Source organism: Pyrus communis, chromosome 3, assembly GCF_041283825.1.
Source record: "Pyrus communis isolate YQ-2024b chromosome 3, ASM4128382v1, whole genome shotgun sequence".
Lineage (NCBI taxonomy): Eukaryota > Viridiplantae > Streptophyta > Magnoliopsida > Rosales > Rosaceae > Pyrus > Pyrus communis.
The window spans coordinates 7,923,228-7,982,546 of record NC_142567.1 but is presented as its reverse complement, the minus strand read 5'-3'; the positions used below and the strand labels follow the sequence as shown (position 1 = coordinate 7,982,546).

Genomic DNA, 59,319 nt, shown 5'->3' with positions numbered 1-59,319 from the left:
CTAAGATTTTCAATGTTACTTGAACTGGCTCATGCTGGTTTAAAAAAATCTAGTCGTTCTGATGGACAAAAGAGCTTTGAATGAAATCGAAGCATGAGTAAAGAATTCATAGCCTTGGATGAATGAGATTGATTTTTTTTTTTTAATCCGTTTTGGTTATGAAGGTTGAATGAGTTAATAGAGAGTTGATGAAAATGTTAATTTTAGGTTTGAATCATAACGGACTTTACCACGAGGGTTTAAATCAGATTTTTTTCACCACGAGGGCTATCTTCTAACTACCCTATCACCACGGGAACCATTAATCCGATTTAGCCTTATAATTATGAGGGCACAACCGATGGTTAATTTCGTGATTATAATATGAATAATATTGACAATTATGTGAATGAATATGAGTCCACGACATATTTGTCTCCAATATGAAATCTGAAGTTAAATTTTAAAAAGGCTTGTTCTTAAGTCTCTCGTTTGTGAATCTAGAGTATTCATATTTATAAAGGAGCTTAGATGAAAAGGGCTCACATAACAAAATTTTAATCAATTACACTCAAACAATTTTTAAATTACAAGGACAAAAACAAGGGAGCAATCATAATTATATTGAATTTGGGCGCAATTATGGTATCATAATTAAGTTGAAGTTTGATTCATAAATTATCGAAAATTGTTTCCTCATAAATTACCTGCAATTGTATCTTCATAAATTACCAGCAACTGTTTCTTCATCAATTACCAGCATTTTCTCAATCCTAAACAATTTCTATTATATGCTTTAAAAAATATTAAAAAACAAGTCTCATAAAAATGTATGTAAAAAATGTTTCTTTAGATCCTAACCTTTTAAAGAGTTCTACTTTTTTTTCTACTGCCCCACGTAGAAGCTACTTTCTAATTAAAAAAAAACTAAAACTATTGACGGTAAGTGAAGAAGTAGTTGAATGAGCCAAATTTCAACTTATAATCACGACTTTCAATGAAGCCAAATTCAATATAATCTTTTTCGTATAATCCTGACTTTCAATGAAACAAATTCAATATAAAAAGAAAGTTCGTTATGTGTTTTTGAATAAAAAAAATTGTGAGACATATTTTATTAGTTTTCTATATTTTCTTTGTTATTAAAATGGAACAGGCTACTGTTTGCGGAGAAATTATCGAGTATGAAGACCGGATTACGTGTTTCTTAGGGCCCACACGCATAAAACAACTTATAGCTACCCTGTTAATTTGAGTAGTGTTAGACATATCTTTTATTTGTATCATTATTTATCCTATCTTTAATAAAAGTAGAGCCTGTATGTAGATCTTATCTTTACTATAAAAATAGTACACAGAGACGGTAAAATAGTACTTTTGCCTAACTTATTAGGTGGACCATCTCCCAAATAGAATATGATGTCCGAATTCTCTTTGTGAGGATTTCAGAATTCTTTAATTTACATCTGTTTATCATATATCAGCTAGTTTTCGTCAAGTACTATTTATCTTTAATTTTAAATAAAAAAATTTATAATAATTTCTGACCATACGATATACGATACGATATACGATGAACGGATGTGATTAGAAAATTTTCAAAATTCTAACAAAAAGAATCTGGAGAGAATTCTCCTTAGCTTAAATAACCTCTCCTGCATGTGGGCCAAGCGCCACAAACCTTTTTCCACCACAAAAAATCTACAAAGTCCCATCGCACTAGGCAACCCCATCAGTTTTCAGCTTCGTAGCAAACTGTACCGTGATTAAATGGAATTTAATTTCAATTTTCGTTTCACTAAATATGTTTAAAGATGATGTTTCAAATACGTGTTAACTGCACAGAGGGTTAAAGATATAAAAAAGTGATATTTGATATACATGTTTATTTGCAAAGAGTTATATATAATGATTAGGTATGCACAAATGCAAGTGGCCCAAAGGGTTACCTATCATAGTAGACACTATTGGGGACTAAGTAAACTTTCAAGACATACTTACCTCGTTGTTCTCTCCTTTTATTGAGGTTTCAAGAACGACTGGGTTTGCAAATTATCGTCATAGCTTGCACGACACGATAAGTATGTGCATCTTTCTTCCTTCTACGTTCTTCGTCCTCTTGCTCTTCCATTTCGAACAACTTATTTTCTTGCTCCTGGAAATCGAACAATTCATTCTCTTGCTCAATTAATTTTTTATGTTGCTCTTTGATTTCTAACAATCCCCTTGAAGAAGACATTGTAAGAACTCCATATTTATACAATATGAAGAAAGATTTTGAGAGATTTTGATTTTGGTGTGTGAGTTGAGATTGGATGTAGGGTTTATATGGAGAAAAAAAATGATGAGGTTGTAGATAATGTCATGTAGCACGCTGTGATTGGTTGAAAATCTTATCGAAATCTATCCACAAAAATTATGAACAAATAGCGACAAGTAGTGCGACGAAATTGATTAAAATTTTATTGGAAATCTAGATTCTTACAGGATCACAACAAGTGTCGCTGCGAGATTGGTTAAAAATCTAATTTAAAATCTATTCACAAAAAAATATAATTTCAGATAATGACAAGTGCCGGATCCCAAATTAAACATAGATCCCTTTATCTTTTGTCATTAAAAAAATAATTTTTTTATACCAATTGTCTAAACAATTCATTTAGAGGTAAAAATGCACTCGCACAATTACTATTCACTAAGATAGTAATTACCTATCAAAATACGGACAGTAATTACCTGAGTGGGGGTGCAAATGCTTTTACCAATAAATTGTTGGTTATTTTAATTATATTTTATTTTAAAGATTAAAAAATTATTATTATTTTATTTTATTTATTTCTAATATTTAAGAGTTGTGTTTTATTTGAAGAGTCATAATCCTTTTCTAAAGGGAATTGTTATTGACACTTCAAAATTCTCATTCTGCACTCCAAACTTTCTATATTTAGAAAGAAAAATACACTTGTGAGGAGTGTAGAATGAGAATTTTGGAGTGCCAATAACACTTCCCTTTCTAAAAGGGTATGAGAAGTTCTTTAAATAAGAAACCTCAGACAGAAAACATAATATGCAAAAACTTTTATGTCTCCCTCAGTTCTCATATCTTTGTTAGTTTACATTCATACTTTATAATTTTTGGGCAATTGATCACTACTTGGTAATCCCGTCTGCCGTTGGCGTGCATATCGGATCAGACATCCTGTGAGGCTTTGGGTTGTATCTTGGAGTTGTAGGCACTACCATAACATGCACGTAGTGAGACGTCTACGGCTTTAGGGCAGCGACATCGCGCCTCTCTTTGGTTCACAAACCAGATATTCTTATTTCCTTTTCCTAATTTAATTTTCATAAGTTTAATAATGATTATACATTTGATTTGTTATATTTGATCATATAAATATTTGTTATATCTTTGCAATATATTTCACAATCTAAAGCCGTAAAGGTGTGATAATATAATTGCAAATTTTACAATCTGTTTCTACAGTACCTTGGAAGCCCTAAGAGTTGTAGTTTTTCCTGTGTTGAAAGTGGAATTTTAGGGTTCTGTCGTTCATTGCATTTTTTTCACTCTCTGCATTTTTTTTTTTTTATTCGGTCCGGTCGTTGCTTTTTGACTCTCTGCATTTATTTTTATTTTTATTCAAGTCCTGTCATTGAATTTTCTGAGAAGGCAAACGTTGCCCTTCGTCCATTGCTTTTTTGACTCTTTGCATTTTCTTTATTTTATTCAGTACCAAAACATTTTTGGTATTGCTTATCTGTCAATTATTTTCTGGGGTTGATTATCTTGGTAAACTACAATTAATAATTAAATATTACTTGTATACAGCACACTGATACTTGTAAACTGCAATTATCTAATATTACTCGTAAACTGCAATTAATTATTACTCGTAAACTGCAATTAATTATTAAATAATACTTGGAAACTGCATACTGTTACTTGTAAACTGCAATTATTTAATATTGCTTGTCTGTCAAGCGATTTGCCACAGTTGCATCAGTGCGTGATTATTACAGTTTGTGTGTGATTATTCAGTACCAACAATTGCATACTGATATATATAATATTAAACTGTTGATGCTTCTTTCTGTGCAAATTCAAAGTGCGGGGGTATCGGTGTGGTTTTTCACAACAAAGCAGGTGGCTATACTGGAGGTTTCGCTTGCAAAACTCCCAACATGATCAACCCCTATACTACTAAGATCCTAGCTGCTCGTGAAGGATTGCATTCGGCTATTCAAAGACAATGGCAGCACGTTGTTCGAGAGTGTGATGCATTACAAGTGGTTCGAGCTATTGGCAGCCCTAGTTGTGGGCTGTCTGCCACTGGTTTACTGATTGAGGATGTTAAAACTAGCCTACGAAGCTTCATCTCTGTGAGAGTGAGTCACATATGTAAATCCGCCAAATTATTGGCACATAGAATGGCTACATTGGCCTTAATTTCTACTGTTTCTAGTTGTTAGTTTAATGTGCCTTCAACACCTATTCAGGATGCTCTCCTTCAAGATTGTATGCTTGCTTAATATTATGAATAAAATCGCTACCGTCTCTTCTTCTTCCAAAAAAAAAAAAAAAAAAAAAAAAAAAAAAAAAACATGTACAAAGTATAAATCTAACATAACTGTACAAATAACATCTATAAAAAACCAAGTTAAAGTGGACAAAATCTGCACAAGCAACTACAAAAATCTAGCATAACTCAAATCCGAACCCATATAACCCAAATGGTGATGCTATGGAGACAAATTTTATAAATCCAATTATGTGGATGTTAATGATTGGATTATTACTTAAGTGTTAATTAACGTGCTTATTTTTTTTTTTTTATTGGTGAGACTTGATTTGGTTTGCAAATTTAATTTAAACAGTTTCCCTAGCATTGAAAACAACCAAAACTCTAGATCATAATTATCACGGATGTTTTGCACTTGAATCTAAAACCTCACTTACAAGTAAAGAGGAATACCACTAAACCGTAGTATTAAGTGGCATGATGATGTCAAGTTAAACAAAGTATTTCGTACTCTTTATTCTTCTTCAAATGGAGAACCCTATGCTATTTACAAACCCGGTTTTACCTTCTACACATCTTTCTCAATTTCTAGCCGTTGAATCGAATAAATTGAAGAGAATCAAATGATAGAAATTAACAGTGTATGTGGAAGGTAAACAAAGGATGTATGGGTAGCACAACCATTTATAATAATACAAATGAGCAATACTATGAAATAAATCAAAACAAATCCTAATCTATTATAAACTTTGTATTTAAGTGTGATTGTGTAAATCTTAGATTAGATTTTATTCTAGTTATTCTTCCCTATTAGGACTTGTATTCCTTGGAGGAGAATGATTCTTCCCTCCCTTATTACTATAAATAAAGGCACTGCGTAGAGGGAATAACACATCCTCTACACAACCCTACAAACACATCTCTCCCCACTGTGACGACCTGTCCCTAATTTTCTATGTAATTTTCTCCCCAAGTGTGTAAATTGACGTTTATGCCATTTTTGACAAAAGTGGAAACTGATGTGGATGTACTTATTCGGCTTTTAATTTATTTTTCTCACTATTGTAATTAATTAGTACTCATTGTTACGATCGCGTGAGCTCAAGTTAAACCCGAAACGGTTTTGTAACGAAAAAGTTACGTTTAGTTAAATTGTGTTAACAACGGGTAGATTTTGTACACGTGTGTGTTAATTATTCAGTGTTTGAAAACCACTATTTTTTACAAGGCACGTTAGATTTCACATGATTTCCGCTGTACAAGACCCTATCATTTTTCTTTTTAAAAATCTGACTCGTGCCTTACTTTTTCTCACCAATCAATTTCTCTCCTCACTTTTCTCAACCAATCAAACATAACTCCCTCTCTCTTCTCTTTGCCCAATCAGAAAGCTGTCTCTCTTTCTTTCTCATCTTCTCATTCTCTCACCCTCGCCGGTGACTCTTTTCCCTCTGCAACACACACACACCAATATCAAACCTCAGAGATCGGCCTTTAAAACACTACCATCGTGTTCCTCTCATCCCCACAAACACATCCGTACCAATCAATCACGAAGTGGACGAGTTTTGAATGTCTAACTCAGAACAACTCAGAAGCTCCGACTTGGTGAGTTTTCCCCCGATGTTTTTTCAGCCGTGTTACAAGGTTTTGGACGTTTTGGAAGCATCCTCACAACTCCCGGAGGTCCTTCGTTTAAAGTTAAAGCTTAGTCAATGTCGAAACAAGCGGGTTCAAGGATTTGAAATTTGGTCCGAGAGCTTCGAGCTAATTTCAATCCATTTCCGTCAACTTTTTGGACTTTTGAAAGGTACAATCTTGTTCTACTCTTCAAGAGCTTCATTTCCATATAAAGTGCGTCGAAAATGGTTGAGAAATGAGCAAGATATGAAGCTTTGAAATTTTTTCCAGAAACCGGCATATTTTTCCAGAATCCGACAAACCAGACGGTAGCGCTGGCGGTAGCTGACGACGGCCAACGACGGAGGATCACCGGAGAAGAAGGAGAATATTTCGTCAAAGTTGACGGAATATTCTGACGCCGTTAGATTCCATTACTATTTAACAGAATATTCCGTCAAGTCTGACGAAATATTCCCTGGTTCAGTCAGCTCTAACCTGCGCATGGGCACACGTGTGGCCATGGCTAAGTGGCACGTGAGGGGGCGTCTGGCCTCCGACCGGCATGTGCTTGACGTGTACAGGTCCGTGACTTCATGGAGAATGTTTTTGTCTATTTAAACCCTCCGTTTGAGCAAACTATGGGGGGTTTTCCTAGCTTTTTCGTATATGTCCTTATTAATGAATTATTATTAGTTGTTTCACATATAGGGGAGAATTACCCCGAGCAGGTACGAGGACAAGCGAGGCTAGGAGACTACGATCGACGTATCAGTGAATGGGAATTTATTTTCATGTGTATATATATAAACTTCATAGTTTCCACATATGCTTTTGGATTGATTTATGCCTATCATGCCATGTTTTATTTAATTTTAGAAATGTTAATTTGTGGTTGAGATTTATATATTGTCATGGCATGTTCATATGCATTTTACCTGCTCATCATACATTGTTACACCCGGTGTTAGTGCTCGCCCAGGGCTAGGGCCAGTCTTTCAAGTGTATGTTCACATACGCACCGCACGCTCACCTTGGATTCAAGTAGGTGCCAGTCCTGTCGTACAGGTTGCAATAGGCAACTTCGACTCATATGTGACCGCAAATAGTGCCAGTCTTCACATGATTGTATCACTAAAGCGTATATTATAATTACATCTAGTCCTGTTCATGTCAGAAATCCTCTGCATGAACTCGTGTGTCAGCATAGATTGATGAGCACCCGATTTTATTCTACTAGTGTTGAGATATTATGATTTGGCATACTTCTGGATTTACTTTTGATTTGCATTTGATTTCATACTTATATGTAGTATGATTTTCTGGAAACTATACATGTTTTACGGCGAGAGATTAGTATGTTCAGAAAATAAATGTGTTTTATAAATCTTTGTTTTTGCCCACTCACCCTTCTATTTTTCGCCCCTACAAGTCTTAGTTAGCTAATTTATTTTGTGGTGTACGAGGAATATCTTGTGGTTCTAACATATCCATAAATAATGTAGGGATTTTTCTCAGTTGTGTATTAAGTACTTAACTAGTTTCGACTGCACTACTTATGTCATCTATGCTCTGAACATTTGTGATTTATAGGTTCTTCCCACTATTGTGCACTCGTTACTTTAGAATAATTAATTGTTAGTTTTTGTTTAAATTTACCCTTATTTTGCATGCTTCACATCTCTATTTGGTTACGTCACCTTAAGGTGACGCCAGCATGCCTTGAATATGGTCTGGGTGTGTCATCCACTCTTTCGTTGTCGTGCCTTCTATCTTCCTTGTCAGTTAAATATAGGCCACAACACGTTATCATCACGCTCCTACTGTTGCACTTAGGAATCTGATGTGGAAGTTTTCTACATCAAACCATTTCATCAATATCATCACACAATCAGGTTCTTTCAAAACAACGGTTTTGATTTCGATATTTTTGTAGCATGATAGTATGAACATTCACCATAATGCATGACCCAACTTTACGTTTTTTTCGAATTTTAGATTCTACATAAATTATGTATGCATTCTATCCATAATTGTTGAATTATGTGAATTGATATTGCCATGAATTGCATCTTATATATGTCCATGCATTAAATTATTTGATTAAATATGCATTGAATTAATTGAATTTGAAAAAAATTAAAATTTTATTTTGGGTTATTCGAACCTAAACCCATCACAGTCGAAGCCCGAAGCTCCAAGCCCTTGGAACCCAGTCCAAAAACCCCAACGCCCTTCAAGGCGTCACACTCATGGCTTGCAGCCATGCCCAACCACCACGGCTGCCATCCTCGATAACCTGTAGTATTCGTCGACCTTATTTTTGGCCTAGATTCATATGAATCTCCCTGGATTTCGAAAACCTATATTCGAATCCTAGGATTTTTCCTAGTTTTTGGACGTCGAGATCTTCTCTGTCACACCATCTAGGTTACATGTCAAAATCATAACTTGTTCTGAGTTATTTTGACTAGAACACGACCACCTGAAGTAGCGGTGCCGACCTTCTTCCTTGGTGACCACACCTAACGAAGCTGGGGTGTTCTTTGGCTAAAACCTGAGCCTAGTTGGGCCTTGGTTTCTACTTGACTTGAGAATTTTTTTTCTTTTTTCTCTTTTGGGCTCACATGCAGCGGCCCCAGCATGACACCAGCCCGAGGGTTACGAAGTCCCCTGCTCGTGTCACACCAGATCCTAGTTTGTCGCTTGTGTATCTGTGTCTGTGTCGCACCAGATTCTAGCTCAAAGTTGGAACATTGGTGCACTACACCGTGAAGCACCAAAGCACACCTCCAAGTGGGCTTACAGCCCTAACCTGCTCCTTGCAGCACCTGATCAGCGCCCGTATGGGCCCCTTTTTTTTTGGGCCTATTCCTGCAACCCATTTGCTGCTAATGAGCTCATAGCCCAATTCTTTTGGGGCTTGATCAACCCATGCAAACTTTAGCCCAATTTTGGGCCTGGATCTCACGATATTAACTTGCTCAGTCCACCCATGGGCTTTGGCCCATCATTTTGGGCCTCTAGTCTAAATGCCTATTTTTTTAGGCCTTATGGGTTTTATAATTTTTCACCAACACTTTAATTTAGCCCCGAAGTCCAAATAATTAATGCAATTATAATTCTTGACCTGAAGATCTATTTGCATATTTTCTATATATATATATATATATATATTTGTGTTTGTTTGTAGGAACATATGAACCTGAAGTTCATAATTATTTCGAAACCTGAAGTTTCAAGAAACATGCCTTATTTGAAAACCTGAAGTTTTCCTTAGAAACATCACCTATGAAAACCCAAAGTTTTTTTCATGTAAATTTAAACCAATACATGTCTATTAGAACCTATATGTTCTACTCCTATGTGAATGGATTGATTTTTTTTTCTCCATTACACTAACCACATCTTGTCCATTTATTTTGTGATAGGAAGATGTCGAATTTGAACAAACTCGACTTCACCATTTTGGAGGTATTTGGAAGAAACTACCTCAAGTGGGTCTAAGATGTAAAGCTTGACCTCACCGCAAAGAATTTGCGTCCACCCATTCAAGATAAGACAGACAACTCTGTTGGTGAAGCTAATAAAGCCACTGCTATGATTTTCATCCGAAGACACATTCATGATGCATTGCAAACTGAGTACCTTGTTGAGGAAGATCCACGAGCACTTTGGGTCACTTTGGTTGATCGCGTTAATCACCAAAATGACATCTTCTTGCCTAAAGAAAGACATGACAAGCAGCATCTGCGCTTTTAAGACTTTAAGTCGAAAGACATGACAAGCAGGATCTGCGCTTTCAAGACTTTAAGTCTGTGAATGAATATAATTATGAAGTTAATCCAATCACTTCTCAAGTTCTGCAACGAGAACTTGACTGAAGATGATCTCTTGGAGAATACTTATTCGACCTTCTTTGCTACCAATATTGCCCTGCAACAACAATATAGGTCTCAGAAGTTCACTAAGTTTTCGAATTTGATCTCTGTTTTACTTCTCGCTGAAAAGCAGAATCAGCTGTTGATAAAGAATCATCAAGCTTAACTCACTGGGGCGATTGCTATGCCTGAAATACACTACAACACAAACCAACTCCCAAAACGCCAACATAGGCGTGGTAGGGGTGGCCAGAAGCCACCCTGTCAAGGTCAACAGAGCCAAGGCCCATTTGAGGGAGGAAATTGAGCCCAAAAGCACCCTAAACTCGCTCCCAAGGCCCCAAACTTCAAGAATAAGGGCAAAACACCTGAAACCATGAATGTGGACATGTGCTACTACTGTGGTTCAAATGACCATTGGTCTTATGTTTGCCATGCTCTTAATATCATTCTCGTCGTAGGAAGTTTGAATCAAACTTTATGCAGATGGATGAACCGGAGGGTACCAAGATGGAGGTTTTTGACTTTCAGGAGGCTATCACCCCTATGGAAGATTAGAATCTTAGACATAAACTATTTTCTAGTTGAAATCTAGAATAATGGGGCCGAACTCCACTCTCTCCACTCTTAGCCTACCGTGCCCTCTTTCTCCCTTGTCAGTTAAATATAAGCCACAACATAATCCTCAATATGCAATAAATCCTAAACTTAACAGGTAAGAAATCTTGTAATAAAAACTAATTTCCAACATTTCAAACTACTACAAATTCATTGCGACAAAATCTCACAACTTTGTTTAATTGAAGGATGGCATAGCGGAATGCATCATGCCAGTTGCTCTGCATTTAAAAGTTGTTCACAAGTATTAAAAATCCAAATATTAACTTAAAAGGGTTGTTTGGAAACTGAAATTTTGTCTGGTAGTATTTTTTAATTTTCAATTTAAAAAATAAAAATAAAAACTCAACTGAAAACACGAGTTTTTAGGTTTCATTTTTAAACTGAAAACTTAAAATAGTAACCAAACAAGATTTCAATTTTGAAAAAAGAAAGCTGAAAACCAAAAACTAAAAACAGAAACGAAATGGTTAATAAATGACCCTTAAGTAATTCAAGCCAATCCATTTGCATCATGGAAATTTTAGTTCGTCAGAACATGGTGTGTAACTTAATTTCGAGCAGCAGCAGATCATCCATGTCCTCTTTATTGTTTTGTGTTAGCATTTGCTGCTATGTTGCTTTAAATTGGTCGCCATCCTTTCGTCAAATAAGCTCGTTAATCAATACTTAAGTAATAATCCAATCGTCAACTTTTATATCATTTAGTTCACAATTTTGTTTACAAATTCAATCTTCAAATAAATGACTTGGGACGATTTGACATAAAAACAAAAAGGGTAAAGTACAAAAAACTACCTCAACTATTGGTGTCACGACACTTTCATACCTCATCTTTCTAAAATGACAATGTCATGAATTTGTATCAATGTCATACCTCCGTCAGTTTTTCTGTTAAGTACTGACATGGCTAGATGTGGGGACCACTCACTAATCCATCTGGATTAAAATATAATTAAATATATATTTTAATAATTAAAATTAAAAAAATTTATATTAAATCTTTCTCTCCTCTCTCTCTCCCCTATCTTTCTCGCCTTTCTTTCTTCTCTCCATCCCCAAAACCCCTTCCCACCCGACCCCCCCCCCCCGACCCCTTCCCACCCGTCCCCCCCAACCTTCCTCCACCACCCTCTCTCTCTCGCCTTTCTCTTTTCTCTTTTTGGACACCCACCTGCATCCTTCAAACCTTTCCCATCTGTTCCCCCCCCCCAACCTTCCTCCCCCTCACCCTTTCTTCCCCTCGCTCCCCGTCTTCCCTAAACTCAAAACCAGAACAACCCAACACAGTTCCCACCCCGCTCCAAACTTAAAACTAGAACCACCTAACCTAGATCCCACCCCGCTCCCGTCTTCCCCGAACGGTTTGGACCACACCTAGATCCGACAATCTGTCAACCCAGTGTACAACGTCCCGTCGTTCGACATTGCCAACGCATTCACGGTGTCTTCATGCGCCTTAACCGACTCGACGCAGTGGAGATCTGAGTCCGGCCAAATCTTCAGGCTCGACGCATCGGAGATCTAGAGGCATTTCTCGTGGCTCGATGTGGCGTAGAAGAGGTTATGGTTGACGGCAAGGTAGGTGATTGAGAGGGAGGGGCGGTGGGGCGGGAGAGTGGCGAAACAGAGGTGGGAGAATGAGAGGTCAAAGCGCTCTAGATGGGAGAGTTTTTGGAAGGAGAGGTTGCGCAGAGAAGATAGGAGCGGGGGGGGGGGGGGGGGCGGAGAAAGAGTGAGGGGGAGGAAGGTTGGGGGGGATGCGTGGGAAAGGTGGGAAGGTTTTGGGGATGCAGGTGGGTGTCCAGAAAGAGAGAAGAGAGGCGAGAGAGAGATGAGAGAGAGGAGAGAGAGGGTGGATCCACAATTTTTTATATATATATTTTTTATTTTTAAAATTTTAATTATTAAAAAAATATATTTAATTATATTTTAATCCAGTTGGATTAGTGAGTGGCCCTAATATCTAGCCACATCAACACTTAACAGAAAAATTAACAGAAAAACTGACAGATGTATGACATTGACACAAATTCGTAAGATGAGATATGACATTATCATTTTAAAAAGACGAGATATGAAAGTGTCGTGATACCAATAATTAAGGTAATTTTTTGTATTTTACCCAAACAAAAAACTTGGGAGCATGGCCATATCGGAGGGTTCACAAAGCCCATTTAAAAATGGACTACTTTTTAGCCCGAGTTATATTTGGGCTCAAACCTCCGAGTTCTTTTTTTTTTATTTTTTTGGGTCTCAAGGTCCGTGTTCGTTTTCCTCCAAATGACAGCGTTCCCAATTCATCAAAATCGACTTTAAGATCCCAATATTTTCTATCCGTTGATTTATTTTTCCACATTTTCTCGGCAACCAAACAGCCCCGTAGGTTTCCATTTTCCTTTTTCAAGCTGAATCATTGGCCTTTATTTTTTTCCTGTTTATCTAAATTAACCTTTACAATTATTAAACCCTAAATCACGTTCGAATTCCTTGTTGTTTCAATCTTGTATTGCAGAAATTGAACTTTTGTGGTTGTGGGGATCAAGATCGAAGAGAAATCCAACATGGGGTTCTTAGTTACGACCCTAATTTTCATTGTGATTGGGATTATTGCGTCCTTATGTACCAGAATTTGCTGCAACAGAGGACCCTCTGCTAATTTGTAAGTTTCCCCGTCATCCAATTTCACCTTTTTGCTCTCTATATCCCTTAAAATGTTGGGTCTTTTTTTTTTCTTTGTTTACCAAAATGTATCTAGCCGCTGAATTTATTAGGTATATGATCACACAGATCCTAAGGAATGTTTTGTATTTGGGAGCTAAGCAATTTTTACTCATGTAAATTTACTTACAAGTACTATTCTACAAGTTAATTGGTTATGTCACTGCTCACTCATTTTGATATCTGATATTGGAGAGCTATGCACATCTCGTAATGCAAAGATCCAAGCTTTTCGATGCTGGCGAACTTGTATGAAAACTGGTTAAATTTGTTTAGTTGGTTTTTTGCTAATTTTTGAGTATCATTGGGTAGTCTAGTCTCAATGGTTTATATGTGTTTACTAAGACTTTCAGTCATGGAAGTAACCGGTTCGTGTGTAAATGTGACTCAGAAACGTTATTCCACACTGGGATCATCTTTAGAGTTAAGCCACTGACGTGTGGGCCTTCACGACCCTTGGCCCCGGATTGTTAGTTCTTTGTTATCCAATGTTGTTTAAAATGATAGCATTTATAAGGATAAGTAGTCTTTACTATTTCTTTGCGAAAAGAATAGCTTAATATTTGTCTTTCACAGTTTAATTGAGTCTTTATGTTTTGCCTGCTTACGAATATGATGCTGTCATTTAAAATAAAGAGTGGTTTGAGAAAATTCCTTGCGGTTTCTGTTGATATAAAATCATGCTTGTTTGTGCAAAATACTGAATGCTATATTCTTACGCAGGTTCCATCTAACATTGGTTATTACAGCAACGATCTGTTGTTGGATGATGTAAGTTCTTCTGTAACATATTATCGTGTATATATATTTCTTCATCATCAGTAGCAAGGTTTTTGATAATTCAGTAGTTAGTGAGACGTAAGATTTTTGGTCCAGACTCTAGATCCAGAACAACCAGTTATGCTCGACGAGAGAGTTATTTCCATTTTGTTGTCAACATAAATTCTGCACTAAGTCGTCTGGATTGGGGGGAAAATGAGAATATTGTTGTGTAGCTCATTGATTGGATGCCTCAGACAGAAAATCCTCCTTAGAGGGGCTTTAGAACTTTGCCTGTATGTTCATTCACTCATTGCAACAGCCAATCCACCCACACTAGTGACAATGTGTCCCATCATGGTAGTGTACTTGTGCTGCCTATCATCTTTCCAATTGAAATGAACAAAAAAAACCCTCCTTTATTCCTTGGTTAGGTTGGCTGCAAAATGGTGACGGTAATGTGGTGCAGTGATAGCGTAGTAAGAGTTTGTGATCGACTCATTGTGCATGATAAGTTAATGCCTATTTGAGTCAACCTTCTTGCACTCCTGCCTTGCTATAAAGATATAAAGACTAGATGAATTGGTGCCCGTTGAGTTTACATTTTTTAAACTTTGATATGATTTCCGTGTGTAATTCTCATGGGATGAAGTTTCCTCGATGATATCAATCAATTTTTCCTTTTGGCTTACTGTGTAGCTCGAGAGATTGCATTTGGTTATTTAATTTTCTACCCTTTTACTCAACCTGACATCATATATTTGTAATCTTTGGCATTGTTAGGTGGGCAATTGTATATCTTGCACAAATGAAACCACTCATAGTCCCTATTCTAAATGAAGGAGAGTGAAGTTGCTTTTCGAAAAGCATATGTCGCCTCATTTGGTTACTTCGCACTTGGATGATGGATTGTCTCCAGAGAACATCAAGTTTTAGTCGAATTGATTGTTTTTAGTCTCTTCTGGTGTTGGATTTGTATGTAAATGTTGGAGTGTAAACGTCGAATTCATTTGGCATTGTTGCTCTACATTACGTTATGTTAAATGTTATATGTACCCTCATTCATTTTTCAATGTCAAGATAATTCAAAAACGGATGAATGCGAACTAAATGGAACAAGTTAGAGCAAGTTCGGTTCTGGATTCTTTTATCTTTGACTTAAATAAAAGAACCCATCATTATAATGGCATGCTTTTAGTTACAAGCTTATGCAACGATGTTCGGCCCCTGTTTTTGTTTAATGTGGTTTAAATTCGTTTTGGTTGTTTTATTAGCATTTCAAATATTGTTGAATACATCTCGTATACTTAAAACATCCCACATTTACTTTTTAAACTAAAAAATATGTTAATGCACCCCACTTACCAACCAAAACTACCTTCACACCCCACACCAAAATCTACCTCAAGTCTTCATCTTATCCAAAAAATAAATTTAAACCCAAGCACACAAACAGTGCGCATGGTTCTACTGCTTCAAGGTTTTTGTGAATTTGATTTTAAACTCAGAAATGGCTACTTTGCTAGCTTTTCTGAAACAAAAAATTATTAAAGGGCTAGTTGATTGTGCTATTGCTGTGTCCATGCAGATTCTCTGTTGGAATTCTTTAGCAAAAGAAAAAAACAATACTACACTATCTCAAAGAAGATATGAATATTTTAGAGTACTTCATCTCTTATGTTACAGAATCCTTAGCATTATATATATACATAATCACAAGATCTTGTGAGTGCAGGTGCATATAAAATTATATATAATTTACGGGTGGTTAGGGTCTTTTTAAATGATTTGGGGCGTAGTAAGAAAATAATTGTTTTTCTTTACTTTTTAAGATTTAAATAGTCATTTTATATAAGTTATTTACCAATAAATATTAAGTGTAGTGTATTCAACGATTAGTAAGGTGTTAATTAAAAAACCCTTTCTAATTTTGTAAAACCCTAAAAACCCCAACCCCCATTTGTGTAAATCTGTGAGAGGGTGAGACACTGAGAAGCAAACGGAAAAACGACGATGGCTACATGGACAAACCCGAACGACCTAATCTCGACGACGTCGTCCTCAATTGCCGCAGCATTTCACCACCACAAGGCACCGCCTTCCCTCGGAACATGCATTCCTCTGAGCGGCAAGAGAAGTAGCCCATGGAAGCGTTACCGTTTTGGGGTCGTCAGCTGTTCCTTTGCGCCCACGGAATCGGCCAAGATTAAGGTCGTTGGGGTCGGCGGAGGTGGCAACAATGCCGTTAATCGCATGATTGGAAGCGGTTTACATGTGGGTTCTCTCTCTCTCTCTGTCTTTCTCTGTCTCTCTCTCTCTGAGACTGTAATTGGGTTTTTTTATTTGAATCCCAGTTGTAAATCTGCGTAAATATGTTCATTAACATGTATATTTATTCTTGGGTCTTTTTTGCAATGTGTTATAATTGTGTTTACTTCACAAAGCCAATTGTGATTTTAGTTGCTAAAAATTTGAAAATTAAAATTTTTTTACTTGTTACTGGTACTGGATTGATTTTACTGAGTAGACGAACTTTAGTAGGCCGTTGAAAATTGGCGATTTACACTTAAAAAGGAATTTTTTCTGAATGTATTACTAGCAATGCTTTGACAATTACTTGCAATTAATTGGTTACTGAAAGTGTGCTGCTTCTGTTGACATTAGGGTGTTGATTTCTATGCCATAAACACGGATGCTCAGGCGCTCTTGCAGTCTGCTGCTGAGTACCCGCTTCAAATTGGGGAGCTTTTGACTCGTGGACTAGGTCAGGCACCCTCTTTTCGATCTGGGAAAATCTCCATAGTTTTGTGGTCTGTGTACATGTATATCGGTGCATGATGTATGTATTTATATACTATAGTGTAGTATCACATTTAGTATTTACACCTATAAATGTTGGGGGTTAATGGTATCACTTATATTCTCTATGAGGCCTATGATTTTAATGGATTTGACAGAGATGCAGGTACCGGTGGGAATCCGCTTTTGGGGGAGCAAGCGGCTGAGGAATCAAAAGAAGCTATTTCAAATGCTGTAAAGGGCTCAGATCTTGTCTTTGTGACAGCTGGGATGGGTGGAGGAACAGGGTCCGGTGCTGCCCCTATTGTTGCACAGATATCCAAAGAGGCGGGTTATTTGACTGTTGGTGTGGTTACCTACCCTTTCAGCTTTGAAGGGCGTAAAAGATCTTTGCAGGCAGGTGTCAATTTGGTCCTCATTTATATCTTGAATTTTTGTAGCTGCATAAATGGATCTCTGTCGATAATTGTTTTATGCACTTTTCCTGAATTAATATAAAAACAAATGTTTCGTTCCCAAGTATGCTTAGACAATTGAATGATACCATGAGCTTATTAGTTACTACTTACCGTTCACGTCTTGTTAGTTAACTGTTATGTGGTTTGGAACGTTGTCTTCTGTATTACTGCTTTATGAGACTGCATTTTACATTGGCTACAGTCATTTATTTAGGACATAGCATATGAAAAAAATCGAAAGATCATCATATCATTTTGACCAATTTAAAATTAACCGAAATTGAAGTGACCCTAGTACTTCTGTTGCTGGTGGTGAGCCCTAGGTCCAACAAAATAATTTCCAAGTTCCCCAGCTCTGAACCATAATTGAAAATTTATTAGTTTACATAATCAAAAGTAAAACTAGAATTTATTCGGTTATCATTGAGTTTTCTTCTGAGCAGTATGTGGACTGGGAGTAATCTTACATGCATTCATTGGCTTCTTCCAGGCATTCGAGGCCATTGAAAAGTTGCAGAAAAATGTTGACACTCTAATAGTGATACCGAACGATCGCCTCCTTGATATTGCTGATGAGCAGACACCCCTTCAAGATGCTTTCCTTCTTGCTGATGATGTTTTACGTCAGGGAGTGCAAGGAATTTCTGACATAATTACAGTAAGTACTATCTTGAGATGCTGAAATAAGAGTTCAAATATTGAGAACTATTTTGATTTATAGCCTTGCACTATTGTAAATTAGGTTATCATTGGTGAAGTACATGATAATTTGCGAATACAGAAAGACCAAGATGCTGAAACTAATCCGTTTCTCAGAATAATCTGATTCTCTTTCTACTGAATCAAATTATAGTACTGCAATATTTTTTCTGATAATCTCAGGCAAATTAAAGTGCTGTTTCCTTTATATGTAGATACCCGGACTGGTAAATGTGGATTTTGCAGATGTAAAGGCAGTCATGAAAAACTCAGGAACTGCAATGCTCGGAGTAGGTGTTTCCTCGAGCAAAAACCGTGCAGAAGAAGCAGCTGAACAGGCGACTTTGGCTCCTCTGATTGGATCTTCAATTCAATCAGCTACTGGCGTTGTGTATAATATCACAGGTGGAAAGGACATAACCCTGCAGGAAGTCAACAGAGTGTCTCAGGTAACATTACGGGGTTTTATGCTTTAATCTTGAACGAAGAAAGGGACCCTGAAAATTTTCTGCTTCCATATTAATCTAATGAGAGCATCGACTATATTGAAAAGTGGTCTTTTCAGTTGTATGGAACGAGGGAAAAAGTAACCTTAGTGAACTTGAACCAGCTCCTCAGGATTTACATCATCCATTCACCATAGTGGGAATCAATTCTCCTACCTCTACATTTTCATTTTCGAAGATGAGGGGGAAGTCGTAAATTATTGCTTGTGGTTGGTGCTGGTAGCCCTTTTTTCTTTGCTCCTTTCCTTGGCCTAATGAAGTCTGCAAACTATTGTAAATTTTCAGGTCGTGACGAGTTTGGCAGATCCTTCTGCTAACATAATATTTGGGGCTGTTGTGGATGATCGCTACAACGGAGAGCTCCATGTGACTATTATTGCAACAGGCTTTTCACAGTCATTTCAGAAGACGCTACTAACAGACCCCAAGGCAGCAAAGCTGCTTGACAAGGTTGCAGGGGGTCAAGAAAGCAGAGGGATTCCCCTTCCTCTGAAGTCCTCCACCTCGCCCTCCACCATTTCATCAAAACCGTCTCCGAGAAAGCTTTTCTTTTAGTTCAGGTTGTATTTTTCTGAGTCTCTTGTGCATTTTGCCATGTAATGATACTGAAGCTCCAATCTATGAGATTTCATGTCACTATTTTCAGTCAATATCTGCGTTTTGTAACAAAGTTTCAAGAAACACAAACTCGAGATTGGCTATATCAGTGGTCTCTCAAATATACGTAAACACATTACATGTTTCAATCATTTTTTTCTCATGAAAATGTGAAGAAAAGTTATCGGGGATATTTTATATTTGAAAACAAAAATAAAAAGATTGAAGCTTGAGTTTTGATCCCAATGTGGATTTCTGTGCAGATGCATGCCACCGGTTTTTGTATTTTATTTATTTATTTAATACAAGCGATATCCAGGAAGGGAGATTTGAACTCACGTATCAGGTGCAAAGGTAAGTGGCTCAAAATCATTGATTTTGAGCCACAAATCTTGTGTGGATTATCAAACCATCCAGAAAACAGAACATTTTTGCGTAACAAGCCAGCCAGAGTGTTGATGTAAACCATATTAAAGCCACCATTGAAGAGCATATCAGCTAAATTCATGTCTACACAAATAATTTTGCGAATCTTGTGTCGGAGGATTGTGATTCTCTATAGATATAACTCTTGACGAACGAATGACATAAGACTGGAAAGAAAGAACAAAAAAAACAAACTTAAGATTGGAAAATTGCTTGAATATGTAAACTTGCCGTTTTATTGATATACAAAAGATTACAAAGGAAAATACTTACAACAAGTGTTTACAAAAGATGGAAATGATGCTAAGAAACTTGGGATGTTTGCTCTGTATGCTTCTTCGCATGCAGGTTGAGGTGTTGTGGTGGTATCAAATGAAGGAGAGAAGGCTTACTTGTATACACAAAATTAAATTGGTTCGCTAAGCTACAAATTACTTTTCAAAAAGTATACAATTATTTACAACTATTTCTAAAAGTAACTATCGATGTCATTGTTTTTTAATTTCGCTGTTTTTGAAACTTTTTGCCAACAGGGAAATTTCTTTATTCTGGTGCCTTCTGCTTTGTTATGGATCACACTCGCTGCATGTTAACTTTTGTTTGTCTTCTTGGACCACTTTCTTTAGTGCGGAGAAGATTTTAACTTTATGTTTTTGTCTGGTGATTTGGTGGTCCTGATGAGTATTTTGAGAATCATATAAAACTTTCATGTCGTGATGATTAAAAGTGTATAATTTTGGGTGTTTTGATTAGTTTTCCCCAATTGGAAGGTTGGTGTAAAATCCACTCTCTAGGTCTAATTGGAAATTGGAATTCAGGGACAAACACATAACTGCATCTCCAATTCCATATAAAGTCATAAACGAACAAGCAACAACAAAGATAACGTTCCAAGCCAAACCAAACATACTTGTATGGGAGCAACGCAAACTTTGGCTTCACCAAATTGTCAAAAGTATTGAAAACATGACGATGACTCTCGACAGCAGCATTAGAAATCGTACAGAAATGACTCGCACGGACATATTCCTCTGACCCTCACTTCATTTGTTAAACGTTTCTGTTGAGAGCAAAGCAACACAAAGTTTTAAGTAAAACTTGGCTTACGCGTTATGATTAAGTTGGATGAGTGATTTCGGTTAAGCGGAAGTAATTTTCGCACACCTCTATTTATGTATGACCCTCGATTCTTCTTTGCTTGCTTTGGTTAGTAGATAATACACGAATTCAAAATATATGAAGGTGTTTTCAGCAAAAGGTGCCTTCAATAACCACCATTAAATTATTAAATAGAATTCCAGGAAATAAGGGGGGAAGGGAGCAAGACAGAAGGAACGTTAAAAACACCACCATCCAAGAGCACATAACCTTCATGCTACAAACAGCAGTTCTATGCTACTTTTTTGTGTTTTCCTTTTATGATTTGATTCTCTGTGGACATATCTCTACCGTCAATCACGCGCTTCTCGGGTCAGCATCACTTCAAACGAACGGTGCCAAAGTTTCAAGCAAGTTCTGCAAGTATAATCTTTCTATTACTTAAGGGCCTGAGATTACCCGAAAAACTTCTGTATGCATACAAATGGATAACCTACAGGACTCTTAACTACAACACAAGAATCAGAGTTAAACAAATGATTCACACATTCTTAATACCAATGACAATAAATTAATCACAAGAAGAAAGACAACTCTGGTTTGGGTGTAAAGGAGAACACGCTTTCCCCAAAATATTCGAACAACGATGCCATTAGATGTCCTGCGTCTGTCTCCTCTTTCCACGCCTGAGCAAGAACTGTTGACCCCTTTACCATTTTCCCACTGAGCTCCATTCCTAACATGTGTTCCTTTGGTAACTGGTGGGACATCGATACAGATGTGGAGAATCCACCTGCAGCTCCTTGCATGTCAACTTGCATGGAGTTCATTGGCATTGCTCCCACCGCACCATCAGTAGCTAGTTTTTTGAGTGGTGGTTGTTGCATCATGTTGTCTGTGCTTGCTTTGCGTTTATCTAGATTGAACAGGAGGTTAAGCACAAGGATGATATGGGAAAAAGTACATATTCAACTTAATTGAGGTAAACAAACTTGTCACCATCTTCAAACCGTGTTCTCTCGAGGCTAAAGCTACCATGTGAAGGGAAGAAACATGTGTTTTGCATAAATTTTTACAGCTCTAAGCAGATTGGTCTTACAAAGAAAATATTTTTGGTTAGCTGTATTATAGTTGCATACGTTTGACCCATGCAAACGCATATCCCGAGGCCAGTATGCAAGTGCACGGAGGGAGAAACTTAAAGAGGCAATTAAGAAGAATCAAGTATTGAACCAGATTTACAGTATAATTTCACCCTTACCATGTTCCTTGAAAGATTGAAACAACAAACACTATACAGGACAACATTTCTAACACCCAAAACCATTCAACAGGCCAGTATAATTCATACCATTCTGAAGTTTCCATTATCACTTTATTTCCTGTCAGTTCTACAACCACACACCGAATTTAGTGACAAACAGAAGCAAACACTGACAATGACCATCTAAAACTAATGCTATATCAAAAATCCATCACTTGCAACTTACATTACAGAAGCATGGACAACAATGATTCTGTCAGAATTATATTAAAAGCCAATATCTGATCTCCACAGTTATAGGCCATGCATCGTTTTTCAACAAACTTGGCACAAAACACATCTATTCCAATTCTGCTTGGTATGAGATATCAGCCTCATTAAGTGGGTGGATTTACATACAGTATATCATAGCACATACATGCATCACCTTGTCTCACACTCAACCATCTTCCAAAGGGAGACAATTACTAGCTACTCTATGGCTCATTATACTATCTTTAGTATCTTTTAATACAGCCACAAATTCCACTGTAGTTGGATTATCATCATGATTATTTAGTGGTTATCACGAATACTATGTTTGTCCATATATTTATCAAAGTTAGATTACTACCTGATTTCTCATTTAGCTGTTGTTTTGTAAAGACAATCCTCAAATAGGAATACTGTGTTTGTCCATATGCTTATCACATTTAGATGACTACCTGATTCCTTATTTAGCTGTTATTTTGTAAAGACAATCCTCAAGTAGGTACCTAACAAGTGAACAGTTTGAATAATAGGATTGCATTGAGTTGGGCCACATGCAATCCTTTCTCTTATGAAAGAAGTTACATCCCTTTCTTAAGTTTTCCAACATAATGTATATACATGTGTGTATGATTCACATTACCCTGAATACTGAACGCAAATCACACCACTCGCACAGAGCAATATGAATGGATCAATGTATGTTCAGGGAACATACCATAGCAATTAAAGAAGTTAAGGAAAGCGTACTTGTCATTGTTGTTGCAACCTTTCCATTCCTTTTCCAAACGGCATGAGCTGGAGGAGACAACAGACTATGGAACAGCTTGAGCCGATCATGCATACATTGGCCAGCAGCATTCTGGAAGTGGCATACCATGTCAAAGTCAATTTGATAGCAAACCCATGCACATAACAACAAAATTCAGATTGAAATATGAACTAACCAGTAAAGCTCCATAGACACGCCAAGCTTCTTGCCTCTTTAACTCATTCTTTTGCTTCTCAAGTATCATTTCTGGCTCAAGAAGTTGCATATACGAATCAAGATTTGGAAGTATGAGTAGACGAACCTGTCCAACATTAAGAAGCATCTCAATTTTCTCAAAGCCAACACAAAAGATGTTTCTAGTAGGAAAAGTAGAAAAACCAAGGCCATGAAGGCAGCCACAATTAAAACTAAATGCAACTGTGCTTAGAAAATATTTCCAACCCGCAAGAGACTGCAGCCTTATTAGAAAATTCATGTAACATAAAAGTATGCACTAGAGCATACCACAGTGGGACCAAGAGCTGCTAGCCCTTGAATTGCACCATAATGCTGAGATAATGCTTTTGTTGGATCCAAGAAAGCATGAAGCAGAGTCCTTGTCAAACGTGGTTGAAGATTGTGATAAACATGCCCAAATCTGCAAAAACACACTGCTAATAAAATATAGAAATATCTTGACATAAGGCTAGAATTTTAAATAATCCAGTATCCCATTATTTTTAAACAGTCTGTATGTTGCCAATTTATTCAAAAAGGGTAATTGGTCACAATGTCAGACTAAGTTTTACTAAAATTATAAATCTGGCAGACTGAGTCACCTATGTTAGTTGGAACATGGTTCTTGATTTATGTAAAAGGAGCCCTGACTATAATATACACTTGCAGTGTACTTAGATCACACAACCATTCAATAATGCCATATACACGTTCCAGCCTTTGGCTTAGTATGCGTAAATATAATTGTACGTTACAAGAATGACCTTCATGCAATATAAACAAGATTTTCCAATGACCAATGTATGAGACATGATGAACCAAATCGAATTTAACAATCAACTTTTTCTTCTTTTTGGTACGCATATATTGCACAACATTGCTATACTTGTTGCATGTATCTATGCCTTAAACAAAGAAATAGGTTTAACAACAAATAAATAAAAAAAGTCTTCACCTTTTGCAAATTGAAGACACCAGGTTTGCTGTAAAGTTTCTAAGTTCCCAGTGATTGTCAGTGTATCTATTCCCTAATCTTTTTGCAACAAGGCAGGTAATAACAGATGGCATCAATTGTTGTAGCTGGAACAAATTACAAAATTAGATACACAAAACCTAACTTGAAATGGAACTTTTAAATAGCTGATGGAGAAACTATAAATTCTTCTGAAATATCAGATTGAAGATTATATAGCTACAAAATCTATGTACTTCAACAGTTGATAGAATGCACTGCTTACATAAGGTTCAATATGTATATGAGGATTTTGAAGAAGGCTCCGGACAAGACGCATCAAAGCAAATAGCAGAGGGAAATTATTCAAATTCCGTGTAACCTGAGACAATTGCAGGAAAAAGTCACTTACAGTGCATAACAAAAAGCAATCGGTCCCAATTTAAGATATCACCAGAATCACTACCTCATCAGCAACAAAGCATGTGAAGTATGGAACCAACGCATGGAGTCCGGAATCTGTTGCCAAGCTCACTAATGCTTCTTTGAAGAGGGTGGAACTAGACCTGCGAGTAAGCTCTGTAATCTTCTCAAAGTAAAGCTGCAGAGGCAACCACAGGGAAATTGGCATTAGATATTATTTTACGTGAAGTGCACAAAGAACTTGGAAAAAGAAAATACCTGAAGTTCCCTTGACAATACATGCTTAACAGGCAATTTAATCTCTACAGGAAGTCCATCTTCCTTGTATTCAGATTTTTTGACATCAGAGTACGCTGCAAGTGCTACAAAGCAAAGCATTATGGCAATCCAAATTAGTATTGATGGAAAAGTTAACTTTCAAATAAAATTGGTCATACTTCGGAAAACAGAACAATGATTAAGCAAATTATTAGAAATGAAATATATCATCATTAATCAGAGCAGAACGTGATTAAATAAGGGGTTTACATAGTGGATATGCAAATTATAATTCAAAATATGATGCCTGCCTCGGCATGGTAGACTAGGAGAAAAACCTTGGTAAAGACTAGATACCTAAATTAGCCAAGAAAATCTTGTATATAAGTTCAGCAGCTACCTTCAACAGAAGCATTTTCTGGAATTGCAGGTTGAACACCTTCAATTGCCAGCCAGTGAGCAGTAATTGATACATCAAGTGGTGCCCTTGGTAAAGGTGCTTCAATGACCTTTAATATCACGCAATATATAAGAAGAAAGTAATTGATATATTTCGCATAGAAAACCTATATTTCAAGTCATCAACAAGCACTTACATCTTTAAATTCCACATCCTTGTCATCAATGTAGAACAAATCCTTATGTCCAGCAGCTCTCTTGAATCTCAAAGGATCTCCAGAGGCAAACCCATATATTGGCTATTGCATGTAGAAGACATACAAATTTTTATCTTTGTTTATTGAGAAGGTGAACATGAGTTAAACAAATAAAATCAGAAACTAAAAGCAATGGACAACCTTTTCAAACTTAAGGGCCGTTTGATAACCATTCCGCTTTCAGTTCTTGGTTTTCACTTTTTTGAAAACTTAAAACTGAAATCTTGTTTGGTAACTATTTTCTGTTTTTTTTAAAAAAATGGAAACTAAAAACCATACACTGAAAACTCAAGAAAGTAGTTATCAGTTTTTTTTTTATTTTTTTTATTTTTTATTTTTATTTTTATTGTGAAAACAAAAATTGAAAACTGACTACCTAAAAAGAGTTCAGTTTTCAAAAAAGTGAAAACAAAAGGTGAAAATGAAATGGTTATCAAACTGCCCCTTAGAAATTCCTATTTTTCAGCACAGTATCCACACACATGGGACAAACATGATACACTTTAAGACGCTCAAAGACACACAAACCCCTAACAAACCAAAAAAGGAGGAGGAAGAGGAGGGGTTTTTTTTTTTTTTTTTGGTGTGGGTGGGGAGGGAATGTTGGCTTAGACATGTGGAGCACCATTCTATCCATCAGTTAATAGATCCTACCACACTATATCAGACTGCATAACATATCCGCTCCCTCAAAATTTATTATAATTTCATTTTCTGAGAAAATGATCCCACATCTCTTTCTATATACATATAAGAACAGTTCGTACCGAGGTGTGAAGTGGGAGAGAAGGTATTTCATAATTGGATTAAGGTTTTGAATAACTCATGCAGCACGTCCTTGAACAATACTCAAGGCTTTGGGCTGAGTAGTCACAAAGAGAAACAAATGGGACCTATCACAGGAATGTCACAAAATCCCCCGTTCCTGGGAACCAAATAGAAATGGGACCTATCGGGTCTATCTTGTAGAGGTGCTCAAATTGCATTCTCTTATCAAGGCTAGGACCTGCACAGCGTAGATAGAAGGCGAAGAAGGCCCCTTTCCAGGAGATTGTCCCAAGATTTCATTCCTATTAGAGTATTGAATACTTTTATCCTTCTAAGAATCTTTTCCCATCTCCTTTATCTTACGAGTCCAGGAAGCATTTTTCTGTTTAGGGTTCAGACTTAATTCCATTTTTCTGTTCAATAGAGTTCAGACTTAATTCCATAAAAGATCCCCAAGGTCTTACCATAAAGATTATAAGTTCTAACGTGTATACTACAATGTATTAATCATACAACAAAAAGATGCTCCAAGAATTTAACTAAACGTTAACAGAGTTCCAAAAAGACAAAAAAAAGAAAAAAAAAGAAAAAAAAAGCAAGCAAACTAACAGAAAGAAAACTGAGACAATTTATAAAGCATTTAGAATGAAAGGAAGCAATCTTTACTCTCCAAGATAAAGAAAACCACAAAATTAAAACACCTCCTCAAAGGTACTCATATCTGAAAATAAATTACGGCTTACGTCCACATTTCTTAATTTAAGTGCACTATCCACATCATCTGTAGTCAGAATAGTCCGTCTCGAATGCCGCATGCATTTAATTGCCTCCTGCAATTATAAAATGACAAGCATTTGTTTCCTCACTGGCATAAATGGAACGCATAGACCACATAATGAACTCAAACCTATTATTTGCTTAACTGAACGATAATCTACCTTAAAGAAGAAAACAAGAAGTTGCTTCTCGGCTTGAACTTTTCCCTTGACTCTTATTTACAGATTAAATTTTTCCCTTAACTCTTATTTACCGATAAGAAAACCAAACATTTAAAGGGATATTTTGTAAAATAATATTTTTGAGTTACAATTGGCAATGAAGGATAAGAATTTACACTTCAACACTCTTGGATATGTCCAATTCATACATCCAAATGCAACAAGTAAATTAAAGCTAGTTCTTTCATTTTTGTGAAAACCAAATGTTGAACCAATCTACAACCACACAAATGCCATATTATACTGAATAAAATTGAGCACAAACCTACTGTAACAGCATTAACAAAGCAAATACCTGCATGATCTCTCGGACCCGGTACTCAACATCCGGGGTAAGAGCAAGAGCGACATCGGGGGACAAATTGGAAATGCCAATGCTCTGTGCTACAACTTCTATCGCTTCTTTCGGCACATTACTCATCTTTATTTGATTTGACAATTTTTTTTCGCTTAATTCTTACATAAACCCTCTTGCATCAATGGCCAACGCCACTGGTTCTGTAAAGCAATTACCAAATTAACAAGCAAAACCCTAATTCGCAAAGGAATTGGCCAATTGGGTATGAAATTTTGTAGCAAATTTTGCAGGGAAACGAGATTAAGCAGAAAGAAAGTCCCAAAATTTGCATATGTAGAGCAATATAGGTATATACATATATTATACATGCAATTTAACCTGTGCAGAGAAAGAGTGTTTTGAGAAGAAGAAATTTACCTGAAAATCGCACGGAATCGGACTTTAGGTATGACTGTAATGGTGGACGACGAGTACCGGTGCTGAAGTCAGAGAGCCATGGCTATCAGTTCAAAAGGAAAGAAAGAGGTTGCTTACTGGGCTTTGTGCCATGTACCTACAAATCAATATGGCCCAAACCGCAAATGTTTGGCCTACGAGGCCTATAATTTGTCTTCATTGTAAGGCTATCTCCAATTGAAAAGGCTAGATATAACTTCATCTAGAATTATAATTCTGTAAAAATTTATTTTTAAATAAATAGGGTCAGACCATATTCATATATTATCTCCAATCAAAATGGCTAAACATAGCATCCCCGATAATTTATTAGTTTTAACTTAATATTTTAAATTTATTGATTAATTTAATTAAACTATCGTTGTAGACTTTCAAATCTTGTCATTGAGTTTGAATCAATTATTGAACTAAGGAGCTGAGTCCAATAAAAGGGGCTAAGAAAGGGGCTGCATTTGGTTTGCCTAATAGCCCTTTGCCCAAATAATAACTTTGTGGGCTTTATATAATTATACTCTAGTCATCAATTGGAGATGAGTTTTTTGACAAATCCGAATATTTTTTGGCTTTTAGACCTTTAGCCCTCTCTATTGGAGATAGCCTAAGGTATTCGAATTTGAGACATTTTTTCAAGATTGGAAAAATATGTATCCTTGAACTAAATGAAAGGGATAAATATCACTAATAGTACAGTCTAATAATATTATTCTCTACTTGTAAGAGTTAGGACGGCAAATTCGACTTCAGTAACCGAGGGAAAAATGCCATACCCACTTGGTCAATTCCTTAGCTACTTCTTGCCTCTCATGAACAAAAGCCAGTAGCTTGTATCTCAAGCCCTTGAGAGCATTAATCATTGCTCATGCGGTCATGTTTTCGATTCATTCATCTTCCAGCGTTAACGTTAAATCACCAGATATGAATCGTTGTATAAAAAACAAACAAATATGTGATGAAAGTGTATAGATTTGTGTGGAGTTCATTCCCATTACCGTTTGATGTGAAATTTTTTCAAGGGGTTAGTGTTCGACCTTTTTTTGAGTAGATCGACATTTTTACATTAAGGGAACGAGAGTTCAACTAAACCACGCAATAAGCAGTCTAATTTGGTATCAAATTCATCATCCATGAAATTCGAACCTAAGACCTCTCACTTCTAAACGAAGAGAAATACCACCAGACCGTAGTACTGAATGTTCAACTTTGATCCAAATTATTGAAGATAAAAATGAAGACCAACTTCCAAATTTTCGTCTATTTAAATTCCCTTTCTTTCCCATAAAATTGTTGTCGAGTTCCGGCCTCTAATTAAACAATTAGGACTCATTGAGTGGACTGAATGAAATTGGGTCTTAGAATTGGTCAAAACTTGTATAACAAGACTTGTAATACATGTATAAGGACAAGTTAAATAACCCACTCTAATGTGGATTCATAACCCCATCATGTTCTGTCATGTCCATCTCACGTTTTGGCACAACAAACAACATATTGAGCTCACGTCTATTTTAATTGATCACAATCTATTTCATCCAACCCACCAAACGGAGCCTAAAAGAAGAACATCCAATGACAAAGGAATTTTATAAAACTGCTGCTCTTACGAATGACTGATTGTTTTGAGTTGATGTCAAAGTCTTTCAAAACATGCTTCCAAATTCATTCATGCATATTAACCGATAGGAACGATGTATCAAACAATGAAAAACAGAAAATATTCAAAGATGGTACTCATACGTGCCAATAAATAAAATTTACAATTATTTCAACAACACACAAATTCACAAACCCAAAAAACCCAGAAAGCCGAATACATCATTAAAACGAAGACAGCAATCCACATCGAACACACACAAACTGGAAATCATGAGACTCGGTATAGACTTACAGTTGGCATGATTACAAGTATTTGATCAGCAAAAAAATCACAGCAATCAGAACTACTATCCCGACGACAGATAAAAGCATGCACATGCAAGAGCAACCACCCTTTGTCCGCTTGTTCAAAACTGCCAAGTTCTTCTGCACCCGCTGTTTTGGCAATAACGGGTAGACAAAATATTATGTGATTAATATTTGCTCACGTTAAACTAGTGCAATTCTTAAGGAAAGAAGGCAAAGAAATCAAAACAATCAACTTCAGCGACAGTCCTTGGCACGATATAATACCCCCACAGAGACTATAACACGCTCTAAAAGCTTCATCACCAAACCTCAAATCAAATCTGGAATCTAATTCATATGATTCTAGTTCATCTACAAGCCTTTTTTTCACTGTAAGACACCACCCAAAGTCTTTGAGTAGGATATTTTTTGAGAAGTTGCCTACCAAACACGGTTCTTTGAATTTTAAAAAGTGAAATCAAAAGTTAAATTTTTTTTAAAAAAAAAAAAAAATCAAATTTTGTAGTCCAATTCTTAAGTAGGATACCAAATGGGGCCTAAGCTATTCCTCACGATCCGAGCCAAAACCCTCAGTTTGGAGTTACATATGGAAAAACATGAACCACTGGCTGTCCAAAAGATGAAAAAAGAATAAAGAATTTTATCACTTAAATCCCATCACTTTCCTTCAGTCTCTCTAGCAATTCCTAACATCTTTAAAGTAACATAATTTTCTTCACTTGACAGCATCTAATATTTCCTCCTATTGGGCTTACTTTTAGTAATAATTTTTTCCTAAGAAATACCAAGCAAAACTACAGCCCACACTAATCAAAATGCATTTTATGAACGACAAGATGCTCTAAAAAAATTTCCACCAGGGACACATCTTTGCTTGTCAAGGTACACAATGGTCTTTTTTTCACTGTTGCTTTTCTTTGTTTCCGGGAATTAAGGGAAGAAAAGACGTGTGCAACAGTCATTTGCTAAACAAGGGTCCACAATAATTTAAAATACGAGTTAGATGATTACCCGTAGCCGAGAGTCCGTAACTTCCACATGATCATCCAAGTCATCCTGCACAATGGGCCAGAAAGAATAAGTAATACTGAGAGTACAAATACATTTTAGATAAATAAGTAATTACTATTTAGATGGAAGATTCAAAAGCACAAGTACTAGAACGCAAGGACATACAATAAGTCTAGTGTGTAGGTCAAGTTCTTCATTGACTGCCAATGCAATATGTTTTGTGCTTATTACAGTCTCCTCCAATTTCTCAAGCCCCTCATCTTGCTCTGCTTCATAGGAACATCATGTAAAGATCAATATTGTGAAAATCAAACCATGTGCAAATATTACAGAACAACAAATAGTTAGATCTGGATAAGGAGCTTGCCTTTCATAATTTGTCTTTGCAAACCAACAAGGCCATAGTTGTCTAGTCCAACTGTTCTTCCCATGGCATCAGTTTTATTTATTTCTGACCCCAGCAAGCTATCTCGGTTGGAAGAGTTGGACGTCAATGTTGAAGCCATCTGCTTCACTTTCGATCTTAAATTTCCTATCATATCCTTTCGACGATTCATCTCCTTCTCTGATCTGAGTTTCAAAAATGGCAGCATAAAAAATGTCATACAATGATAGTCAGAAGTATCTTTAACATTATGATGGACTATCTTACAATAAATATGTTTGATTTTGATCAAAAGTTTCATGAGCTTTTATCACAAAAGGTGATCACATGAAATACATACTCAAAGAACTCACAACTAGGGAATAAACCCCGTCACATGCTACATTGACCAATAGAAACCGGAAATGAAAGAAGAGCATACAACATTGTTCAATTCCTATATTTGTTCCAATAGCAGTTTGGTGTATGCATTAAAACAAGTCAACTATGATGACTTACATGTGCTGTTTTCCAGGGAGTTTTGACAGAAGGGACTGTAAGCTATCAAGTCTAGTCCCCAATATTGTAATCTTCCGCCGTATAGCAGAGACATGACGCTGGGTGTCAGGACCTGCAGCCAATGTACTCAGTTCGGATATCATACCACTGATATCATCAGCAAGTTTTGTTGCTTCGTTATATTCCTTTATCCATGAGTCCGAAGAAGATGCCATTGTACTGAAATAAAAAGGGCAAATTATCTCATCAATAACGTACTCAGGGATTGCTTTTGTACAAATGAACTCAATATCTTTAAATATATTTGGGCCTTGCATAGGCTTATAAAAATCAGATGACAAGCAAAATACAAGGTTAACCGTGGGCAGGAGATTATATCTAGAATAGCACCGCATAAGGATATTTCATCTTTCTGGTTAGCACAATTTTTAGTTTTCCCCAAGAACTTTACCAACCCACCATATCTTTGACCTTAAGCTGAAAAGACAGAGGATTTATTTGGTACGAGTAACACAGCATGAGCAGTACTTGTTTGGTTGATAAGCACTTAAGAAACAATAATAAATTCGCATCAAAATCAACAGTTCCCTCTCCTCTATGTAATCCTGCAGCTAATTTCCAATTAATTTAAACCTATCAATACCAAAGCATTGTCACCTAGCTATAAATTCAGCCCAAACTACTAAATGCTTTTTGGCACAATAAAAGTGCCGTGTTGACCGAGTGCAAACCAAGAAACTTCTCAGAAATGCATATCCAGCTGAACACAGTTACACCACCATCTTTTGGAGCATAAACTTCCACATATAAGATCTCTATATATTTAGTCCAATCTTACCGACTCTAAAAACTACTATTATCCACGACGAACCCAAAACATTAACATACATCAGGAACATTGCCTACTTCCAAAATGGTAACAATTACACTTTCTACCAGAATTTGATCAAAAATCTACAGCACCATATAAAGGACCTCTAGCTTAGAAAAATTGATGGAAACCAGCTAACAAGTACATTGCATCAACTCATCACAAAAATCCTGCTTGTCTCGTTTACTGTGGGCCATAACTAAGCTCTTAATTTGCCTAATTCTAAGTAAGTTGAGTGGACTACGTGAACATTCTTCCACCAATTCTTCTAATCGATAGCGCTCAAGTCTCAACCGAGAGCAAGAAAAGTAATAAGAAAATTCTCAAAGCAAAAAGATGCAAATCGAGTGCTTTGAAGCAACAAATCTACAATTCAAGCTGGGTAAAACAATTTGAACCAATTCAAGTAAATATTCAATCAAAGCAACTGATGCCCAGATAAAATCGATGCAAATTCAAAACTTGAAACAAATTAAGAACTAATTAAACAACATGCACAAACCTAAACGATCCCACATAACCCATAATTCGCCAAAAAAAATGCTGATCGATCCAAAATTGTAATCGAAATTATCAAAACGAAACGAAGAAATTTTTGATCTCGATCATAAATATACGGGGGGGAACAAGATTGAAATAGATATGATCCCAATGTAGAGGGTGATGAATTACCTGATTTAGGGATTGCGACTGTGGGCCGTGGAGAATGGGGAGATCGGAACGAGGTCGTATCGGGATAGTGACGAGAATGGAGACGAGGGAGACAGTTTAACTTTAACGGGAGGAGACGACGTCGTACGGCACAACCAACCAACACCACAGGGGAGAAGGAGAGGGCAGAGACTTTGTCCCCGACGTCGACGTGGTGGACACTGCACCCAGAATTATTACAAGTCTTTAGGTTGCTGTGTGTCCTACACGGTGTCTTTATTGTCGTGGTACCAAAGTCTTACCCTTCCTTTACGTTGCCAATCGTATTCAATACGTTAATTTAACAAATTTATCGTTTAACAGAAAAAAAAAAAAAATTTCCACTTAATTACACCTTCAATTAATAAGACTTAAATAATTATTAGTTATTTAGTAAAATGATAAATAAATTTTTTTATTTTTTATAATTTGAAAATGTATTTGGCCCTTTAGCTCGAGATAATTTTATGGGAATGAAAACTTAGAAAACGTAGCTGGTATCAAAGAACACGATTAATCAATTTGTGTTTGGTTGTAATATTTTTGTAATAGTCCCTTTCCGTTGATGATTCCTCAAATAAGCTAGATGGACCCAATCTATAGTAAATTTTGACGGTCCAATCGTTGAACGTTCATCTCTTAATTCAAAGATTATTTTCGAAAAAAAAACATCAAAACTGAAAATCATGTAACCACTTAATTAGAGAGTAGTCGTTTTAGTTACAAAAAATTATGTTAGTCTATTTTTTTCATTAAATTAAGACAAGTCGTCTTAAATGATATTCGATTTTGATAAACGTTTTTAGGATGATATATACAAATAAGAGATGAAAATTCCGTTGTCGGATTGGTGTCCCTTAATGGAGAGGACCGATGGTGCTGTTGTGGTGACGATGGTGATTCCAGTTGCGGTGGTTGAGGGTGGTGACGACAATAGTGATTGGGGGATGGTGGCGATAGTGGGCTGACATCATGCCCGTGATGTCAACAGTTAAAAAAGGATCAATGAATGGTGGTGTAAGAGTAATGATGGTAAGGGTGGTTGCATTTATAATCCATGTTTTTATTTTCACAATTTTCAATTTGGTTAGGTAAGTGATTTTCACGCTCGCGTACTCCGCCATCATAGTGTTCTCCATTCTTGGCCCTTTGGTTCGAATAAAAATCAAATGACATGAATTAATAAGCGTGTGTCGAAAGTGTGAAGAGGTGTGTGAAACATTTTCTTTTGCAACTCACAATGTCGGGTTTGTTTGCATCTTGATAACTAGGCCAACAGAGGGCAAACTCGAAAAGGAAGCGCAGAATTCAAATTCCAGAAGATTTGTTCTTAATGGAAGATGGAAAATACATGAATTATTCAAACTACAACACACGCATTACTGCGTAAGCAACCCAAAGAATCATCTTACACAAGAAACGCCTGATCTATATAAAGGGCAGGCGTCAGAGGAATGAATTTCCCGTGAATGCAAATTTATTACATTTCACACTGTCGATTATCAGGCTTTCAGAGACTCCCCAACTTTAACAAGGTCCTCTAGTGCCTTTGAAATCTGTGGCTCTGTTAAACCTTCCAATCGAACGCCCCTCTCAACACCCATGTCTGTTAAATAATCAAACGTTTAGTTTGCGGAGCAATATGGTGCAAAATTCCAGTTAACAGAACACGACTAAAGAACCAAAAAAGGAACGTACATAGGTTGAATAAAAGTACATTAAGAATGAGCAATATAACGAGAAGGACTTAGATGGAACAGGTTCACCGCCATGTGGCGTCTCAATCCAATAACACATTGCGATGTGGAGAAAAACTTGCACATGATATTGCACTATTGGACGAGGGAAGCCAAATGGCGGTGAACCCATTCCATCTAAGTCCTCCCATATCAGACCATGACACAGCGTGGCAGAAAGTGCGTCATTAAGTACAGGCACCTTATTGTGAAGGGAGAGTGTTGTTTATCATTCATCAAGTAGTCATATCCAAACCCACTTTGCTGTTAATCCCCACCCAATATGACGACTAGATAGGTAAAGCTGTTATCCAATAGGGTGAAAGCAGGCAGACTCGAGTCCCTACACCTTTAAGGTTGCTTATTGCAAAATTTCTCTATACTTGATATACAATTCTAACATGACCTATTCAAATTAGTCTATGCATGTCAATAACATGTGCGTTATTGGTAAAATAGAAAGCACAGCCAAGCCTTGGGATTTCTAAAGGATTCCGTACAGAAGAAATGAAATAAGAGGAAATTAATAAAAGTTTTAGCTCCAACTTTTAAAAAATCCTATGAACCAACTGGTGGAAGCTAGGTAGAACCATTATTGTTCGGCCACCTGAAAAAGACATGTTCTATTGCTAGCAATCATGCTCTTCTAAGTGACGGAACCTAAATTCTTCTTCTTCTGACCTCTCGTGGCATCTTCAACTTAAACAAAATACATAAATTTGGTGACACATGTCATAACAGTAACTGAAACTCAGCACATCAGAGTAACAGGGGCGACATCTATCTTTTTCATACATCTAATATTGTTTGACTAAACCTAACATCCTGAAACTTTAGTTCAGGAATTAACTTATTTTCAAAAGTTATCAATAATCAAATAACTAGAATTTTCTAAGGCTTTAAATACACATTTTTGTTCATACATATGATGGAGGTGAAGAAAACAAGCACATGACCGGTAAATATTCAAACTTTTTATTCAATCACTTGTAATTAGTTCATAGGACAAAGGAAAAATAAAAATGAACCAAAGAAAAAACATGGTAAATAGTTTTAACCAATAAATTATAAAATGTTCAAAGCACTTGCCCAAGATACTGCTGCACCTCTTTTTCCGTTACTTAGCAGTTTTCACATGCATCTTGAAGTGAAACATAGTTCTAGTTATAATAAAAGGGTATTATTGCAAGTCTAAGACCCCTCTGTAAGTTCTCAAAGAGCCTCAAAGAGGCTTGTGGTATGCCCTGAGGGGATGGAGTAGCCTCCCCTCCTCCTAAACTTTTTTTCACCCAAAAAAAACTATCATCCCCTCTCAAACATTTTCTCCTTATCCAATATATATTTTCTCCTTACTAACTCAGATCTATTTTCTCTCTTCCCACTATTCTCTTATTTCCCCTTCTCTATATTTGCTTAAAAACTAAAAAATGTTATCAAAAAAGGCCCTAAAATGAGCAGACTCCATCATTTAAAAGATGCATATACTTGTGTGCGTGCGTGCTTATTAGAAACCATCTTATGAATCATTAAAAAGACTGGAATCCAAGTAGCAACCAAACAGACGGCAGTCATATGTTGGATTCCATTATTATTCATAAATCACAAGGCAATGCAGTGAGAGCTAATATCTACCTTAACCCAATGATGATACACAATTCTTTTTTTTTTTTTTTTTGTTGAAAACGACACACAATATTTACTTGAATTTAAGCATTTCGAATTCTAAAAATCACTGAAAAATATAAAAATAAAAATAAAAATCAATAGGAAAAAAAAAGGAAGGGTGGGATGGGAATACCATATCTAGCCCACAACTGAGGTTCAATCCCTCTGCATTCACGAATTAAGATGGGCAATTTGGGGTTTGCACTCTTCAGATCCTTGTAATTCTTCTCCACAAATGTTCTGCAAATTCAAACAAAGATTTACCATTTCTGGAAAAAATAAATAATGAATAATAAATAATTTAAAATAATAAAAAAGAAAAAGCGATTGAATGGACCTGGTCGATGCGCTTGAAGGGGACGATTGGCAGAGCAAAACCCTAATCTCCTTCAAGTTCTGAGATAGCTTCCCTCTCCATGCCATTTTCTCTCTCTACCCCTCTCTCTCTAACTCGCAAGCTCGAGGATGAATAAGTTCTGCCAAGGTCCGTTAATCGCTTGGTGACTCTCGGGTCCAACGACTTGTCGTGCGATTTTACGACATGTCGTTTCATCTGTTTGAAAGATTGAAATTTAGATGGGGGCATTTAGCAAAAGATAAAGTTGGAAGTGGGCAAAACTCAAATAAAAAAAATCTGCAGAGCTGAGAGCCTGAGAGTGAGAGGAGCCCGCAGAAAAAAAAGGGAGTGAGAGTGAGAGACAAGGTTGTGGAGGACGGGAGAGAGAGAGAGAGAGAGAGATTCACAAATTCACCATCTCACTGTTAGAGAGAGGGTTGGTGGTGCCGGCGGCTGTCGGGGCGGCGTGGGGCTGAGGAAGGGGCGAAAAGGTGGTAGGGTAGAAAGAGAAAGTAGAGAGAGGGGGTAGAGATGTCAGACCTAGACCGGCAAATAGAGCAGCTAAAGAAGTGCGAGCCTCTCAAAGAGTCGGAGGTGAAGGCTCTCTGCCTCAAAGCCATGGAAATCCTCGTCGAAGAGAGCAACGTTCAGAGAGTCGATGCTCCTGTCACTGTACTCTCTCTCTCTCTCTCTCTCTCTCTATATATATATATATATATGTATGTAATTGCGAGCTCAGTGGATTTTTCGGGTAGTCATCGAAGTAGTACTATGATAATTATCTGGGGGTTTATTGATTTGTTTGGGATGGATTTGATTTGGCAATGTTTTTCGATGTATAATTCGAGACAAGTGGGTTTGTCTTTGATTTTTCAATTTTTATGTAATTGCAACCCGACTTTATGAAGAAAAAACCGTAAAATAGTGTTGGATTCTAGGATATAGCTAAGGGTTTTAGAATGATATTTCAATTGGGTTTTCCTATTTTTACTTGGATAATCAAATGGTTGAAAGAAATGCGTGTCGGGTTTAGAATTTGGAGCGATATATAGGTTTAACAGTAGTTACCATTTACTTTGTTGACGAGCGGCCTATATTTTCGCTACAATTTGTGCTTATTACGAAGTATTTAAATCCTGAATGTTGCGGGCTTCATGCTGATTAATTATTATTGTTCTCTATGCTTTGATGAATAGATATGTGGCGACATCCATGGGCAATTCTATGACATGAAAGAGCTTTTCAAAGTAGGAGGTGATTGCCCGAAGACTAACTACTTGTTTCTTGGAGATTTTGTTGACAGAGGATTCTATTCCGTTGAGACATTTCTACTCCTACTTGCCCTTAAGGTGACATGCTTATATTCTTCTCTACTTTTCCTGATTTCTTTGGCATTTGAAGATACTCGGCTTGCTATTTATATCATTAAAGGCGATTGATGTTTTTATGTACATTTGAAGTGTTAGTCATATTCTTCAAAAGTTTCTAGTACATTGTTGTTTATATTGCTTCAAAAGATAACCCTATTTTAAAATTTTAGGATCTGTTTGATTTCAGTAGATTGGTGTTTGTGTATAGTACACCAAACTCCATGTCATGGATCTCCTGCACTGGAAACCACACAGTGATGCAGTAGTGCAAGAATCGGAAAATAAAATGATGGAATAAAAGTAGCTAAATAAGTGAAACTGTCGATGTGAAGGTTACTTTACAAGGATTCTTGATTTGGGTCTAGTTTTTAAGAGTATTGGTTTTGGTCTTAAGAGCATGCAATGTCTTTAAGTTGCTAATGAAAAGTTTAAAATTTGTTTAGTACTTGATATTTAGTATTATGTTTTCCATTTTCCTGCCACTATTGTTTCTTATAGATGATAGAACTTCTTCCAAATGATACAACTGCATTAAAGACTTATCATAGTTCACTCACAAGTCTTTGGTTGTTGAACTCTCGTAAAGCTTTTTGTAAATTGATTTTGGATTGAAGGGTACATAACACAAATATTGATTCATGATGGTTGAGGAAAGGAAGTGGAACATTACATCTCTCTTTAAAAAAAAAAAAAAAAAATTTCTTTTTACTAGAACTGTAAGCTAGTACAGATAAGGTTACTGCTACGAATTTCCTACCTGAATTAGTAGAAGAATAGCTAATGGATAGGGATACATTTAGATAGTGATGCTAGATAGCCTAGGTTTTGACAATATCTACAGATTGTGCATCTATTCTTACTGTTCATCTAATTGTTTCATGGTTTATTCATTACTTTATTTCATTCTTTTTTTACTATTTTAACACAAAATAATTATTTCAGGTTAGATATCCTGATCGGATAACTCTTATTAGAGGAAACCACGAGAGCCGTCAGATCACACAGGTTAAGTCTCTTCTACTGGTGCCTACTGTTTAGTGCTTACCCATTCAGAATATTTACTGAGTTATCCTTTCTAGACAGGTGTATGGATTCTACGATGAATGTCTACGAAAGTATGGATCCGTCAATGTTTGGAGATATTGCACGGATATATTCGATTATCTGAGGTTTGCCCTTTTCTATCACATAAGTTTTCTGTTGAAGGATAGGACAGATTATTTTTTTCATATTGGAAATCTAGTTTCATAGTGGGTTATGACAGTTTATTTTCTTTTGAAGGAGGTCATAGGATATTATGATCTGTTAATTAAACCCCGTATTAGTTATCAAATTACCATTCCTTTCTGTTGGAAAGGATCCCCTAGGCCTTAGTTGAGGTAGCAGGCGGTGGGGCAGGATTGTGATAGATCTTGGGATTCAAATGTATGTATAGAAAAGGAGAAAAAGTTATTAAAATTCATTCTAAATTTCATCCAAATTGGATGTTGAGATCATTATAACCGGATGTTGCCATTATTTGTTGCTTGAAACAGTTACTGTCGTTACACTATTTTAACAAAATTCCCATATCGAAAACTTGTTAGAATTTTCTTAATTTAATGCGTTAATTTTCTCAAATTCTTTCCAGCTGTTAGATTCCCATATTTCTCATTGTCTTTTCTTTTTAGCACTTTACCCACCGTTCCACATTCAACTCAGTAGGTGTCCTGTTTTATAAGTTTATCTATGCATCCTTTGTTTAGAAGCAAGTACTAAATCGTCAAAGTAAACTCTTTGTTTACCCTGTTACACGCCATTAGTCAGTTTAATTTAGTCTTCATCTAAACTGCTTCCAATAGAGACCGAGACTCGGGCATATTATATTGTTTCTCCTTTACAGATTTTGAATTTTTATGGTGGTTTAATGTAGTCTGTCCGCTCTCATCGAAAATAAGATTTTCAGTGTACATGGTGGTCTCTCTCCTGCCATTACAACCTTGGATCAGGTTCGAGAATCCTTTTTGAGTTTGAGTTGTTACTATGTTTTCTTTAGTTTTTAGTCCCTCCTTTGTATGCTAACCGACCAACATGTTCTGTTGGCAGATACGAACAATTGATAGGAAGCAAGAAGTACCTCATGATGGTGGCATGTGTGACCTACTTTGGTCAGATCCTGAAGATATCGTGGATGGTTGGGGTTTGAGTCCACGTGGTGCTGGTTACCTCTTTGGTGGCAGTGTTGTTACCCCATTTAACCATGCAAACAACATTGACTATATATGCCGTGCCCATCAGTTGGTAATGGAAGGGTATAAATGGATGTTCAATAACCAGATAGTAACTGTCTGGTCAGCACCAAATTACTGTTACAGGTAAGTTAGGAATCTGCAACCAACCTTTCCCCCTTTTTTCCGGAGTTTGAAGGTTTATACTGAGTTTTCAACGATGGTCTGTTGCAGATGTGGTAATGTAGCTGCAATTCTTGAGCTGGATGAAAATCTTAATAAGCAGTTTCGTGTCTTTGATGCTGCTCCACAGGTGTGCAAAAATTTGATTTTTCTTGAAAATAGGAAACTTTCTTTATTTTGAGCAGCACCGTGAAACTTTGTTCCTGTTGTCCACTTGTAATTGGTGTTATGTGGGATCATGCAGCCAGTGAAAAAAAAAAAAAAAAAAAGATGCACTGGTTGTTCGAAGGATTCTACTCAACATGATTGTGAATAAAATCTGGAAAAAGTTGAAACGCAGTCTCTGAATTGGATTATATTGAAATAATTAGTATGATTTGTTACTACATTTGCAATTTGTAAATGTACAAAAGAATGACACTCAATTCAGTGGCATGGACCGTGAGTGTATCCACCGTCTTTGTTCTTTTTTTTTTTTCCTGTTGTCCCACTTCCCTTATATTTTACGCTAAAAGATGGTGATAAAATGCAGGAGTCAAGAGGCGCGCCTGCCAAGAAACCTGCACCAGACTACTTTCTCTGAGGTTGGTTAAGACTGCCTGTCATTATCCAGGAGCCTAATACGTGAACAGCCTATACAGACAAGGTGGATGGAGGATCTCTCACATTATACACAGAATTTAGGGTGAGCGTTTGTGTTTGAGTCCTCCAACGACTGGAGAGAGCTGTACTTTTCTGTTCGTCGCTGGTTTGGATTGTGGGGTTTGCTTTTCTTGTATGCCTGCTGCTTCTACCGTTTCTCTTTTAGTACATGTCAGAGTAGTGTGCATTGGCTAGCCTGTTATATGAATTATAGTTTCGTTTTCCTTGTGATTGTCGGAACAGGGAGAAACACACGGTCTCCGAAACGGACACTATTGCTTCCTTTGGAACCTGAATGGAAGGATTTGATTGAATTAGGGACAAATGGTAAACAATTATTTTTGTCCTTGTGGGCAATAAAGCTCTTTACGATTATCTGGTTGTTCTTTTAACTTGAGAATGATGTTTTAAGCTACACCAATTTCAACTGTTACGATGGAACTTGAGAATGATGTTTTAAGCTACACCAATTTCAACTGTTACGATGGCGATAAGCATCTTAAATCACCCGCTATTGCTACGGAGAGTGCATATTGATAAAAAGATGCGAAATGAAGTTGTAGCGATGGATAGATAAGGTGAACTCATACGGTTTTGTTCTTGAGCGGAGCATGGACACGAGATAGATGATTAGGTGTATGGTGAACATATGCATAGTTATGGTGAGAGCAAGAATGCGCCCATTTTTATTCTACCCATGACCTGCAATAATCGCATTCCAAGTAGTCAAAACCCCCCCAACGAACACATCTCTACTTACCATCTTATCGAACACGCGACAAGCTCCAAAAATGGTTGTAGTCGAAGCCCCTTCCGAGTAGTCCACTTTGTCGGATTTTTGACACAAACATAGTATACCCCTCTTTAAGAGAATCAAGAGCCAGAATTATGAAGAAGTTTACAGGAAAAATGGAAAAAAGTGTGCAGATAACTTCGGTTTTGAAGTGGATGCGGACTGGGATCTGTTAATGTAGTTACCAAATTAGTGATCAGAACAATTTATTTGCAGTGGGTTTAACGTTATTGTGGTGGCCCGTCCAATAAATGGTGATATGTTATTAGCACTGTTTTTAACGATTGAAAACTAAGGAAGTGCACTTAGATCCGTTTAGATATCTGTCTAGCCTACTTAAGCATCCGCCTAGGTCTCGACTTTCATTTAGACAAAAAATTTATAATTTTTGTTTTGCATTTTATTTTGTCAATAAAATGCAAAAGACTTGTTAAATACTTAGATGAATACTCATTATATGTTTATTCCTCAGGTTTTCAATATATTATAATACTTTATAATTTACATATCATTTTATTTTGCTATTGATGTATTACAATACAATTATATACTTATAGTTAAGTATAAATAAGCACTTAAGCACTTATTTATACCATATATAATCAATTACTTAACCTAATTTATCTCGGTTCTGTTTAACCGTCCAGGCGCTAGATCCTAACCAGGCACCTGAGTAGCTCCTAGGTTTTTATTGTGCAACTCCTCCTCCGGAAGTCCAGCCACAAGTGCAAACTACCCTTCACATAATGAAGAAAACTCCAAAACGTCAACCAACTTGTTCCACCCAAACACTACAATTCCCACCTGTTGCTCTCTCATTCTCTCCACTGATTCATCACCATTGACGATCCATCAAAATTCAAATTTTCCTCAATAACCCAAAATTCCATTTTCCCCATCCACTCCTTGAGCAACTTGATTTTTGTATTTCCCATTGCCCTCTGCTGAAATCTAACCAGTTTTTTCAACTATGTTTATGGGTTTCTTCTGAAAATTTCTTGCCTTTCACTCCAAATTTTCCGTGGCGCATGCTGCGGTAGCTTAATTTAGCCATTATCTGAGATGGGTTACTTCCCAAAGTCAATGAAATCTGCAATTTTCTTCATAATTTCATCACTTTTTCTGGTTTCTGCAACTACCCAAGAAGAAGGATTCATATCTGTGGTCGTATCCAGAAAGGGTCTTGATTTCACCAAGGACTTGCTGATAGAACAGGCTGTTTCCTCCATAATCCCCCTTCAGCTGCCCGAAATCGAAAAGTCTATCAAAATCCCACTTGTTGGCAAAGTTGATATTGTTCTGTCGAATATCTTAATTTACAATGTGGAAATTGGCTCTTCATACGTGGAGACTGGTGACTCTGGTATTGCTTTAATTGCTTCAGGAGCCACTGCAAATTTGAGCATGGATTGGAAGTATACTTATAGCACTTGGTTATTTGATATTTCAGATAGTGGGGATGCCTCCATTCAGGTACACTGACCAACTCAGAAATGCTATCTTACTTTTCTCTTGCTTTAATTGCATTGAATTATGAACCAAGGCATATGAGGATTATGGTAGATTGTACTTCGGTGATAATTGGTTGTCATAAATTTGTAGTTTCAATTCTACTTGAGATTGAATTTATGCACCTCCCCTTGGCGTCTCGCCTTGGGTAGCCACCCACTGCATTTTCATTGCCTCTTGAGGACAGTGAGAAGTGACCAGCTTGGAGTTGAATGTGCAGTCTTGTTTACTGTAATCATTAATATCTGGCTTAAATGGGTTTAAGTCTATGGAGTATGTTTCCAAGTCAAACCGAAAAACTTCCAAATAAGGAGGAAGTCTCCGGTTGGTTACTTTTGTGCAGGCCCTAAAGTATATCTAATTGTCATTAGGAGAAGCTCAACAGAACTATTAAGTAGAAACTGATATTATCGCACAATTTTACAAGATGTAACAGTGAACTGTTAGAAATTAATGGTATGGAAAATGGTTCCGTGGTCAGTTGCTGTAATAAATTGTAGTGTATTATGCATTATGTGCATTCCAAGATCACTGAGTGAAGAGAGATTTTCGTTGAGGTCAAAATTTTGATAGGAATAAGGTAGAGGAGTGGAACCAATTAAACTAAGAACATGTTCATAGAAATCTTATTCTGAAGCCTCTCTTCCCTCCATTTGTTTGATTCTTATAAAGTGCTGTTGCTTCTGAAAAAGGTTGAAGGTATGGAAGTGGGTGTTACCTTAGCTTTGAAGGACCAAGAAGGAACTCTTAAGCTGTCTGTTTTGGAATGCGGTTGCTATGTGAAGGATATCGCCATTAAGTTAGATGGTGGAGCATCTTGGCTTTACCAAGGGTATGCAATCCTCTTAATTAACTTTGTTTTGATAAAGAGTTATGTGCCTCTTTTGTTTCGGTTAAAGGTCATTTCAGCCTCTGAACCTGTATTAATTAAGACTACATAAGGTCCACCCATAAGGTTTATGATCTTTTCTCCGATACCAATGTATTGTAGTTGATCCTCTTACCTTTGGTTTTCAGATTAGTGGATGCCTTTAAAGGCCAAATAATTTCTGCAGTTGAAGATAATATTTCCAATAAAGTCAGAGAAGGAATAGTGAAGCTTGACAGTTTACTACAATTGCTTCCAAAACAAATTGCACTGGATGATATTGCAGCTTTGAATGTTACATTTGTGGGCAATCCTGTGTTGAGTAATTCTTCCATTGAATTTCAGATAAATGGTCTTTTCACGGCTCTTGATGATAATTCTGCTTCCAGTTTATACAATAAAGGTTCACTAGATCCTGTTCCCTGCAATGCTCCAGCTAAGATGGTTGAGATATCATTACATGAAAATGTCTTTAGCTCAGTGTCCTTAGTTTTCTACAACGTAAGATTTTGCTTTTCCGCTCCATTCTTAACAATGATCTTTTTTTCTTTCTTCACTTTATACTTCCTCCTCCACTAAGGTTGTCTTAAGTTATTAACTTCTCACACCATATCTTACTTGAGCATTCAAAAACTGACCTCTGCCTTGCCTGATTTGCACCCTTTTGTTGTTATACATCTATATTACAGAGACCAAGTTGCATAGTTAAATTAACATAATATTTTTGTTTCCCCTTGTCTTGGTCAGGCCAATTATATGCAACGGACAATCAACAAGATACCAGATCAGTCCCTTCTGAACACTGCTCAGTGGAAACACATTGTTCCTCAACTGTACAAGCAATACCCAGATAAAGATATGGAACTTAATATTTCTGTATCTTCTCCACCAATAATAAGAGTTGCGAACAATGGCATTGATTTCACTGTTTACTCTGATGTGACAATTGGTGTCGTGGATGATGATGAAGTAATATCAGTTGCTTGCATATCATTGGTATGCTTCATCGGAATATGTGTCCTCATTAGTTTTATGCACAATTATTCCCACGTCTGTTATGATTTTCCAAATGCCTTTTGGTGGTGCAGGAGATTCATGCTTCATGTTCTCCAAAGATCTCGATGAACAAACTAGCTGGCATTGTTAAATTGAATGATATTACAGCTTCCTTGAAGTGGAGTGAAATTGGTAACCTACACATGCGTCTCGTTCAGGTAATTTCCTTTATGAACTGATTTTAATCATTGTTTTAAGCTTCTAATGTATTTCAAAGAGCACATGATCTGGTTGTAGCCTTGTAGGCGAACAGAATCAGCATCACGTAGAATTGTAAAAGTGGTTTGGTAATAGCGTTCAGTAAGCCGATCATATTTGGAATATAAACATTTTCTCTTACATCAAGTAGGACAGACAGTACAGGGTCCTAGTGAATTTTGGACCTCTTGGTCTTAATTGCTCATTAATGAGCCCAATTGTGAGTACTCATGAACCCGTATCAAATTGTAAGCCAAAAAAATTAGTGATACCCTCTCCAGAATGTTTACCTTTTATTTTTTGGAGTTTTAACGAAAAGCCCACGGTACTGTTCATTTTAACGAAAAACCACATTTTTACACTAAAAAATCAAACATGGTACTATTCGCTTTACCTTTTATTTTGTCCTTATCATTAAAACTCAAAGTTTTCAAGCCCTTTTCATTAGTTTTCCTTTTATTTTTGGGGTGATACCTTTCTAAATTGAATGTTAGTACGAAGTCTACGGACTAGAAGAATATTTTAAAATGCATTTTAATCAGATTTGTCTATGACGATGTGGCTTATTAACTCTCATAGGGAAAACTTGACTCATCTTTTCCTGCTACAATCTCCTTTCACAAATATAAAGTCGTTGCTTCATTGATATTAATATGACCAAGATGTTTAAATTGCAGGCCATATTGTCAACAATCCTCAAAACTGTTGTTGTGCCGTATTTGAATTTATACCTTTGGAAAGGACTACCTTTACCACTTCCTCGTGGCTTTACACTCAAGAATTCTGAGATCCTCTGCACCAATTCAAGACTTGGAATATTCAGCGATGTTGAGTTTGTAGAAGGATAACCGGCATCAGTCAGCAGACCATTAGTTTCAAGCTGGTAGTTTGTATACTAGTATGTGTTTGTTTTTCTCTGTAGATCACTGTACACTAGTAGCGCAATGCAAAATCAAAAGCTAAGCGGAGGTTAAATCATTGGTTGTTTTCGATTCTTCACGAGATTAGTTTATTTTCATCTGTTTTGATGTTCAGGATTTCAGGAGGAAGGGCAAGATGTAATGTTAATGACAGTTATGAGGTTGATTGGCCTTAGGATGGCTGGTCAGGATTGCACAGCACAATATTGGAGTCTGACTCCACAATGATAGGAAACTAAACTTTACAAGCCACACTTTCTGCTTGTAGAACTTGACCAATTCCTACCAAATCTCCATAGTTGTCTCCAACAAACCCACATGTTGTAATGCGGCCTTCGTCACGCGAAAACCACTCCTATCTTGTCATACGCTGCGTGAGACAAAGACAACCGGTGTATTAAATCATTTTTACCAAGTTTTGCTCCGTCATTGCCCTTTCTACAACAGAACTAATGATGCATTCAATTCCGTACATATTCAAAGGCTTTCTTAGGGTTTGGAGTATAAGTAGCAACCAAGCATAAACCAGTTTTCTTTTTGTGAAGAGATCGATGAACGTGAGGCACGTGAAGGTGGAGTACCAGCTCACGGAAAGCCCTAATGTCCTTCCATCAGATATCATAATCAACATTCTCTCAAGGCTAGCGGTGAAGTCCTTATGCCGGTTTAAGTGCGTGTCAAAGCCGTGGCGTTCTCTTATCTCCGACCATGATTTTGTTAAAGTACACTTCAACAAAGCCCTTGAGTATAACGATGTGATGCACCAAAGACGAAGGCTTGTATTTACTGGTGTTGAAAATCGATCCCTCTACTTTTCGTACCTTGACGAGTTTATCAATCGGGATGTATATCTTAACAATCGCGTCAATAACGTTGGTGATAATGGTTTAGTGACGGCTACTGAGCTCGCCTTTGTTTACAGCATAGAGCGAGATATTTTGGTTTCGTTAATTTGTTACTGCAATGGCTTGTTGTTGTGCCAGTTACATGAAAGCAAGGAGTTACATTTGGTTAACCCCGCAACCAGGGAACTCAAGATACTACCAAGGACACCAAAACCATATCGCTATTCGAGCCTCTGTGGGTTCGGATATGATCGCTCCACTGATGAACACAAGGTGGTCTGCGGGCGGATCAACATTAATCACGGAATCGAGTTTTGTGTCTATACATTAGAAACCAATTCGTGGCGGGTGATTCGCGACAACTTCAATTGTTTTGAATGTACTAAAGTACGCGGGATCCATCTGAATGGCGAACTTCATTGGTTGATGCATAAAGGTGAATATGAAGCTGAGTCTTCCGTCATTGTATCTCTCGTTTTAGCAAAGGAGGAAGTTCGGGAAATTCAACTGTCTCCGGAATATTCCATCGAGAATAGCCCTCCAATCGAGCTAGGGCTATTCAGAGAATGGTTGTGCATATCACATAATGTCGACGCCGATCATGATCAAACGTACAATGAATTTTGGGTGATGAAGGAACATGGAGTTAAGGAGTCTTGGACCAAAATGAGAGTCTCCATCCCCTATCACAAATTGTCTCATACTGGCTTTTGGACCAAAACTCATGATTTGATGGTAATTGGCGAAAGGTTACTAATGTACAATTTTGATGACGATGAAAACTTCTGGGATCTACCAATTCGTGGAGTTGACAAAGTTGGTAGCATTTTGATCTACTTGGATAGCCTGGTTTCTCTTTCTAGAAATCAATCGAAAAGGAGTTCGAAGAAGACTTCGGTTAGTACATATAATGCTTTTATCACCATTTGTTTTCCTTCATGCATTTTTTTTTATCAACATGGATTAATTTGCTGCATTCTCTTAGTTTGATCCTAAATCAGTACTTAAAACTCACCTCTCACACCTACATGCACTGCTATATATTGTTGACCTTAGAAATTACAAAGCCTATGTGGCGCGGAGGCCGAGTAACTAATAAGCTAACTACGTTCTTCGGTTGAATGCGGGGCGTGCCAACTCGTCGGCCGAGCACGGCCGAGGAGTAAAATTTGTTGATGTTGTGTTGAGCGCGTTGCTGACTTCTTTATCTTGCGACTGCGGCCGAGGAAGGAACAAACCTCGGCCTTTGGATTCTCGCGCCTGAAGACAAGGCTGCTAATTCTGCGAAGTTCACAAATCATCGACGCTGGATTTGGTCACAGTGATTATATTTGTGAGAGTATAAGCACGTCGAATCGACACCAGACTGTATGGACACAAGTATTCAAAGGTGATGTATGTCTTGATGGTGAATGTGGTTCGGTCGTCAGAATGCCGAACTCTGAAACTCACTTGTGAGTATCCAATCATAAAATCACTCGGCGTTCAATGTGCCGAATGTCGTAACTCGTAACACCTTACTTCGCTGAGAAGGCTAATAAGATGACCTCTGCCAATAAGGATTTGGAAACCTTTCTCGACCGAGACTTGGATAGGTAACTAGTCGGCCTCGACGCAGTGTTGTTTATCCAAACTGAAGGTGCTCCTCAGTCGGCTGATTCTACAGCAACAGTGCTGTTTATCCAAACTGAAGGTGTTCGTCGGTTGCCTTCACAGTGCTGTTTATCCAAACTGAAGATGTGTCGGCAGGAAAAAGAAAAAAAAAATCTCAAGATGTCTGAGAGGTTTTGCGCAGGGCAGTTGTGTGTTGAATTGGAGGTCCTTCTTCCATTGCACCAAGTCTTGTATTTATAGGAAAATGTTGTGTGGCGTAGGCAGATAATTTTGTAGAGTCCCACTGCAATCCTAATTTGCAGAGCTGAAGCATATCCTTCAAATTGATCCGTGGGATTTGTTCCTTGACTTTTCAAACTCGTCAGTTAGATAAGCAACAGCCTATCTAGGTTTTTACCATACCACATCAGAAACCTAGCCCACCTAGGCTTCTGATCTCATTAAAAACCTTCAGCAGAAACTCTTACTTCCATCACCATGCAAAAACAAGAAAAGCCTAGCCTACCTAGGTTTCCTAGGTCATCATTACACAACCACCAAAACCTAGCTTTTCTAGGCTTGTCTCATCATCACCCAAAGCCATCATCTTTAATATCATCTTGCAGCATATCCAATCCCAATATAAACTGTACCACTTGCTTCGGGATATAATTCGTACCCTATTTACCTGGTTGAAGAAGATGCTAGGATAATTCATATTAAAAGATAATTATTATGATAAAAACCATAATATTATCCTTTAATAATGACAAAAATTATCTACACTTTTCCATCCGACGATTGAAAGCTATGCTCACTCAACGGTCTTGATTGCACGGGCCGATGGTGAATATTTGGATCCAAACATATATATAGCTTTGTAAAAATAATTTTCTTGTTGCCATTCAGTACTACGGTCTGGTGGTATTATTCTTCACTTGGAAGTGAGAGGTTTTAGGTTCAAATCTCATGGATGAAAAATTCGATACCAAATTAGGCTGCCCATTGTATGGCTTAGCCGAACCCCCCCTTAGTGTAAAAATATCAATGTTCAAAAAAAAAAAAATAAAAAAAAAAATAAAAAAATAAATCTTGTTCACTAATCACTATTGTTGTTAACAAAAGAAAATTGTTATTTATACCACATCGTTCATTGACCGGTTCTCCAATTGAGGTGAAGCATACATGGGTATGTAGGATCCACTTGTACTAGAGAAGTAATCATCAATGTGATCAAAACATATCACGAGTGCTAATTTTCGTATTGAATATCTTTCTTGCAAAGCTATATACAATTTTTCATGATGTATTTTCCTTCTGCCTATATATAACTCATGGTTGATAATTATCAATATATAGGAGACATCAAATCTTCTTTTAACTTGTTAGACATAGCTTCTGGATTTCAAGCAATAGATACAGGTCATTGATTTCAATGTTTAGTCTCAAGAGGATGCCACCCTCATGCATGCATGCATGAATGATCGTATTTTAAACAATTATTGATTGATTTACAGTTTAAGCTAATAGTCTGTATCTGGTTTGTTATTGTCATTTAGGCAACGTGGAAACGGAGAGTGAAATAAAGCCGAGCAAGCTGAAACAAATGAGGTTCAACCATGAGTTGCACTTTCATCGTCTTAGTGTGAATTATTTCAGCATTTTCGATCTATAGCTAAAATCTTGTGGCCACCATATATATATGGTTCATTTTTTATTCTGTATGCATGAATGTATTTATTAGCCAATTGAAACAGTAAGGATATTGTTATAATAGAAGACCAGTTTTGGTATTTGAGGTGTGCCATATTTGTTTTATCAAACATGCATGGAGCATCGATTCTAACCTGTCATCTCCTCCAACGAAGAAATATATATTGAGGCGTGTCACGAAGAAACTACAAGAACCGAATGCATGAATTGCAGTGTTTAGGGCATATATACATGTTTACGTATATTGATACAGGCATGAGCTTTTCCTTATCATCATCCAAAATACAAGAAAGAGAACTAGGAGCAGTCTCCAAAATATTTAAGCCCAGATCGAAAGAACAAGCCATGTTTGCCAAATAATCCGCAGCAAAGTTCAGTTCTCTGTTGATGTGCTTGATGTTGCAATCCCACTGTCTAAAAAGAAACCTCCTGTACCCATCAATAAGATTAAAACAATGGATGAAACTTTTCAAGCATTGAAGACACCATAAGAACCGTAGTCATGGAATCAGTGTCGACATCAATAGCATTTCCACTGATGCATTTAGTATAAATTATTTTGGATTTTGGATATTTATTCCTGCTTATGAGGGATTACGGCCTGGTTGGATCAAGTGGTTATGAATTTTTATTTCTTTCTTGGGGGAGAAGGGAGCAGAACTTGTTGACTTCCTTATATAATTTCATTAAGCTTTACTGGCTTAGTTGATCATGTTCTGTTGAACCTCGTTTTCTTGGAATTAATTGAAAGTTTGCTTCTTTATGATTTAACAAACCTCGTTTTCTTGGATTGAAATGTCTGTCCTTTCCTCTCACTTTCTCAGAACAGAATCGAACACACAAGCTTGGAGAAATTAGACCCTCCCAAGAAATCATATGTAAGGCGGAATCCCATTTACACTATCAAGTCCGCCCATTATGTTTTCTTTTGAAATTAATAGACAGTTTGCTTCATAATGAAAGCTTTTGAGAGCACTTCCAGTGTAGTACAACCCCTAGGCAATAGGCAACTCAATCCTCTTAAATGAACAATAATCGCCAAGTGCATATCCACCTCTAAATTGAATAGTCTAGGCAATTCGTATTAAAATATTAGTATTTTTTAATTTTTTAATAATTTTTAGTAATTTTTTAATAATTTAAATTGTGACTGACGATAGCCTTGCGTCATATAGGTAGGACAGTGGGTCATGCGATTATTGCTGACTTCTTCATTGAGCTCGCCTTGAGAATATTCTAGTTCTGTTATTTTTCAAGTAATCGTGAGCTTGAATGTCATCTGCAATCCTTTGGGACCGTTAGATAACCATTTCGTTAGATTGATTAGAATCAATGCTCCTATGGTGCTTAAGATTGATTAGATTCAAGATCAAATAAAGGTAAGAGTGAATATTTTTTCAATTTAAGGGAACTAGAAAAGGTCAGATTAGGCATGAAAGAAACCTATCTCATTTTAGTCTTCTACCATTTGTCGCGATTTAAAGTGATTGATTTTCTTAATGAGTAACTCCTCTTCTACCTTCACTTTGAATTAGTTACTACAATTATTATTTACTGCAATGGGCCAAGACTTAATCAAAAGTGTATGGCTTTTGCTCTTTGGATGTGACATGTTTTTATTTTGGATGAAATGTAGGGAAATTAGTCAAAGAAGGTTCTTTTAGTTGTAGGCCTATTTGAAAGAACTGTATTTAGGACTAGATAGGGAGATAGGCCGGCGGCAAGAGAGAGAGAATAGAGAGATTTAATTGTGAGGTGTGTGTTGTATCACCCCATTATGCCTTTATTTATAGTAGTAGGATAGGTTAAATCCTTACCCTTTTAGGATTACAACTCTAATAAGATATTAACTACTAAAGAGAATATTAATCACATTCCTATTCTAAATATGACTGCAACACTCCCTTAAGTGTGTAAATACTTAAATAAAACATCGCATCAGATTTTTAGTAGTTAAGGTAGAACAGTTGATGAAGTCGGCGGCACAACGGGCGAATGCAAGTCTCAAATTTAAAGAAAGTATGCATTGGTAGTAAAACTCACAAAGTCTCACTATGGTAAAACCTAAGGCAGGTGAAAACCCGTAGATTAAGAAGAAAAGTGAGAAGTATGCATAATGTCTAAAACAAACGTCAAACATGACGAAATAAGTGAACTCAACGAAGTATGATCATCCTAAGATGGGTGCCTCATCAAAACCTCGTAAAGTAGTAAAAACCCATTAGGAAAAATGCTCCTAATCGTAGGAAAAATAGTACATTAAGATCAAGTGAGTATGCTTCAGGATACTCCCCCTGAGTTAGACATAACTTCCAAATAAGAGAACTACAAGCAATTCAACTCAGATAATTTATGTATACCGATTCTTTGGAGAAGCTTATGAAAAGTAGACTTGGGCAATGACTTGGTAAAGAGATCGGCCAGGTTGTCTTGGGAACGAATTTACTTGACTTCAATGTTCTGATGTTGTTGTTGCTGGTGAGAATAAAAGAACTTTGGCACTATGTGTTTAGTGTTATCTTTGTTGATGTATCCCTTCTTTAACTGCTCGATACATGCTGCATTGTCTTCAAATATCATTGTAGGAAGGTCAGCGACAGAAGTAAGACCACTAGTGTTTCGAATATGTTCCATGAATACTCTCAACCAAAAGCACTCACGCAATGCTTCATGCAGGGTGAGGATCTCAGCATGGTTCGAAAAAGTTGCAACTAGCGTTTGCTTGGTGGACCTCCAAGATATAGTGGTGTCTCCAACGGTAAAGACATAGCTCGTTTGAGAACGTGCCCTATGTAGGTTAAACAGATAACCAGCATTTGCGTAACCAATAAGGTGGGAATCAACCCGAGGATCGAGGGGGGCGGTGGCTCCTCTCGAGGATTCGTGGGTGTAGAACAAACCCAAATTTTTCATACCCTTGATGTAGCGAAAAATGTCTTTAACATCATTCCAATATCTGCGTGTGGGCGCATTGCTGTATCTAGCCAAAAACATTAACAGTGAAGGAGATGTCATGTCTAATGCATTGAGCAAAGTACAATAAAGCCCTAATGACATTTAAGTATGAACTTTAGGCTCCAAAATCTCTTCATTATCCTCATTGGGACGGAAGGGATCTCATTTAGCATCTAGAGTCCGAATGACCATAATAGTACTCGAAGGCTTCGCTTTATCATCATTAAAACGTCACAACACCTTTTGGGTGTAGTTTGATTGATGTACTAGAATTTCATCCGAACAATGCTCGATCTCTAGGTCGAGGCAATATTAAGTTTTTCCAAGATCTTTCATCTCAAATTCTGATTTCAAGTGAACAACAATTTCCTTAAGCTCTGCGGGAGTTCCAATGGGGTTCATGTCATTGACATAAATTGCAATGATCATAAATCCGGAATGTGACTTCTTTATGAACACGTATGGGCATAATTCGTTGTTCACATAACCCTGACTTATCAAATATTAACTCAGACGATTATATCACATCCACCCAGATTGTTTCAATCCGTAGAGTGATATTCTATATCTAATAGAGAAAGTGATTCATGATTTATAACTATTTGAACCAGTCAATGGAAATCCTTCTAGAACTTTCATGTAGATTTCTATATCTAGATCCCCATAGAGATACACGGTTACAATGTTCATAAGTTGCATATTCAGTTTTTCGAAAACTACCAAATTGATAAGGTAACGGAACGTTATGACGTCCATTGCAGGGGTGTACGTTTTCTCGTAGTCAATCCAGAGTGTTGAGAGAAGCCCTGCGCTACTAGGCGTGTTTTGTATCGCACTATTTCATTATTCTCATTACGCTTCCTCACAAAAACCCACTTGTAGCCCACGGGCTTCACATGTGGTGGAGTAGGAGTTATAGGTCTAAACACCTTACGTTTCACAAGCGAATTAAGTTCGACCTGGATTGATTGTTTCCAGTTTAACCAATCTGCTATACGTTGGCATTCAGCAACGGAACGTGGTTCAATGTCATCGCTAAGCATAATGTTAGTAGCTACTGTGTACGCAAATGCATCGTCAACAATCATCTCATTATGATTCCAAACCTTATCCAATACTTCGTAGTGGACCAAAATCTTACGATTCTCAGGAGGTCGGGTTGTCTGATCTAAGATATCACCATAATCTAGAATAACCTTATGCGTTGGAACAGATGAGTGAGCGATGGTCAGATTCAGATAAAGTCACTAGTTTGTGCCGTTTTCCTCTTTTGGGGTTGTAAATCCTTTGAACTAGGGGCTCTACCATACTTCAGGGTAGGAGCAGATGATTAGCTAGTTGCCAATGTATCGGGCTGCTTGGAAGGTGCGGCCCACCCACCTTCGGGGATGGTTCGGCCTTCCTAGGTGGTATTACGACGTACTTGAGGTACATCTATCCTTACATGTGTGTTTCCAGTGGGTATATGCGATCTTGTCACCTTTGCTAAATTAGTAAAAGCATCCGGTATGCTTTGAGCAATGTTCTGAAGATCTATAATTTGTCACACCTCAGTTTCAGACTGGGTAGTATGGGGATCTAAATGAGACATAGTGGGAGCATACCACGACAATTCACGGCATTCTCCAGGAACGTTAGTATACTTATCTCCCCATAACAACAGGAAGACTGTCTCATCAAAGTGACAATCTGTAAAACGTGAGGTAAAAAGATCTCTTGTCAAGGGCTCTAAATAGTGAATAATTGATGGCGAATCATAACAGACATAGATTCCTATTTTTCTTTGAGGACTCATTTTGGTATGTAGTGGCGGCGTTATTGGCACATAGACTGTGCACTTAAACACACGTAAATGAGAGACGTCAGGCTCGTATCTAGTAATCAACTGTAACAGTCAATGAGGTTGGGTAGCATTGGGCTTGACCAACATAATTGCGTGCAATATTGCATAGCCTAAGGCAGATACCAGCAGTTTGGTTCGCATAACCAAAGTCTGAGCTATCAATTGAATGCGCTTTATGAAAGCTTCTGCCAGGCCGTTTTAAGTATGAACATGAGGTACATGATGTTTGTCTTCAATCCCAACTGAGATATAATTATCTTCAAAAGTCTGTGACGTAAACTCTCTAGCATTATCCAGTCGAATCAACTTGATCGGATAATCAGGGTGGTGAACCCTAAGCTTAATAATTTGTGCTAAAAGTTTCGTAAATGCAGTGTTGCATGTGGACAATAAGCAGACATGTGACCAACGTCTTGATGCATCAACCAACACCATAAAGTATGTAAATAGTCCGCATGTTGGTTGGATAGGTCAACAAATATCCCCTTGAATCCCCTGAAAAAACTTAGGAGGGTTGTGAATAATATTTGTAATTGAGGGTTGAGTATTCAACTTCCCTAAAGAACAAGCTTTGCATGGCAATAATCCAACATAAGGAGGTAAATGATACATATGTGATGATTTAAGGATACTGGGCATCATGTCACGTTCGAGATGTCCCATACGGTCATGCTAAAACAACAAAGTGCTTTGGAAACCAGGCTCAGGGCCAGCCACATGGTGGGTCTCTATGCCGCGAGTGGTTGTGATGTATAATCCACTCGAAAGACATTCTAGCTTATCGTGAATACGCTTCTGGCTATACTCGGAAGAAGTGATACAAAGAAATTCAGAACCATTCTCTTCAGTGGTTTCAATATGATATTGATTATCTTGAATATCTCTAAAACTCAGCAACGTTCTTTCGGAACATGGAGAATATAGGGCTTTTTTAATGGTTAAGACAGTACCATTAGACAACATTATAAGGGCATTTTCGTATCCTTCAATCAGGTTGGATGAGCCTGAGAGGGTTGTCAAAGGTGCTTTCTTAGGTACAAAGTTAGTAAAATAGTGTCGCTCACGTAATATGGTGTGCATAGTAGCACTATCAGCCAGACAACTAACTTCCCCACTAAACATACCTAGAAATAAATTGATTGAATTGGTCGCATGCATAAATATAATTCCATTCATTAAATTAATCAATTAAAGAAATAATATCCATAAATAATTATCCATAATTCAAAACAAACCAAAACCAAACACATTATTTCAAATACTTAGAAAAATTGTCCAAAAATTAAACCATAAACCTAAAAAAGGGAGGCGATTCGTCCATTCCTAGTGGGTTCAACCACTAAGGGTAAAAACACCCCAAAAACATGTCTACAAGGATAAAACTTATTCATCCACAGAAGCTGATGCCTCCTGAAAATCTAATATCTCCATGGATGTAGTAGCATCCTCTGGATGTTCCACATGGGAAAAGTTAGACTCACGATGGGAATGATACTTGGCAATGGCCTCAGGGATAGCTCTGTATACACGTGACAAATGATCCTTTGATCCATAGAAGTAGCACATGTCCATTTGAGTGGAAGCCGATTGAACGATAGCTTTTCCTGTGCTCTTGAAGTTTATGGCCTTAGGGGTAAGGGGTTTATGCTTCTGGGTCAAATTTTCTCCCTTGGGTGAGCCTTGGTTTTGTTGACCTTGGACCTGTGGTTGGGCTTGCCTCCCATTACCACGGCCACGACAGGTTTTCCGTCATTTTTGGCTGCTGGAATTGGTCGTATGCGCTTCAGGCGCGGCGTTTGAACCAGTGGGTCAAGCTTGATGATTTTTCATCAAAAACTAGTTTTGATTTTCAGTGAAAAGTAAAACAGAGATCAAATCAAAAAATTTGGTGAACTTATGTGCCTTGTATTGTTGTTGCAGGACAATATTGGTGGCATGAAAGGTTGAATAGGTATTCTCCAGGAGATATGCATCTGTTAAGTCCACTTTACAAAACTTAAGTAGTGATCGGATTCTACAAACTTCAGAGTTGTATTCATTCATAGACTTAAAGTTTTGGAAGCGTAGATGTTGCCAGTCGTGTCTTGCTTTGGGCAAGTAAATGTCTTTCTGGTGATTGAAACGTTTGGCTAGAGTAAGCCAGAGGGTGCGTGGGCCATCCTCAGCGAAGTACTCGGTCTGCAGTGCATCATGGATGTGTCTTCGAATGAAGATCATTGCAATAGCTTTATGAGCTTCATCGACGGGTCTGGTGTCGATAAGTGCCTCAATGGTGGCTCTAATACCCTTTGCAGTAAGATAGAGCTTCACGTCTTGAACTCACTTCAGGTAGTTTCTTCTAGATACTTCCAGAGCAGTGAAATCAAGCTTGTTCAAGTTCGACATGTCCCTAAAACGAAAGGTACAATAAAATGTGGTTATTCATATGGTAATCCATAGACATACATCGTAAAACATTCGGGGTTCTGTAAACATGTATTGTTTTAATTTAAGCATGAAAGCTACATGTTTCATGTGGTAAGTTTTGAATGAAAACTTCGGGTTTCAAAGGCACTAAATATGAAACTGTAGGTTCAATTTAGTTTTATGAACGATCAATTCATAAAGGAGAAGTTCCTGCAAGAACATAGAATGCAATATGCTGATTTAAGTGTAGTGGATTTAAGTTGCTTTGGGAACTCAAGTGTAAGAGCTTCGGGACTACGAAAGGATGTCAATGGTTCAAAGTAGAAAAATAAAATATTGAATCGTTAATGTCCAAATATGATATTCAGGTCAATATTTTTGGATTAATTTTTAAATTAATGGACTGTAGGTCACTTTTAATTAATTCAATAAATTGGGACCAAACGGGGTCGATTGTGGAAGCAAAATAATTACAAACGGGTCATATTAGCTTCGGTTGGTAATAAACTAAGTGATAATTAAATTAGAATTAATTAGCGTAAACCAAAGTACCCCAAAAAAAAATACTTGGGCTTGATTTATAATGCGGAGATGCCAAAAATTGGCATTAGGTTGAAAAATAATGCGGCCCAGCCAAAAGTAGGCTGGTAACGATACAGGGACAGGCCCTGCAACTCAGCTGTAGGCTATTGGGCCTTGGGGATGGCTGTAAGCCTCTGGGCAGTGTGAGCCCAGCAACAAAAGTTGTTGGTTTGGACCAAAACGGGGCGCGGAAGTAGACCCAGTTGAAGGCTGGTTTACGGGTTGGCGCTTGCCGAAGTTGGGGTCGGGTTTTGGGTCGGGGCAGTGCAAGCCCAACATCACAAACTACTGGCGAGTGGGTCGATGTTGGGGCAAAGCCCAACGAGCAACAAGCTATTACGGGTAGGCCTGGGCATGGGTCAAGAAAGGCCCAGCAGCTTTAGGCTACTGGAATTGGGCCAAAGACGCGCGGGACAAGGCCATGAAAGCTTCAAGCCTTCTCGATTTGGGTTGGGGGCTTTAGGCCCGTGATTACCCTATCAGGCCCATGGCCTAGGTTGTCTGGCATTAGTAGCAAAGCCCAAAAGGCTGTTGCCGTGTGGTCCAA

At 37.2% G+C, this 59,319-nt stretch overlaps 8 protein-coding genes across 11 annotated transcripts; 5 read left to right on the top strand and 3 right to left on the bottom strand.

Moving 5' to 3' along the window:
• The first annotated feature begins 12,865 nt into the window (after positions 1-12,865).
• LOC137715913 (V-type proton ATPase subunit e1) lies at positions 12,866-15,230 on the top strand. The gene is made up of 4 exons (XM_068455274.2): positions 12,866-13,003; positions 13,137-13,283; positions 14,066-14,113; positions 14,885-15,230. The coding sequence occupies exons 2-4, from the start codon at positions 13,186-13,188 to the stop codon at positions 14,949-14,951; spliced, it is 213 nt and encodes a 70-aa protein (XP_068311375.1). The 5' UTR covers positions 12,866-13,003; positions 13,137-13,185; the 3' UTR covers positions 14,952-15,230.
• Positions 15,231-15,828: 598 nt separating this feature from the next.
• Positions 15,829-19,213, top strand: LOC137715822 (cell division protein FtsZ homolog 1, chloroplastic). The gene is made up of 6 exons (XM_068455168.2): positions 15,829-16,375; positions 16,766-16,865; positions 17,067-17,296; positions 17,849-18,016; positions 18,273-18,506; positions 18,849-19,213. The coding sequence occupies exons 1-6, from the start codon at positions 16,115-16,117 to the stop codon at positions 19,116-19,118; spliced, it is 1,263 nt and encodes a 420-aa protein (XP_068311269.2). The 5' UTR covers positions 15,829-16,114; the 3' UTR covers positions 19,119-19,213.
• Positions 19,214-21,099: 1,886 nt separating this feature from the next.
• Positions 21,100-28,157, bottom strand: LOC137716064 (transcription initiation factor TFIID subunit 6). The gene is made up of 13 exons (XM_068455457.2): positions 27,956-28,157; positions 27,536-27,738; positions 26,986-27,072; positions 25,415-25,516; positions 25,219-25,327; positions 24,819-24,922; positions 24,604-24,738; positions 24,424-24,519; positions 24,141-24,265; positions 23,474-23,606; positions 23,145-23,270; positions 22,948-23,059; positions 21,100-21,600 (listed from the first exon to the last, which is right to left on the bottom strand). The coding sequence occupies exons 2-13, from the start codon at positions 27,659-27,661 to the stop codon at positions 21,260-21,262; spliced, it is 1,596 nt and encodes a 531-aa protein (XP_068311558.2). The 5' UTR covers positions 27,662-27,738; positions 27,956-28,157; the 3' UTR covers positions 21,100-21,259.
• A 1,549-nt stretch (positions 28,158-29,706) lies between these two features.
• Positions 29,707-33,644, bottom strand: LOC137715219 (syntaxin-52). Of its 3 annotated transcripts, none has more exons than XM_068454466.2 (6): positions 33,334-33,644; positions 31,791-32,009; positions 31,275-31,477; positions 31,073-31,173; positions 30,908-30,952; positions 29,707-30,022 (listed from the first exon to the last, which is right to left on the bottom strand). In XM_068454466.2, exons 2-6 carry the CDS (start codon positions 32,003-32,005, stop codon positions 29,891-29,893), a joined length of 696 nt encoding a protein of 231 aa, XP_068310567.2. In that variant the 5' UTR covers positions 32,006-32,009; positions 33,334-33,644; the 3' UTR covers positions 29,707-29,890. The 3 variants fall into 3 exon arrangements, with proteins under 3 accessions (XP_068310567.2, XP_088546980.1, XP_068310566.2); XM_088690854.1 differs by having other exon boundaries at positions 31,073-31,176; positions 33,334-33,532; XM_068454465.2 differs by lacking the exon at positions 33,334-33,644 and adding an exon at positions 33,164-33,306.
• Positions 33,645-34,639: 995 nt separating this feature from the next.
• On the bottom strand, positions 34,640-37,230 carry LOC137715099 (NADH-ubiquinone oxidoreductase B8 subunit). The gene is made up of 3 exons (XM_068454323.2): positions 37,090-37,230; positions 36,886-36,992; positions 34,640-34,957 (listed from the first exon to the last, which is right to left on the bottom strand). Exons 1-3 carry the CDS (start codon positions 37,173-37,175, stop codon positions 34,854-34,856), a joined length of 297 nt encoding a protein of 98 aa, XP_068310424.1. The 5' UTR covers positions 37,176-37,230; the 3' UTR covers positions 34,640-34,853.
• An 86-nt stretch (positions 37,231-37,316) lies between these two features.
• LOC137715100 (serine/threonine-protein phosphatase PP-X isozyme 2) lies at positions 37,317-41,866 on the top strand. The gene is made up of 8 exons (XM_068454324.2): positions 37,317-37,761; positions 38,286-38,438; positions 39,402-39,464; positions 39,543-39,628; positions 40,372-40,447; positions 40,545-40,813; positions 40,901-40,979; positions 41,382-41,866. Exons 1-8 carry the CDS (start codon positions 37,621-37,623, stop codon positions 41,430-41,432), a joined length of 918 nt encoding a protein of 305 aa, XP_068310425.1. The 5' UTR covers positions 37,317-37,620; the 3' UTR covers positions 41,433-41,866.
• Positions 41,867-42,514: 648 nt separating this feature from the next.
• On the top strand, positions 42,515-47,087 carry LOC137715861 (putative BPI/LBP family protein At1g04970). 2 transcript variants are annotated; one of them, XM_088690853.1, is made up of 7 exons: positions 42,515-43,757; positions 44,486-44,625; positions 44,811-45,162; positions 45,409-45,657; positions 45,750-45,875; positions 46,593-46,798; positions 46,951-47,087. In XM_088690853.1, exons 1-6 carry the CDS (start codon positions 43,347-43,349, stop codon positions 46,761-46,763), a joined length of 1,449 nt encoding a protein of 482 aa, XP_088546979.1. In that variant the 5' UTR covers positions 42,515-43,346; the 3' UTR covers positions 46,764-46,798; positions 46,951-47,087. The 2 variants fall into 2 exon arrangements, with proteins under 2 accessions (XP_088546979.1, XP_068311313.2); XM_068455212.2 differs by lacking the exon at positions 46,951-47,087 and having other exon boundaries at positions 46,593-46,893.
• Positions 47,088-47,236: 149 nt separating this feature from the next.
• Positions 47,237-51,066, top strand: LOC137715862 (F-box/kelch-repeat protein At3g06240-like). Its single transcript, XM_068455213.2, has 2 exons — positions 47,237-48,577; positions 50,833-51,066. Exons 1-2 carry the CDS (start codon positions 47,387-47,389, stop codon positions 50,857-50,859), a joined length of 1,218 nt encoding a protein of 405 aa, XP_068311314.2. The 5' UTR covers positions 47,237-47,386; the 3' UTR covers positions 50,860-51,066.
• The last annotated feature ends 8,253 nt before the right edge of the window (positions 51,067-59,319 follow it).

Coding starts and splice junctions, on each gene's coding strand:
- LOC137715099 (XM_068454323.2), bottom strand. CDS start 37,175: ATGGCATGGAGAGGGAAGCTATCTCAGAACTTGAAGGAGATTAGGGTT. Junction 36,993..37,089: donor CCTTCAAGCGCATCGACCAG/GTCCATTCAATC, acceptor TTGAATTTGCAG/AACATTTGTGGAGAAGAATT. Junction 34,958..36,885: donor TCAGTTGTGGGCTAGATATG/GTATTCCCATCC, acceptor ATTATTTAACAG/ACATGGGTGTTGAGAGGGGC.
- LOC137715861 (XM_088690853.1), top strand. CDS start 43,347: ATGGGTTACTTCCCAAAGTCAATGAAATCTGCAATTTTCTTCATAATT. Junction 44,626..44,810: donor GCATCTTGGCTTTACCAAGG/GTATGCAATCCT, acceptor TTTGGTTTTCAG/ATTAGTGGATGCCTTTAAAG. Junction 45,163..45,408: donor TGTCCTTAGTTTTCTACAAC/GTAAGATTTTGC, acceptor TGTCTTGGTCAG/GCCAATTATATGCAACGGAC.
- LOC137715862 (XM_068455213.2), top strand. CDS start 47,387: ATGAACGTGAGGCACGTGAAGGTGGAGTACCAGCTCACGGAAAGCCCT. Junction 48,578..50,832: donor GGAGTTCGAAGAAGACTTCG/GTTAGTACATAT, acceptor ATTGTCATTTAG/GCAACGTGGAAACGGAGAGT.
- LOC137715822 (XM_068455168.2), top strand. CDS start 16,115: ATGGCTACATGGACAAACCCGAACGACCTAATCTCGACGACGTCGTCC. Junction 17,297..17,848: donor GGCGTAAAAGATCTTTGCAG/GCAGGTGTCAAT, acceptor GGCTTCTTCCAG/GCATTCGAGGCCATTGAAAA. Junction 18,017..18,272: donor GAATTTCTGACATAATTACA/GTAAGTACTATC, acceptor CTTTATATGTAG/ATACCCGGACTGGTAAATGT.
- LOC137715913 (XM_068455274.2), top strand. CDS start 13,186: ATGGGGTTCTTAGTTACGACCCTAATTTTCATTGTGATTGGGATTATT. Junction 13,284..14,065: donor AGAGGACCCTCTGCTAATTT/GTAAGTTTCCCC, acceptor ATTCTTACGCAG/GTTCCATCTAACATTGGTTA. Junction 14,114..14,884: donor ACGATCTGTTGTTGGATGAT/GTAAGTTCTTCT, acceptor TGGCATTGTTAG/GTGGGCAATTGTATATCTTG.
- LOC137716064 (XM_068455457.2), bottom strand. CDS start 27,661: ATGAGTAATGTGCCGAAAGAAGCGATAGAAGTTGTAGCACAGAGCATT. Junction 24,520..24,603: donor CATGCTTTGTTGCTGATGAG/GTAGTGATTCTG, acceptor CAATTGTCTCAG/GTTACACGGAATTTGAATAA. Junction 21,601..22,947: donor GGTTGCAACAACAATGACAA/GTACGCTTTCCT, acceptor TGTTCAATCTAG/ATAAACGCAAAGCAAGCACA.
- LOC137715219 (XM_068454465.2), bottom strand. CDS start 33,186: ATGGGTTATGTGGGATCGTTTAG. Junction 32,010..33,163: donor GGTTATGTGGGATCGTTTAG/GTTTGTGCATGT, acceptor TTTTTATTTCAG/TACAATGGCATCTTCTTCGG. Junction 31,478..31,790: donor CTCCCTGGAAAACAGCACAT/GTAAGTCATCAT, acceptor TTTGAAACTCAG/ATCAGAGAAGGAGATGAATC.
- LOC137715100 (XM_068454324.2), top strand. CDS start 37,621: ATGTCAGACCTAGACCGGCAAATAGAGCAGCTAAAGAAGTGCGAGCCT. Junction 37,762..38,285: donor GAGTCGATGCTCCTGTCACT/GTACTCTCTCTC, acceptor TTTGATGAATAG/ATATGTGGCGACATCCATGG. Junction 39,465..39,542: donor AGAGCCGTCAGATCACACAG/GTTAAGTCTCTT, acceptor CTTTCTAGACAG/GTGTATGGATTCTACGATGA.